The sequence below is a fragment of the Acanthaster planci genome, linkage group LG01, assembly GCF_054643075.1.
Source record: "Acanthaster planci isolate LZ-2023a linkage group LG01, COTS_SCS, whole genome shotgun sequence".
NCBI classification, from domain to species: Eukaryota; Metazoa; Echinodermata; class Asteroidea; order Valvatida; family Acanthasteridae; genus Acanthaster; species Acanthaster planci.
This window is the reverse complement of record NC_141777.1, coordinates 2,277,295-2,340,366: the sequence shown is the minus strand read 5'-3', so window position 1 is coordinate 2,340,366 and position 63,072 is coordinate 2,277,295. Positions and strand designations below refer to the sequence as shown.

The following is a 63,072-nucleotide window of genomic DNA, read 5'->3' as shown; positions in this document are numbered from 1 at the left end:
AGCGGAGACGGTTAAAAAAAATCCATAAAGGAACAGGCAGAGCTGGAACCCAGCGATATAGCCTAATGTGAATAGCCGACGGCGATCTCTGGTGTAGAATTGCGCACAGCTAAGGGACCGGAGAGCGGACAAAGACGACGGCCTAAGGGCTAGTCCTTATTGGAGCTGAAATAGAAAAGGCCCCTACCGTTTGACAGACACTCAGCGGACAGCTAGACAGGGAAACCGGGCCGTAGCCCTTACCTCCAGAACACCACCGAAAAAAAACAACAACACAAGACTTCCAAGAGGAACGGAGTGAAGAAAAAAATCGTCTGCCGTCTGTGGACTTATTATCCGGTCATGGGATCGCACGTCCATCAAGTTGAACATTGTGCCTGCCCGGTGTCGGTTATTCTCTGCCTTGACAGAAAGTAAACTTTGCCCACTGGCCCAAATGAGCCTGCCCCGGCTGCAACCATTCAGCCGATCCACTCCCCTCGCTTAGGAAAAACGAGCTTAGGTTAAGCGATCCTTTCACTCCACCCAAAGAATCCAACATAACAAAACAAACTGTAAATTTTACACGACAGAAGAGAAAAAAACACGCTGTTCCCGCAAGAAGTGGTACCTCATTAACCATTGGTTGACCTGCGTCTGGCCACTGTATGCAGCCAACTTTCACAGCCATAAGCATATCAGATGATTATATATGGAAAGCACTGAATGATATGAATCACAATTTACAGACACTGTGTCCATCACTTAAATTCTGTCCGCGTATGACGGTTTCACCACTGCCGTTCCACTCCATCCCTTCGTTCAACTTCTTTACCAGTTAAATAATTACCAATTTGTGTCACTGAATTGATAATTGAAGAGAATTCCCCCACTTTTTTCAGTGATAAGACCAAGTTGTTTTGTAAAACTCGAGTCAAATCATAAGTTAGTTTTTCTTAAGCCGTTTTTTTTTCAAGCCTATCTGACGTCATGGTACGCGCATATCTTTTTTGTGGCGTACTTTATCGACAATGTGACCTGGCATGTCTGCCTATTTTTTTTCCTATCATCATAATTATGCTGATACTTTGAATGACAAAACATTATATTAATATTAATATGGAAGCTAAGAGGTTTGTCTTAGCACAAGAAAGTCGGAGGTACCTTCTTTTCTCTGGTATTTATCCCAACAAATTTTGGGAATTTCGACAAGTCCTAGATATTCAAGTCCGAGCCGGAGTTGTTTTCCCATAAGTCTCAAACCAAACTGCATCTCGAGTCTGACGGGAATCCGAGTCGATACTTCAAGCCATCGACAGTGATTTCCACCCCTCCCCCTTAACTGTGCCCTCAGTCACTCCCACTCGCCTCCTTCTCTGTAGCAGACCTTACACGTGAAGCACAGGGGATAACATAATTTTGAAATAAAGATATCAAAACATCTAATGGCTTTGTCCACTGTGTCATCGTTGAACCGGGAAGTGAGAGTTATTGTCACGGTGACATCAAACCGAAATTTCGGGATAGTTTCGAAATGTCTGTAAATGGACAAAATAGTCAAGGGGGGGTGTTGCAACAGCAGTCCCAGATAAACTCCTGCTCTTTTACCTGTGCTCAGACGAATCGTGACCTTTTTACATGGGTGAGTTACGTGTCTACGCTTACATATACACGTACCTGCACAAGCATCGCGAACATGCATGTACATAATAGCTTTCAAAGTAACGATGCCAAGGATTATTTGTTTTTTTAGATCCAGTGTGACTGACTGCGTAGAGATGCCAGAATTCCTGAGTTTCTTTTCAAGTTCTTTTTACTTAAGGGAAAGACTCCCATTCTTGCATCACCATCGTTCCCGTCATCAACCTCCTTTCCACGCTAGCCACCATTACGTCCGTCATTGTCATTTCGGTCATCGCCCGGGCGCTTCATCATTGTCACCTTCATAGTGATAACAATAACTCCTGGCTGCTCAGTTTGTGCTACAACGTAGTCCACGTTTTATTTGCATGTGAATGACTATCTTGCTAAATAAATTTGCCTTCTGAAAATGTTGTTGTTCTTACGCAAGAATGAATCAGCCAGACCAGGACACTTTGTTTTTATAAACTGTCCTTTAGTATCAACAAATTATTAAAATATCCAGGTATCTCGATCCATAGGCTGCCTGCAAAGTTGCTCGTCCTCAAGTGTTGTATAACGTAAACAGGTAATATTTGTTTTCGTTGAGGATATGAGATAAAGTGCCTTTGCATGTGCGGGCATACAATTCGGAAAGACAGTGTACATGTAACAAACGTTTCGCCTTTCTTTGGTTTTTTTTTCAATGGTTGGGAATTCGCGATGCTGGCAGCGATAAACTGGTAGTGATATGGTGACAATGGTTGTGAACCATAGTGATGGAGACACTGATGATTAAACTGATGGCGATGACTACGATGATCATGGGAGTTACTGTGGTGGAGATTTGTACGGCGGTGAAATGGATGTACTTGGTAAATGATCACTGTGATTTCAGTCTTGGTGGTTATTATGGTAATGATTGTGATGATGCTGATTGGAATGATGGCCGCCATTATGTTGAACTTGATTCCATTACAAACACCAATTCAACCAAAAGTCAAATCACAGGTCATATCAGGAGGTCCGGTCACAAACAACCGGAGATGTATAATGAGAAAGGAACGTCCTCACCACGATCCAATTTCAGTCCTACATGGGACCGAATGACTTAAGATGGACCCGTCACGGTCTCGACAACGATAGTTCCAGCAAAAATGATGACAGATAATGATGGGTGACATAATGACTACATGAGTGTTCAGTCTCGATGGTGATGATGGTAGTGCCGATCGTGTATGCATGGTGTGTAGTGAGGATGGGGAGTTTCATAATGATAACCTATTAAAATAGCAACAGTGGGACCGAAGACGACGATTTGAAGTTCGTGAAGTCTGATAGATAAGGGAGGTCAAAGTGTAGTTGTTGAAGATACTGGAGATGAGGTGCAAATGATCGTTGATCACAGCGACGAGGATGATATTAGGACTACCAGCACCAAATCAGTCGCCTGTCATTTCAAAAAAAAGTAAGACTCATCCTTACGAAGTTGCGTGCGGTCACATTTTCCTGTCACATTGCAGACAACCTTTGGTAAGAAGGAACAAGACAACGCAGCCCTCAGTTTCTATATTCCAGATACAATCAGATATGAAAAGCACTTATTGACAATTTCTCTCGCAAGTGTTCAAGCACATGTACACTCAACTGTGAGAGGTACCCCTTGGGAATTTTCAACTACCCATTTCATGAATTGATAGCGTTGGCATACACTACAGGTTTTCGACAAGACGACCGCGCATGTAAACATGCCTGACGCGACTTGGCAGCGCGCATGTTGCCGAGTGGTACATGAAACCGAAAGAGGGCGGTATGATACCACAAACGGAGGATCCTGACGCCCCCGCTGCAGAGGTGCAACACTGCACAGAGGGTAAATTTCAAGAGGAAAATCAACAGCGAGACGTACGCACAAGATATGGGGATTCTTCATTGATCCAATAGTGATGAATTTACACAAATTAGTGTATGTGAATATGTGTACAATCAAAGACTAATTGGAATCGTTTAAACAGCAAATATGGATATGAATATAATGTAAGATTACAAGGAACAAAGCAGTCAGTGGTATGTCGAACGACCGATCGATCAAGTAATCAATCATTCATTCAGTCGATCAAATAAACAAGTAAGCGACACTGAAACCTTATCTCCCCCATTGAAAACTATTGACTGATATCTGCTATCGGTTTCGATAACTGTCTTGGCGATTAATTCGCGATCTTTCTACATGACTATAGAATCGAATTAGAAATAGAAATCCGGAGACATAGGTACATCAGCCTCTCGTGTTTGTTTGTTTGTGTTCTTCAGGTTCTAATCCCCTTCGAATGGCGGAAAGAGGGCGAGCAATGGTACTGCTATATCGTTAGATGCTTCATAGTTAGCCCCCAATTGCAACTATGTAGAAACACGTTTTGACAAGCCTTCTAGCTCCCTTGAAACTTTGCTTCTTGATTCGCCTTTATGGATGACAACCAAGCTGTTTTTTTAGCAAAAAGGCAATAAGTGATGTTTACACCTTAGGAGGGTCAAAATGCAGAATTGTTCCATAATCCGTAACCGTTTAGTATGCATGTCATGAACTTGCAAAGTATTAATGTCGTCAATGAAATTAACACCTGAGTGCAGTTGCCAGAAGCGGTGTTTAAGCGATCTTTCTACGTAACTGATTCGGCAAGCTGGTTTGCAAGTGGTCCATGGGTACCCGGCACTATTTCAGTTGATGTCGTTCATGTACGTATCCGTGCAAACTAAAATATAAGAATTAGAACCTTTCATTTTTGCATCGTTTTCAAAATTATGTATTTTTTAAATCTTGACGTGTTAACTTTCACTGACTTATTTGTAGTATCAGTGAGATTGTTTTCCTAAATGTTAGCACTGCCTTTTACTGACCAGATTTTGAATCAGACCGCAATCGATCCCCCCGAACGATCGATTATTTGTATCGTACGTATCCACGTAAAATAAAATGTAGAATAACAGTCTCTCAGTCTCTCATTTTAATATGAAAATCTGGTGAGCATCTTGGGTGCGATGATCTGTTATTGATGATTATCAGGCTATAAGTTGCTGTTGATAAGTTTCCAAATTGTGTTGCTAAATATAAATATGATCATAATGCGCTTCCACGAGTTTTCCCAACTTTGTTCTAAGTGCAGAACAGTGGTGTGATAGCTGAACAGTGTAATATCTTTTATGTTTGTTATCCAAGTTCATCCACAACTTTCATATCAATTTTTATCCTTCAGATTGGATTAGTCATTGATAATTATACAGAGTACGTTTCAATAGACGAAAGTACAGGAATGATGCTCTTTATGGTTAACATTCTGACTTACAGTTACAAGTTTCATGCTCGGGATTTTAAATCATTTTTAAATTCTTTTCAGGAGGCATTCGTCGGTGCTGCCCCCTATAGTGTATACGTCAAACAAGTTCACTACGTGGGTTAACACACATGCTGACCTACTGAACACGTGAATTATGAAAAGTCAATTGTCCTGACAGTAACATGAATACTATGGAACGCTCCCTTTTTCTGGGTCACAAAATGCCAAACTTTAAGATCGATAGGTGGCATCGTAAAAAAAGAGCGATATATATCATAACGCCGTTGTCTAAAGGGGGTTGGACAGAGAGGTAGGATGGGATCCCCTCCTGTCCCGATCGGCGAACGCCTAGCGGAACTTGGTCATGCCTGCGCTGCCCATGAGAACACAGAGGAGGGGTATCCGTTCTAACAGGGGCCGGTGGGTCGATGTCGAGACGCCGGCGCGGCCCCGCGCGGCTATGCTTCACGTTCAGCGGGGCCGCGCGGGATCAGTTCGTCCATTTCACCTTCGTCACTCGTGTCCCTGGGTACGCGGCGGTGCCAGGATTTTGAGGCATTTGGAGGAGAATGATATAGAATCCACCCCCAAAAAGTTACATTTGGAACTGACCCCGAACCGCAAGTTTTCTCCGGCCGTCGGGGGATTTCTGCAAATATGGTTATCCGTCAACCCAAATCTGACGGTCGGTATCGCGTTGGACAGCTCTTCGGCTTGATTTATTTCTCTGTCTAGTTTGCCCGGTTCACTTGAAACCGGCGCTCCTCCGGGGCCTTGCAATCGGGGTTAAAGAGCAGAGTCGCCCGACGGACGGTGCCTGGGCAACGGTTGCCACCAAGGAAAATAGAGTTACATTCGCAATGATCAAGATGAATGCGTGGTCTTAACTTCGCTGTCTTTGATTACAATGCCAACCACATCTGCAGGGAGAAAAAAATCTCTCCTTTCTTGCACACCTATGCACGCCCCTTGAGTTCCAACAGCTCCCCCGGGATGGATTATAAATGACTTATTTGTGTTTCGGAACTTTGGGGCGATTATGTTCTTGTTATCCATCGTGATTATAATAGGCAAGGAAATATTTCTTCGGCGGTGTCACTAAAAATTACGATTGTCCATCTTGACACCGGAGCCAAAGTATAATGAATGTCATCTATCACGCCAGCCATTACATTTTGCATTGACAGAAAAACGACTGATGTCCCGCTGATGAAATTTCACTGGATGGTTTTCCACGCGAGAGCATGTAACGGCACCGGCTGAATGCCTCTAGAAAAGGATAATTCTTGCAGCCGAGAAGCTCGTCCCATCACACTCATCAAGTGCATCGAGTCTCACACCAACGAACCGGCTACTGGCGAATGAACTCCAGCCACAATATTGAGGGCGCTATTATAACCAGCTTGGCTGTCACTCGGGTTCTCCTGCGTTGAGATGGTTCTGATGCGGAAGAGGAAAAACCAAGCACGCTTTCAAACAGCTCTCTCTTTTCACATTCAGTTCTTGCCATTTGTCATCGAAGATGTGAACCTACCTGAGGACAGGATTTCAGTTCAGAGTAACCTCACAATTCTACTGTTCCTTCGATATGAATACAGCCTACACGAACCAGGCTCACACCACGATAAAATATAAACTGCTCATCTTGACAAAATTTAGGGTGCCGTCTTTTTTTCACATTTACTCTATCCCTCAGCACTCAATGCAGCTTATAACCTACTCACTCACATTTTCTTGTTATTACTGGTCAGGAAACACATTTCAAATTCATTTCCAGCCGAGTAGGCCTGCAAGGTCAAAAAGGCAATCGGCGATTACACTCTGTCAAAATTTTCAAATCTTTCTCTGGAATCTAACTCTAAATGCTTCCGAATTAATGTTCGAGTTGCTGAGTGTTTTTACATTCCAGCGACACAGTTCCGGTTATTTTTGCTGCAGACGTTCGCACAACACACCTGGGATACGGGCTTCGTTTCAAATCCAAACACACGAAATGTCTGCAGGAGAGCAATTGGAAATACAGTCAGGGCCGGGAAGTTGTAATCCCCTCCCCTCCCCCACCTGTCTGTCGACCCACCCGTCAAAACATCTCCGCGCGCCGGGGACGATGGCTTTGACACCCAGTTTCGTTCAGCCTGCTTCAGGTGAACAACAGGCGGCGCAAAAACAGCAGGGTAGTACACTAGCCGTGTCGACCCAACCAAGAGGTCGAGAAAATAGAACCCTGGAATTTTGTCTCGAGCGCTCTCTCCCATATAAGGAGCCGACAAAGAAAGTAGGGCAACTTCTGTGTGTGAGACGAAGCACCTGCAAAACCTACTATAATGGCACGTAGGTGCTGGAACGAAGTGGAGTTGTATCGGTTAGAGTTGTAGGTTGACGAAATAAATACAATCTATTAAGAAACTCTGCCGACGGTGCATTAATTTCCAGGCCTGTTTCCATGTAGACTAATTATTCTGTTTTGTCTTATGACAAAATTCGATTCCCAGAAGAGTGCGATTTTAGAGCGATTGCATTTCTAGGGATGAAGCCTCATCAGTGATACATGTGTCAGTAATAATAGGGTTTCCATGCGTGCAAGTGCACCATCTCAATCCAGACCCTTTCGGTCTAAATTTCAACGTGATTGTGCACCTGTCTTCAGTTACGCGTGTTTTGAAATTGCTCCACAGAATTTAGCTAATCCCCATACCCTCTCCAACTGTAAGACAACGGGGTTTCTAAAAATAGACCGTTACCTGTCTCACTACCATCCAGACACAATCCTGCGGCCCCCTTATCAATAACAGGCCCACGCAAGAGTTTCACGCGCCTGTACATCAACAAGTATCGATCGCAGAAACGGCTAAATGAAGTCATCGGCCAAGCAGCAAGGGGCTTTGTCAGGGGGGAAACCGTCTACCCTCTTCATTTCCGTGGGGCTCAGCCAGTTCCCAACTCAGAAAGGGCAGCGGATAACATAGGGTAACATTACCTCAGGCCGCTTTCCTCGGGATTAGGCGGGAAGGGGTAAACAAATCCACGCGGGGGGAGATGTCGGCGGGAAATGGGGCCTCGATGAGAGGCCTCCGCGGCAAACACATGGGAAATGAATCCAGCCTGGCTGGGATCGAAGAGCACTTAATCTGTGCAAGGTTGTAGGGACATGTGTATTAACATCTTGGATCAGTTGGGGTCTAAACACGAGCTATCAGCGGCCCCCAGGAAACGAGGAACGTATGAGGAGGGCGCTTTGAGGACGCATTTATAGACGATTATTGAAACCACTCGTTGATTGTGATAGACAGCCCACAAAACAACTTCCCGCCCCCTCTCCATGCAGGATATCTTCAAATCGAGAACAATTGGTGGTCGGTTTTTCCACGCTCGTTTTTAAAGAGAGAAGGCTTTGATACAAAGTTCAAGTGATGAGATGAGACCCATGCAAACTTCGCCGCCTAGCTGTCTTTGACCAGGGCGGTCGAGAAACTAGTATTTTATATGCAGAGAACTTCACTGAACTTACAACTTTATCACAAGAGTATAAAGTTTTTGATCCTTTTTCAAGCACCCTTACAGTATAATTGGTGAAACAGCTCAGCTCCAGATATGTAGTGTTACGTCTCTGTCAACCTCTAATTTGCTAAAAAGTAGGGTATTTTGGCGCCGGGTCAATTTATTCGATGAAATTCGTTCAACTATCGGGTTCCCACAAGTACCGCACGTAACAAGGTGTAAAGAAACACCGCACTGGTATGAAGAGAGAACAGACGGTCTGACTGGTGGGGGAAGCTTTCAACGGGTCGGGCAAACGGGTTCCCGGCCCCGGCCGGCCCTGTGCGTCTCTAGCCCGAGTCTCGTGCCGTGATGAAGTGTGGCAGGGTAACGGTGCCGCGGAAATAGGCAGGTGCTAACAGCCGGGTTGCCGGAGCCGGCTCTACGCCATTTAGCAAGTGCGGGTGATTTCAGACGTGCATCACTCTTACTCAGCACAAAAGGGGGGTAAGGGTTTCTGTTTGTAAAAGGAAGCTCCTACTTGACAGTGGTTTCCAAGAAGAAGGGAACTTAATTTCTGGATATAAAAAAATAAGAAAGACTACTAACAGGATGGACTTCTAAAGTTATTCCATTCTATCGAGGCAATAAAGGCCTATCGATTTCCAATTTTTCAAAAAGTTTTCAGTAGCATGCGAAATAACACTTGCATGGGAATTCATGTGATCGGTCGGGGCGATTGTAACACCGAAGTTTAGACAGAACAAAATATTTGGAAACAGTCGATCGATGGGGGGGGGGTATTGCGCATGCGCAATCAAGCCCGGGGTATCGATTCCTGACAAATTATGGACAGATTTTATGGATATTTGTTAAATTCTTATCCTGGGAATCCTAGACGGTATCTTTTGCATTTTTATTGGCCGGTCTCCTGGGTCTGACCTTTAACGCTACGTGGTGATGAAGAAAAAAGTTTCAAGGTGACAAGTGACAACATAAACAGCCCAATCAGAACCGCACATAAATATGAAGCAACCAAAATGCAAGTAGTGACGCTGCGTCACGGGACATCAGATGTTGAAAGCGAGAACAGAGATTCTACACAATGCCGACTGTGTGCTGAATCAACAAGTTTAAGACAAAACATTTACCAGCAAAACCATGTGGAAACTATAAAGGAGAGGCCATGTATGCCAAATCGTCAGTCGCAACAGCCAGTCATAAGTATAATTACGAAAAATACAGAATCTAGCTGATTAACTACTAAACAATATCAAGGAAGGTATATAAGCTTACAAGAGAGGTAAAAACCACTGGACAAAATATCTCTTACAGGGTGCTTCAGTGTAAATCCTAACTTACAGGTGTTTTATGATATTAAATAACTTACAAGTCGTCAGTTAAATGAAACCGTCATAAACAATGCATTTAAAAACCTCGTTTCAAAAAAATTCGAATCTATAATAAACACGTGCGTAGGATATACGCTTTTTGAGAATGTGTAAGACCATTCGCTGGTACAAGAGACCAGTTTTCATGGTACTGCTGTGGCTTACTAGGATAGAATACGTTCCCAAATTGTTCCAATAAACCGTCAAAACAAATAAACAAACAAACTGTGTGACCGTATTGCAAAACAAAGCAGCCAGTCTCCTACAGGATGCCCTCTAAATATCCCGTGATTTAAGAATTTCATTGCTTGAAACAATTAAGGAAACCCTCAAAACACGATATTCATTGTTCTCAGATGATTATTTTCTTTCATGAACATCAGAAACAAATTAACGACTGAGGGTCGTACTCCACTCTGCATGAGCTATGAGCACTCCCATTAACACCAGTTAATCTTTGCGGGAGCCATAGAAAGACACCCGTTACAAAGAAACGAAATACAGAGCCAATACAGAAGACGAAAGAGTGTTGAAACATCTGTGTGATTGGAATGATTGTGTCAAGCCGTACATGAAATGAACAGACGACGAGGAAGGTTAGTCGTGACGTGATTCAGCGCAGTTAAGGATCATTACAGATCCTTTAACCGTGCTGGAACAACTGGAGTAAACCAGGTCATGTGAATCTACCCGGGCCCCGGCTCACTCAGGGGAGCAAATCCAGCTTATTATCGGGGCCCTTCCCGCTTCCACACCCTTGGGTGTAATCCCCAGCTTCATCACTCTATCGGAGGTGGTCAGCTATCAAGACTCATTTCCTCCGATCCGCCCCTTCTTCCGCCGCGTAAGCCAAATGTTTGAATTAATACACTCCTTCTCTCTCTCTCACACACACACACAAGATGGACGAGGTAGGTATTTGAGAGTAAGAACTCCGGCTGAACTTTGGGGGGTCCAGCGAGTATGCCAATGAATCCATCAACTGCGGCCGGGGTAAAGCCCTACGCGACTTTTCAATTGGCTGACTGCTCTTGATGACAGACGGGGCATATTTTTTGGTTATCTCTGACGGACTGACAAAGTTCCCATTTAAAAAAAGGCTACAAAATTATTTCTCCAATTGCGAAATTGGGCCTTTCCTGAAACGGCAGTAGTGGGAACTCCCCGGACAGATGTCAGGTACTATTTACCTCCCAGTCCGATGAGCTCGTGGTGATTTATTCTCGTCAACGAAGAAGGAAAAAAATGGCATATATCTTAAAAATATCAAACAGTGACTCGATGCAAACAAATCCATTGACAGTAATGCTGTTGTACAGAAACAGAGCAAACCAAAGCTTGTCGAGCGTTTAGCCATCAACCGCATGCAGTTTCATCTCTGAAACAAAAAAAAATTGTGATTTTCTCCACAAAGTTCTCCTACGATGGGTTACATCATTACAGTACATTAAAATAACAGCTCATTTACAATAAATAAAGGTTAAAGGGACCCCTGAGGTTCTTGATGTAATAATATAAACAGACCAAAATATCTGTGAGTAGCCACTGCTTGAAGTTTAAAGATAGAATGAAGTGCACTTGTACAAGCTAAAACCGTCCTGGTCAACAAAAAGGATCTGGCCAGTGTTTCAAAACAAAACAATTTCCTTTTTTTGTTCAGAAAAATTGTACACGGAAATTGAGTTATCTTTGTCATTCATAAAAGTTGATTTCAGTAGATGTCATGAAACAAAATGGAGAGTAATATTCCTACATTCACTTTTTTCAAAAACCACTTTAGGGGGTTGCAGTAGACTGTACAATAGCTGAGAAAACTGCAGACAAAAATTGCATGAGGAAAAAGGGGTCCCTCAGAACCCTTATAAATAGAAAGCTACTTTTTGAAACGGCATTCTTTTGCAAGGTTTTCTGAGGCTGTTTTTGTTTTGCGCAGAAGCACCGAAGGGAACAATCTAAAGCGTTTTCCTGTTTACGGAGGTCTGACAACCGACCAAGCAATAAATCTAAGTTTTGAAGCGTATAGTTTTACAAAGAGTGATGGCCTTGCTCCCTCGTCAGCGTTCCAAGTCGGGCCGCGGTTGATCCAAGCGATGATAGATTTACAGAGCGACCATACATACTCGAGAGCAAGGAGAGATTGCGCTGGGATGTGACCAGCATCCCAAATGAGGCACTAGTGTGCCCACTCGTCACGCTGTGCCGCCATGGGGCTGGGATGTGCATACACTCCATCCAGCGCTGATCGCGACTCGGCCCGCCAGTGTTGATGGAGCAGGTCCCGGTATATCACGGCACGAGACACGCCCGCCGTGAATCCCCCGGACTTGGGGTCTCCTGTAACATCAACACCGCGCCGCGCTCGGCCCGCGAAGCAAATACACCGGGCCCACGTCAAAGCTGTCAGCCGGGCCCAGAGACCTGGTTGATGAATCGGTTCTGGTTATTAACTGTTACAAATATCTGGCTGCAATCACCGTGTCGAAGACATTGAAGGTTTCCCTCTAAACCGACCACGCGGCGGGCACCGTCCGATCAGACCAAACAAAATGGTTTTCTCCAGTGTACACACGCTTCGGGAAGAACACGGCAGTAGTTCGGGTGCTAGCTCCGCGGTAAACGGCACCGGATATTTCATTTCAAAATGGTCGGGCAGTCCACACGCAGTTTCCGTTGCATAGTTACTCAATACAGTCAGAGTCAATAGCATCTTGTACCGGTTACAGCCCAGCCCACCCCACTCTTTAGCTCCTTTTTCGGTCTGTCTTCATGGCTGGTATGATCGGGGATGATCCGGTGGGTTTTTTTAGGCTGACTTTGCGAGGCAACGCAGCCGAACCCAACGCCGAATTGACATTTTGTGCGCAGTTTGGGAGTGCTCGTGTACAAACCGCAACGACGCGTGTTGTAACTTGTATACATTTTAAGAGTGATGGATCAGTGCGGATATAGTCCATAGGTTTAACATCATGGGGACACGGAACGAGGGCTTAATTTAATGATCGATGGGCTGATTTGCCGTCTAAACTGATTGCATGCAACACAAACAATGAAGCAAGACAGATCCACATTTAAACAGATATGGAGAACTTGTTTTAGCAGTTCAAAAAAAAAAAGTGGAATAAAATTACCTGTTAAAGCTGAAAATTCTGGTACTCCTATCGCCCCCACACACAAATCACCTGAAATTAGCATCTTATCATCGTCATGATATCAATGTCATGATGCAATATACATGTAAATGCGCGTTTTCGGCGTTGCATGACACTTCTTAACCATAACGAAAGTGAATCCGGCAAGGTTGTACATGATTTCATTTGTCCCTGGGGTGATGACTGACAGAGTTTCATGTTGGTCCTGGAGTGATAGTGTTGATGAACAGATTTTGTGAGTCAACTGAGAAATAATTCTTGTTCACATAAGCGGGAATCACAGAAACATTTTGAGCCGAGACACAGTAAGTGTCGTTCGCACCAAAAACGTCCAACAAACAACTTCTCATGATTTTCATAGGCACGAGACGATAACAGCTTGCCAATTATTATATTACTTATTAGAAATAAGTATGATTTGTGTATTTTTGAGAACTTCAATGATCATTATAAAAGCTTCTCAGAAATCCTTAACCAGAGATGTTTCACAATGCAGCTTGTGCGTAATGCATCAGCGCAAGATGAAGTGCGTAAGAAGTTATTCGGACTCGCGAACGGCGTCTGCTCGGTCTCCTACGCGGACTCGTGCGCGTGCTTTGTTCTCGAATGACCTTGCTGTTTTGAAATACCAAACTTGTTCATTATGAACATATGTTCACAGCTCGCCCCTGATTATGTACGTCTGTCATTTTCAAAATATGATCAAGGTACCATTTAAATGTCAAGATGAACCATTTCGTTTCATCTAAACTCTCGTTGTTGCACCCCGAGCTGGACCAAGAGAGGGCGCAATTTTCCTAGCAACGAAGGCTCTTTTGGTCGGAACTGTACTTCGCTGGTTCATAGACTACGAAATGCACGCGTTACGGCTGCGTCGCTACCAGCAAAATGAACACTCTCGACCAACCTAGCTCTGTTCAACCGATGAAGGAATTCTTCTGCTAGAGGCAGATGAGGAAAAGCATTTTTTCTATACACCTTCAGTTGGCGAGGAAAGGATTATAGCGAGGGGCCGAGACCATGGGTAATGCATGACTCAAGAAAGAGCAACAAACCACGATTTTTCGTAGTCTACTGACAATTAACTGGTTAGGAATGCACGTCTGTGCTCGCTGCATAGCTAACTGTATAATCTTGCTGTAAATCATCGCCTAATTGGTCGAGTTCAGGAAACCAGTTGTTTGTAATTAATCTTAGAATTTACCTTGACAGGATTGTGCCTATAATTCATGTCTTACAGGTGTGAATTCAACACTGGAATAAAACACATGCAGGTAAACATAACATTCCTTTCAAATATACTTTGCATATGAAACCTGCACGCCCACGCCTGTAATCCCCAGGCTTTTGCAAAGCTTCGGAATATATCATTTCTTCCTTAAAAATGTTCACTTGAATCACAGTAGTCCAACTGTCTTCTGGAGTAGTTTTCCACATTAAACACTGAAACAGCGTTTCTTTACGTGAGTATATTGGCCAGAGAGTGAATGAGTCGTGAACCTGCGGTATCTCTGCTGATTGTGCTCCCACAATGTCAGGTTTCTCTGAAATCCAGTGTGAGAGTCTTGCGTAAAGAAAGAGATTCATGGAGATAGATCGGCTGCTTCATTTGGGGTATGTCGTTTAAATCAACCGACTGAAAGAGAAAAAAATAACGTCCACCACAGTTTATAGTATTCGGACAAATGTGACGACGGTCCTGCAGATGTGAAGTCTAAAAACAGAAATGCATTTGTAGATATGTCTGTCAAAGAGAGGTCAGTATCTTGGGGCTGCTCAACCTAATTTGTTGAGTGCAGGGAACGTTGTGGAGAGTGGGTGACAGTCCATAATTGTTCTCAGCCACATTTGCTGGGCTGGCAAAGGTATTACCCGAAAGCTATGTTTCACAGCTCCATGATATTCAGTTCGCAGTAACTTATCAATAAGTCATGATCAGTTAGTCATAGAAGCAGCAGAAAAGATTTCTATATATATTAAAACTATTCTATGTACATTATTTTTCTCTTTTGTTTCATTTTTGTCAACAAATTACAGATTATTATTTGACCTCAATAAATATGAAAACAGTCGCGATCTAATCAGGCAGGCTCTCATGACTTGGTATACTTGGTCTAGAAGTGACACCTGTCAGATCTAAAAAACCCCACCCTGGGGGCATATGTGCAACGGATAACCTCACAGGATGTGTCCTGACCTCCGGTCACCTAAGTGACCACCTCCTGTCTTGCCTGCCCCACGCTGTGAGGTCATATTGTTTCTGGGCCCATGGTCTCATTCTTAATTGGGGTGTCCCGTAAATTGGGCCAAGAGTTCGTGACCTTTCGCCCCGGGGTCTAATTATAATTTTGTTTCATGCAGTTGCACAAATAGTATAACATTTCGTGCTTAATTGGGAAACTTTGCTGGACCACAAAATATCATGGAGGTAGAAGTACCGATAAAGGTAAGTTTTGTGGAGGAAAGTGCCTGATGGGTGTTTTACTTATAGTTTGTTCTTATTTGGTAGTAGTTAATGAAAGTCTGTGAACATCGCTGAGTCTATTGAAGACTTTAAGAACTACACAAAGACAAATTAGACCTCGGTTTGAATTTCCTCTCTTTTAGACTCGGTATAAGTGTTTTGTTATAATGGTCAGATAATTTAAAACAGAAACCTACTCCAGGTTGGGCCGTGTGTGAAGATTGTATCATATTCAATGCTTGAACCATGAAAAACAAAGGCTTGTTAAAATAGTTTGGTTCACTGGTTATTTCTTACACAAAACATACAGTTTCCCGTTTCGCTGTTTCATCGGCGGACGCCCACCTCGTCCTTACAAGTGTGACAGTTTCGTGCCTGAAGAAACACAAGACCGAATCCTGATAACCCGATCCCAGTGTTCCGTCCAGCACTGGTTGGTTTTTGACCGGCTCCCCAAGCACCGGGACCGGCCGATACTTCAACCCCCGCCGGGCCTAGGGCTCGCTGACGCCCTTGACCGTTCACCACCGTTGGTCACCAAACAGCCGGCAGGGCAAAACCGCTATCTATTATGGGGGTCTTCGAGAAATGCAATCACAATAGCTGTAGGGAGGTAATAGCGCGATAAAAATGCGATTCAATCTGTCATCGATGTAGGTTTGATTCGAGAGAAATGCTGGGTCATGCAAAGTGGACCTGGCCAAAATGCTCAAACTTACGTTAAGGGAAGTTGTCATTAACCTGGAATGAGAAATTAGAAACAATTCAGCATAATTTCAGACGCTAAAAACAAATAGATGTTACATAATTTAAACACAAGATTTCTTGCACAACTCCCGTTGAATATCCACGGTCCTCCGCTATGGTTAACCCACACAAATTCTACGATCTCTGGCGAATTTTGTCACGGTGAACCAGATTGCCTTAGGTGAACTTGAATTGAGAAATGGGCAGAATCAAGACAAAAATGAGATGGCAAATGTCACGAAAACAATTTTAAATGCGTTTGATTTTATTTCTTCTCACCATCAATGTATCAGTGACGTATTTTTGACGGAAATATAGGGGATGGGGAATTGTGAGGGGGCAAGTTGCCTGGCCATGGAAATTTGAAAAGCGGGGCAGGGTGCTGACACTATATGACACTAGGGGGCGATGTTCATGATATACAGATGTACATCTGTAATATGTATTACATTCAAGCAGAATCTCACATCAAAAAGGCATACTTGTATTTGGGGGGGGTTGGTTTCGTTTTTTGAGTGTTATTGAATATATTTTAGTCGTTGGAAGTCCGCAAAGTTATTTACAATCTGCTTTAATAATCATTCACCACCAAAAAGTGGATTTACGCCCATGCAATGAATAAAGAGAGGCCTTCGTAAGCCGATAGTGAATGCATGAGCGCCCAGCAGTTGAAGGCTAAAATTCAGCATCTGATTAATACTCATGTTGCCATGTAGTGCATTAGATGTGCCTGTACCATAACAGTAATGATATACTTCGATTTTTGGATCAAAACAACGATGCATTGAATGGTGAGAAACAAAGATTCCAGAATTCAGTATTTTGAAAAATGATTATTCTGACGCTACACAAAAAGCGTTTGAGAGGCGAAGGGCTTGAACAGAGACACGCTACTCACTGGTCTTTTACTCTGCCCTTGCTCAAAATTATTCACTGTTCATTTTTGCCGTCTAAGCATTGGTTATTTTTATCAACCATGCAGCACGAGTTGGTTTTTTTTTTCACATGTTTGTGATTAATGTTGCCCAACAGTCGGCAAGATTTGTAGGTCTTGTCTTTCCTGGCTCGATGATGATGGACTGAACAAGGATTCAGTGCCACTGCCTTATGCCGGCCGGCTTTCGCTACTTGTATCTGGGTCAGGTAAGATCTCTTCACGTTTGCCATACCCCCGGGGGCCGTCTCTCCATCTCTCTTTGTACAGAAGCCGTATTTGATTCACATTACCGGCACACAATCCCGTCATTTATTAAAAGTCCCAAGGATAAAGTGATATCACTTAAGAAGTGAGGAGAAACCGTCATCGGTGGATCCTTAGCACCCGAAACCCTCGGGGGGTAGCGGTGAGTACGTCGAAAGTTTCGCGGTTCTTCCGCGTCGATCGCACCGTGGCAGTGCGCAGGCCAATCACGCTGGGCACGATACGGTTGCCTCTACAGGTAATCCAAGAATCTTGGACATGCTCAAAGGTTGCCAGCCATGCCGCCTCTCTTTTCTCACGGACCTTATTACGCAGCCAGCATCAAAAGAACGGAGCCCACTAACGAGTGTTCTTGGCAATATCATGTTATACGACTTCCGGAGTTCGGTGGGCCCGAGATATCTGCGCCGGAAAAGCTTCAATTTTATTGCGAAAACCTCGCTGCAGCACGTTGAACCTTGCACACGAGTAGCTCCTGTGTTGCCCGTCATATCATGTTCTTTTTAATAGTGGGTTGGATTTCACCAATGGAGGATAAAGACCCGTGTATTTTGTCCGAAAGGGGCGGGGACATAGTCCTGTGACATTTTTGTATTTTATGCCTTGAGCTTGATAAAACGCAGTCTAATTTTCAGCTTCTTTACAATGCCACTCTGCGATTTCTTCGTAACCACAACAAGCACCGAGTTTCCATTTATACTTCCAACATGTTAATGATATACATTTGAAGAAACTAAATATCAATAAAGAGAATTTGTAATGAAAGATATAAACATACTCAAGACATGACACAGCACAACAGAAAAAGCACATGAGCTGACATGCAAGTATCCGTGTATTGTTTCTAAGACGGCGTTAAGCCTGACTAAAGTAGAAGCCCAAACTCTTCATTATCATAACCCATAATCAGTTTTCACAAGGAACAGGATAACACACACTGTACATGCCCAAAGGACTTTCATTCGAAAATTTGTTAGTGACGGTACAGACTAAACTGTGATGCACGTATGATGCATTTGCCTTGGTGAAAGAGCGCACGGCTTGCTACCGTTGATGGCGTTGAACAGCAAAAAAATCTTCCCTTTGTCCCATCGTCAATTGATATTGCAATGCCAGTGTTACCAATGTAAAGAAATTACTATGAAATGTCTATACTAATCAAAAAGACAAGATACTAGAAAATCGTTATGGGAATTTGGGTATACATGTATAGTGTTTTTCCCTCGTGTGTTTAAATGGCCCATGAAAGGCATTGCTGAGCTATGAATATAATAGCCACACCTGTTTAATAGATTATGCATAATTGCGATGCAGAAACATAAAAAGATCCATTTTGATAGCTTGCTTCCACGCAGGAGACATCCACTTATGTGCGAGATCGTTAATCAGGATGTATTGTCACTGCAGAAAATGCTGTGTCAGGTAAGACGTGTTAAAATAGGAGCGTATTGGCGGCTGAAAGTGATTTCCATAAGAATGGGTTAATATGTAATGAAATAATTGAAGTGTCAATGATACATCTGTGATAAATCCGTTAGGCTATTCCAAGGTGTAACGGTATTTATAGACGGTATCCCATTAACATGAGTCTGGTGAATTTCACAATAATTGTCATTTTGGTAAGAAGTTGATGCCAACCTGTCCAATCAAGCGTGGTAGTCCATTTTACACTTGTGTCATCCCAATCCTCTCACAATGTTTGGCGTCCAAGTAAGATTAACAAGTCCCAGATGAAGATAGCATCCATCCAACTGGAACGGCTGCATCTGCATCTACGTGGAGATGGGAGGTCGTACAGGTACAGTGAGCATACTCTGCGGAATGGCGCCGTTGCAGACGTCGGGGTTTTTACCTCGCAAGACTAGCGTTCGGTATGTGAGGAAAGCAGTTCGTCACATTAATTCATGACCCTGTCTTAGTGGATCTTTCCCAGAGTCTTGAAATTTTCAGCCTGGGAACTGAAGTGTTGGGGCTAGCGTGAAATCCCCTCTCTTTAAGTCGGCGAGGTTTGTGTTAGTAAGCGTAGATGTCAATCTGAAGATAGCATTCGGTGTTGTGGATCAAAGTACATGTATACTCATTTTAACCATACCCTTAGAATACGAATGTGCCCAGGAATAACGATATGGCTAGGAGATAACCGGCACATCAGTTGCCATCTCCATTGGGGTGTAATTTTCGATGCAAGAGAAAGTGATTAAGTGAATAGTTCAAAATCCCTCTGAAGTCCTTGTTTGCCTTTTTTTTTCTTTTGGAGCACATGACCACTACATGTATCCAGTGAAATAAAACAGTTCCATAACTTTGTTTGTCACTGTTTGCTTTATTTTTGTTTGTTTTTGTTATAAAGTTCAAACTTATCTCGGGGGGGGTTAAATTTATGTTGCATCAATTGTTACTCAACCGATAGCATATTCAAAATGTAGTCTTTTATAAGATCTTGTCGCCCAGTAAAATACATAACATAACGATTTCTTTTTTGCAGGTCTGCCAAGTAGATTCCATTAGTTTAATTAAATTAAATTCGCTAGTGCTGCTTTGTCCTAACGTTTTCGCACTCGTATAGTAACCACCATCGACAGCATTTCGACAGAGAGCTGATGAGAAATAATAGGCCGAAGAAAGTAGGTCGGATTGGTCAGGATTCAGAGTGACTGCTTGCATTGCTCACAAACTTGACGCCGAAATTGTTTCGGGAAGTTTTTGACACATGCAGATTAAGTGTGCGGGCTTTGCGGTGCTGACAAGTTGGTATTGGCCGCGCGGTGGCCGCACTGACGGGGCAGGCTGGTATGAGTCAGAAACGGACGGCACTCTGACAGCTTCCCAGCCGCGCATCCGGTGTCGTGTTTCCCGCGTGTTTTTCGCGCTCAAAATTGAGCCACGGAATTAGAGTCGCTCGTGGATACTCTGTATCGTATCGCACTGTTCCGTTTTGTTGTCAGCCAAGCATCGGGTATCCTCCGCCATTGTAAGAGGGAAACTCGATCAACCCTAATCTCAAATCGACACCTGCCTCGCTGTGAGCGCTTTAAGTCTACAGCTATGCCTTCCCTGGCCGAGGCGCAGACAGAAAAAAAATTGAAAACGAGTCGTCAACTTTGCGGGGGTGGAAAGTTGCGGGAGAAAAGTCCGTTCAAGAATTTGTTTTCAGCTCAGAAAACTTTGCGGACTAGCGCCGAGACTTTCGGAAGCAAACAACGATTTAAGGACAGTGTTGACTTAATGAGCTGCGTTATTTCCAATATTCAATGTTCCGTGAACCCAAAATTGTCATACGATCCCGTTGGAGTAAGCGTATCTTGCGGTCCACGGCAGAATCGGTCGTAATTATTCCGGCAGACTTGCCTCGAATTTCGCTGTTCGACAATCGCCTTGAGGCAGCCCGGGGCAGACAGGGGAGGCATCAGCACGGCAGAGACGCTAAGGATATGCCGCCGAGTGCCGCTCCACGCTCGAGAATCGATACTCCCAAGTTCCCAACATATCCGGCCGTGCTCACAGATGAAATTAAATCGCTGGCTGGCCGGCCAAACTTTGATGCCTCGTATTGACTGGGCCCACTCTACAGCAAGCTGTCCCCTGCGTTAATTGATCAAATAGGCACGTAAACCGACCCCCCAAACATCATCTCGTTCCGTGTCGACAGTTATTGAACACTGACACGATAGTTCACCTTTGGTTTTTCGATGAGTCAAAATTAGCCAACACAGCGAACTTATAATCTTCAACTCTTGGTGCCTGTTTATATCCAATATCCTCTGCCCCATTTTGAGTGTTTCCCTCTGATTTTACGAATGAACTCCTCCTTCGTCCTTTGTATTTTTATCAACTAACCTCTCCTGTGAATCGGTCTCAATGTTCTCTAGTTCAGGCATACCACAAGCCCAATTAGCAACTGCCTTGATTTTTTCTCTAAAACTAATCAAACATCTTGCTACACAATGAGTGGATCCACGCCCCAAATAGGTTGTCGTTTTTCCAGGTTTTATGTTCAGTGGTGGAGGCAATTTCTAACCAGTAAGACCTCCTCCTTAGCGAAATTTTACCTCCTTACTTTCTAACCAAAAAATCTGCTTTTCTTGTGTATGTCTTTTCCATGTTGTACACACTTTGGTGATCTGTTTATGCCACTGCGTGGATTTATCAAATAGACCTGTCTCAGGACGAAGCAGAAACTGTGGTCTTTATGCGTGGACACATAATGCTTACTTTGAACCGACATAGTCACCATGGAAGATTGCGTGTACCACCTTTTTACCTTCTGGTGTGAGTTCTTAACAGTCTGTTTGTCCTGAGAGCGTTGCAAATACAGTTGATTTTACAGGTCTGTATAACGGTGACCATACTCTACAGAACAAACGTGACGTGACTGAATACTGAGTTCGGTTTGTTACTAATTCCACACAAGCTCTTCACACCTTAAGGGGTAAAGTACCATGGACGTGGCGATATTGCAGTGTCATACGAAAACGGAGAACATTACAGCATTTGACAATGTACAGTCTATGTTTGGGCAGCGTAGGCTTACAATGACAGTCAAGTTTTTCCTGATTCTAATCCGACAATGAAACAGAGCGTTAGACATGATAGGTCGGCAACAAATCGTCCGTACGCATAGCTCTTCTTGTAGTGCAATTCGAGCTCTCTAGGGAGGGAGGCTGGTGCCTCAAAATAGTGTCATGCAGGGGAAACGTGGAAAAGAGACTTACTCGTTTAAACTCTGATAAACATGTGAAAAGTTTTACATTCCCCTAAACTCCTTTCATGTCGTTTGTATATGCAAAGTCATACTTTTTATGTATTCATAAAAAAATTCCACAAGTCTTCACACTATTGCCCAAGAATCAATTAAAGAGAAAGATAACACCAAACTTTCATTTCCCTGTTAATTCCAAAAGTCTTAACACTATTTGCCTATGAAAGCTATTAAATTGTTATTAGATTTTAAAAAAGAAGAAGGAACGATTAAGATGTTTTCTACAGTCTCTCAACTATAGACGAGAGTGAGTCATGATGTCAGCTCCATTTTACTTTCGAATTCTGGTAACAGTCATCACGTCAGCCTGTATTTTCCCTGTGCGCGGCAACAATTCAGGCATGTGGCGACGCTACACACGCTCCTGTCTTCGAAAACGTGAGGACATTCTGCACAAAGACACTCGAACCTGTTTACTCCGGTAAGATTTCTGACATTCGATGAGCACGCAGGATTAGATCATCAATCCGACAAGGATTACGCCGGATAGGACTGGACTTTTTGCACCGTGTGCTAGGGAATAGAGATATAAGCCCTTACATAAGACTTGTTTCCCAGAACGTTGCGGCACGTTGAACCAAGTCCCCTTTTTTTCATCTTTGAGTTTTTATACTTCATGGTCCGTTGCTCAGTTGAAATCATTTCTACAGCCTACCTCTCTTAATTTCTCAGTTGTTAAGTAAGTTACTTAGATGATTTTGTATTTCTTGCTCAAACAATTGGGGCTTAGTGCGGTGAACATGTGAATTATGGTGGTAGCTGAAATCAGCGATTGCATATTGTGATTATGAGATGAGCCGTGAAAATCCAAATTTTGAATTCAGTCGGTTGTGGTGTCAGGCAGCTTAAATCACGAGTCGATGAAATGCATGCAGACTCCATTTATTGAGATAAATGAAATCGTGTGGGGCTTGCGGCTACATTATTGCACACTGTAGGGTTTAAACATCGGTTGACGCCTTGTCCGTGTCAAGAAGGCTGTCAACCACACCAGTCATCTCCTGAAAAAAAATAAATAAAAATGTCAGAAAAATGTTCGGCGCTTGAGCCACGTCTACATGTGATACCATGGTAACGCGGTCTGGTAACAAAACCGCATGTACTGATGTGGGGAGCACTTAGCCATATATTCTGTTAACAGCTAAAACGCTACCCATTTGAAAATCACCCTAAATTGTCCAAAATACCTGCTTACTCCTAGTACATGGTTATAATTTATGCACAACAGATGCATCAGTTGGTCACCAATTATTAAATTTCATCTCGAAATTTCACAATGTTTTAGCCACCTCCTGGTTGTTATGAAGCTGAGCAGCCGCTAAGTTCCATTTTTAAATGTGTAAGAGTTAACAGATTGAAAGATAAATAAGCCATACCTAAACTTTCTTGAGCACTAACATGACATTTACAGGCCAACAGAAAGTGATCTTAGCACTCAACGAACGTGATAACCGGGGATCCCCAAGTTACAGTCTCAATTACTTATTTTGAGTGACACATATCAAGATCTGCCTTTGAGGGGTTCCCAGGGTATAAAGATTTGTCACTCTCAGCAAAATTTAAAATGAAACAAAACAGATGCACCGGCCGGGAATCGAGCCCGGGCCTCCCGCGTGGCAGGCGAGAATTCTACCACTGAACCACCGATGCCTGCTTATTTTCGATTACTGTTGTCTACGATTAATTGTCTAGGCTTTTAAGTTAAAATTACAAAACAAAAAGTGTACACTTCTACGGTGTGTGTATATCTCTGCTAAAGGTCTAGCTGTTGACATTATTTGTTACTTTTCAAGCTACTTCAGAGAAGAAAAAAATTGATTCCGCCCGGGTTCGAACCGAGGACCTTGGGCGTGTTAGGCGCACGTGGTAACCACTACACCACGGAATCCCTCCTTCTGTGATTACGGATTTTTTAGAGGAAAAAACGTATTGGCTTGAGTATCTTTACAAAGAAATGGTCGAGCGGTCCTTTCTAGCAAAGGTAAGATGCAGCCCCTAAAATTTCAGTTAGATTCAGTACTACCAATCAGATAAGAAAATAATTACACTCGTGTTATTCTCTGTATATCCTTAACAATGAACCTTTAAATAAAAAGTCTGCTTCTGCCCAGATTCCGACGGGAACCTTTCGCGTGATAACTACTCCATACAGAATCCACGTATTGAAGGATTCACTCTATAATTTAATGAAATCGGTAGCGTGTGCACATTTTAGCTACTGTGCAGGAAAAGTTAATACTTGGAATACGTTACTGATTTTGAGTAAGACATATCAAGTTTTATGTATGCCTTTGAGAGGTTCCCAGGGTATAAAGACTTGTTACCCTCATCAAAAATTTAAAATGAAACAAAAAAATGCATCGGCCGGGAATCGAACCCGGCCTCCCGCGTGGCAGGCGAGAATTCTACCACTGAACCACCGATGCCCACTTGCTTTTTTAGATTTAAATGATTGCACATTACAAACTATAAAATTGTGCACTTTTGTGGTGTGTAATTTTTTGACAGAGGTCTGCAGCCATTATTTGCCTCATTTTTGGTTGCCATTTAAGTTTATATTATTTTCTTTTTAAAATTAGAATGAATGCGCATTACAAAACCATAAAAGTTGTGCCCTTATACTGTTTGTAATTTTTCTGTCGGAGGTCTGGACCCATTATTTGTAACTTTTCAATCTACTTTAGTTAAAAGATGCATGACAAAAAAAAATGATTCCGCCCGGGTTCGAACCGAGGACCTTGCGCGTGTTAGGCGCACGTGATAACCACTACACTACGGAATCCCTCACTCTGTGCTAGTAAACGAAAAAAAATGAAAGTCCGTAAAATTTCCTTTTTATTCAGTACTGCTGATCAGATAAAAAATACCTCCTCGTGTTATTCTCTGTATATCATTTGCAATAAATCTTAAAAATAAGAAGTGTGATTCCGCCTGGGTTCGGACCAGTGACCTTTCGCGTGTTTTAGATGCACGTGATAGGCCTAATCACTATACTATGGAATTTACTTGGAGTAATTTAATGACATCAGTAGCCTGTCTATACGTTTTGGCTATTGTGCAGGGAAAAGTTGATATTCGGAAAATGTAGCTAATTTGACACATTTGAAGTATAATGATTTGTCCCTTCTACAAAAAAAAGGATCAAACAATACAAATGCATCGGCCGGGAATCGAACCCGGGCCTCCCGCGTGGCAGGCGAGAATTCTACCACTGAACCGATGCCTGCTTATTTTAGGTTACCGTTTAAATTGTCCAGCGTTTTAAGTTAAAATTACAAAACAAAAAGTGTACATTTCTACGGTGTGTGTATATCTCTGCTAAAGGTCTAGCTGTTGATAATATTTGTTACTTTTCAAGCTACTTCAGAGAACAAAAAAATTGATTCCGCCCGGGTTCGAACCGAGGACCTTGCGCGTGTTAGGCGCACGTGATAACCACTACACCACGGAATCCCTCCTTCTGTGGAAAAATTAATATTTGGAATAAGTTACTAATTTTATTTAACACATATCAAGCTCTATGTATGCCTTTGAGGGGTTCCCAGGGTATAAAGATTTGTCAATCTCATCAAAAATTTAAAATGAAACAAAAAAATGCATCGGCCGGGAATCGAACCCGGGCCTCCCGCGTGGCAGGCGAGAATTCTACCACTGAACCACCGATGCCCACTTGCTCTTTTTAACTTAAAATAATTGCACATACCAAATATTAAAAGTGTGCACTTTTGTGGTGTGTAATTTTTTGACAAAGGTCTGCAGCCATTATATGCCTTATTTTTGGTTGCCATTTAAGTCTACATTATTTTCTTTTTTAAATTAGAATGAATGCGCATTGCAACACTAAAAAAAGGTGTGCCCTTATACTGTGTGTAATTTCCTGTCGGAGGTCTGGAGCCATAATTTGTAACTTTCCAATCTACTTTCGTTGAAGGTGCGAAACAAAAAAACTGATTCCGCCCGGGTTCGAACCAAGGACCTTGCGCGTGTTAGGCGCACGTGATAACCACTACACCACGGAATCCCTCCTTCTGTGATTACGGATTTTTTAGAGGAAAAAACATATTGCCTTGAGTATCTTTACAAAGAAATGGTCGAGCGGTCCTTTCTAGCAAAGGTAAAATGCAGCCCCTAAAATTTCAGTTAGATTCAGTACTGCCAATCAGATGAGAAAATAATTACACTCGTGTTATTCTCTGTATATCCTTCACAATGAACCTTTCAATAAAAAGTCTGCTTCTGCCCAGATTCCGACGGGAACCTTTCGCGTGATAACTACTTCATACGGAATCCACGTAATGAAGGATTCACTCTATAATTTAATGAAATCGGTAGCGTGTGCACATTTGAGCTATTGTGCAGGAAAAATTAATATTTGGAATAAGTTACTAATTTTATTGAACACATATCAAGCTCTATGTATGCCTTTGAGAGGTTCCCAGGGTATAAAGATTTGTCAATCTCATCAAAAATTTAAAATGAAACAAAAAAATGCATCGGCCGGGAATCGAACCCGGGCCTCCCGCGTGGCAGGCGAGAATTCTACCACTGAACCACCGATGCCCACTTGCTTATCTTCTTTTTTAATTTTAAATGATTCCACATTACAAAATATAAAAGTGTGCACTTTTGTGGCGTGTAATTTTTTGACAAAGGTCTGTAGCACTCGTTTTCCTTATTTTTGGTTGCCATTTCAGTCTAAATTATTTTCTTCTTTTAAATTAGAATGAATGCTCATTACAAAACTAAAAAAAGGTGTGCCCTTCTACTGTTTGTAATTTTCTGTCGAAGGTCTGGAGCCATTATTTGTATCTTTTCGATCTACTTCAGTTAGAGATGCAAAAAAAAAACCTGATTCCGCCCGGGTTCGAACCGAGGACCTTGCGCGTGTTAGGCGCACGTGATAACCACTACACTACGGAATCCCTCACTCTGTCCTAGTAAACGAAAAAATGAAAGTCCGTAAAATTTCCTTTTTATTCAGTACTGCTGATCAGATAAAAAAAATACCTCCTCGTGTTATTCTCTGTATATCATTCGCAATAAATCTTAAAAATAAGAAGTGTGATTCCGCCTGGGTTCGGACCAGTGACCTTTCGCGTGTTTTAGATGCACGTGATAGGCCTAATCACTATACTATGGAATTTACTTGGAGTAATTTAATGACATCAGCAGCCTGTCTATACGTTTTGGCTATTGTGCAGGGAAAAGTTGATATTCGGAAAATGTAGCTAATTTGACATATTTGAAGTATAATGATTTGTCCCTTCTACAAAAAAAAATCAAACAAAACATATGCATCGGCCGGGAATCGAACCCGGGCCTCCCGCGTGGCAGGCGAGAATTCTACCACTGAACCACCGATGCCCACTTGCTCTTTTTAACTTAAAATAATTGCACATACCAAATATTAAAAGTGTGCACTTTTGTGGTGTGTAATTTTTTGACAAAGGTCTGCAGCCATTATATGCCTTATTTTTGGTTGCCATTTAAGTCTACATTATTTTCTTTTTTAAATTAGAATGAATGCGCATTGCAAAACTAAAAAAAGGTGTGCCCTTATACTGTGTGTAATTTCCTGTCGGAGGTCTGGGGCCATAATTTGTAACTTTCCAATCTACTTTAGTTGAAAGTGCAAAACAAAAAAATTGATTCCGCCCGGGTTCGAACCAAGGACCTTGCGCGTGTTAGGCGCACGTGATAACCACTACACCACGGAATCCCTCCTTCTATGATTACGGATTTTTTAGAGGAAAAACATATTGGCTTGAGTATCTTTACAAAGAAATGGTCGAGCGGTCCTTTCTAGCAAAGGTAAAATGCAGCCCCTAAAAATTCAGTTAGATTCAGTACTGCCAATCAGATGAGAAAATAATTACACTCGTGTTATTCTCTGTATATCCTTCACAATGAACCTTTCAATAAAAAGTCTGCTTCCGCCCAGATTCCGACGGGAACCTTTCGCGTGATAACTTCTTCATACGGAATCCACGTATTGAAGGATTCACCTTATAATTGAATGAAATCGGTAGCGTGTGCACATTTGAGCTACTGTGCAGGAAAAGTTAATATTTGGAATAAGTTACTAATTTTATTTAACACATATCAAGCTCTATGTATGCCTTTGAGAGGTTCCCAGGGTATAAAGATTTGTCAATCTCATCAAAAATTTAAAATGAAACAAAAAAATGCATCGGCCGGGAATCGAACCCGGGCCTCCCGCGTGGCAGGCGAGAATTCTACCACTGAACCACCGATGCCCACTTGCTTATCTTCTTTTTTAATTTTAAATGATTCCACATTACAAAATATAAAAGTGTGCACTTTTGTGGCGTGTAATTTTTTGACAAAGGTCTGTAGCACTCGTTTTCCTTATTTTTGGTTGCCATTTCAGTCTAAATTATTTTCTTCTTTTAAATTAGAATGAATGCTCATTACAAAACTAAAAAAAGGTGTGCCCTTCTACTGTTTGTAATTTTCTGTCGAAGGTCTGGAGCCATTATTTATAACCTTTTCAATCTACTTTAGTTAAAGATGCAAAACAAAAAAATGATTCCGCCCGGGTTCGAACCGAGGACCTTGCGCGTGTTAGGCGCACGTGATAACCACTACACTACGGAATCCCTCACTCTGTCCTAGTAAACGAAAAAATGAAAGTCCGTAAAATTTCCTTTTTATTCAGTACTGCTGATCAGATAAAAAAATACCTCCTCGTGTTATTCTCTGTATATCATTCGCAATAAATCTTAAAAATAAGAAGTGTGATTCCGCCTGGGTTCGGACCAGTGACCTTTCGCGTGTTTTAGGTGCACGTGATAGGCCTAATCACTACACTATGGAATTTACTTGGAGTAATTTAATGAAATCAGTAGACTGTCTATATGTTTTGGCTTTGTGCAGGGAAAAGTTGATATTCGGAAAATGTTGCTAATTATTACATTTGAAGTAAAATGATTTGTCCCCTCTACAAAAAAAAATCAAACAATACAAATGCATCGGCCGGGAATCGAACCCGGGCCTCCCGCGTGGCAGGCGAGAATTCTACCACTGAACCACCGATGCCTGCTTATTTCAGGTTACCGTTTAAATTGTCCAGCGTTTTAAGTTAAAATTACAAAACAAAAAGTGTACATTTCTACGGTGTGTATATCTCTGCTAAAGGTCTAGCTGTTGATAATATTTGTTACTTTTCAAGCTACTTCAGAGAAGAAAAAAATTGATTCCGCCCGGGTTCGGACCGAGGACCTTGCGCGTGTTAGGCGCACGTGATAACCACTACACCACGGAATCCCTCCTTCTGTGGAAAAATTAATATTTGGAACAAGTTACTAATTTTATTTAACACATATCAAGCTCTATGTATGCCTTTGAGAGGTTCCCAGGGTATAAAGATTTGTCAATCTCATCAAAAATTTAAAATGAAACAAAAAAATGCATCGGCCGGGAATCGAACCCGGGCCTCCCGCGTGGCAGGCGAGAATTCTACCACTGAACCACCGATGCCCACTTGCTTATCTTCTTTTTTAATTTTAAATTATTCCACATTACAAAATATAAAAGTGTGCACTTTTGTGGTGTTTAATTTTTTGACAAAGGTCTGTAGCACTCGTTTTCCTTATTTTTGGTTGCCATTTCAGTCTAAATTATTTTCTTCTTTTAAATTAGAATGAATGCTCATTACAAAACTAAAAAAAAGGTGTGCCCTTCTACTGTTTGTAATTTTCTGTCGAAGGTCTGGAGCCATTATTTGTATCTTTTCGATCTACTTCAGTTAGAGATGCAAAAAAAAACTGATACCGCCCGGGTTCGAACCGAGGACCTTGCGCGTGTTAGGCGCACGTGATAACCACTACACTACGGAATCCCTCACTCTGTGCTAGTAAACGAAAAAAATGAAAGTCCGTAAAAATTCCTTTTTATTCAGTACTGCTGATCAGATAAAAATACCTCCTCGTGTTATTCTCTGTATATCATTCGCAATAAATCTTAAAAATAAGAAGTGTGATTCCGCCTGGGTTCGGACCAGTGACCTTTCGCGTGTTTTAGATGCACGTGATAGGCCTAATCACTATACTATGGAATTTACTTGGAGTAATTTAATGACATCAGCAGCCTGTCTATACGTTTTGGCTATTGTGCAGGGAAAAGTTGATATTCGGAAAATGTAGCTAATTTGACATATTTGAAGTATAATGATTTGTCCCTTCTACAAAAAAAAATCAAACAAAACATATGCATCGGCCGGGAATCGAACCCGGGCCTCCCGCGTGGCAGGCGAGAATTCTACCACTGAACCACCGATGCCCACTTGCTCTATTTAACTTAAAATAATTGCACATACCAAATATTAAAAGTGTGCACTTTTGTGGTGTGTAATTTTTTGACAAAGGTCTGCAGCCATTATATGCCTTATTTTTGGTTGCCATTTAAGTCTACATTATTTTCTTTTTTAAATTAGAATGAATGCGCATTGCAACACTAAAAAAAGGTGTGCCCTTATACTGTGTGTAATTTCCTGTCGGAGGTCTGGAGCCATAATTTGTAACTTTCCAATCTACTTTAGTTGAAGGTGCGAAACAAAAAAACTGATTCCGCCCGGGTTCGAACCGAGGACCTTGCGCGTGTTAGGCGCACGTGATAACCACTACACCACGGAATCCTTGTCTGTATAGATACACCTAAAAGAGAGAAATGAAAAACTGCGTGTGATGATTGACCTGCTCTTTCTAGTAAAGGAAAAAAGAAAGTCCCTAAGTTTTCCCCTACTACTGATTAGATAATAAAAAACATCGTGTTATTCTCTGTATATCATTCACAATGAATATTAAAAATAAGAAGTGTGATCCCGCCTGGGTTCGGACCAGGGACCCTGCATGTGTAAGGCACATGTGATATCACTTCACCTCAGAATCAGAGCTTTTTAAACAATAGGGAAATTTGAAAAGTAAAAGATTTTATCAGCATAAACATCTATATTCCAGTGAAGGAAAAAAATTAAGCCCGTAAAATTTAACTTCGATTCAATACTGCCAGTCAGATAAGAACATACTCACACTCGTTTATGCTGTGTATATCATGTACAATAAATCTTAAAAGTATAAAGTGTGATTCCGCCCGGATTCGAACCGGGGACCTTTCGCGCGTGAGGCAAACGTGATAACCACTACACTACGGAATCCAGTTGCTATGTTTGCTTCACTAGTTTTGCATTAAAGATACCCGCTTCAATATTATATCACCGTTTTACAGTCTTTTATTTATATACATTTAGAGGTTTGCGGTATGCCATGGAGGTTAAAACCGTTTGTTCACGGAATTTCTCCCTCCAGCTGAAGCTTGATGAGTTCATGCAGGTGAGGACCAGGTCGTGACTTTGGTCTGCAATCTCCTATATCCCTGGTTCTGGCCGACATATTCATGGAAGAATTTGAACAGAACGCCATCACTAGAGCAGACCATAAACCCAAGATTTGACTCTGGTAAGTAGACGACACCTATTTCATCTGACAGCATGGGTAGGACAGCCTCTAACTCTTTCTGAAACACCTCAACAGGCTTCACAGTAGCATCCAGGAAAAGGATGGCAACATCTCATTTCAGGATGACAGTCTCGCCTGCCGAGTCTACCGGAAACCCACTCGTACAGATAGATACCTCCACAGCGCTTTGTTCCATCACCCCAAGATCAAGTCTTCAGACAACCGGGCACTTGTACGCAGGGCATACAGCGTGTGCGACAAGGACCACCTTATCCAAGAACTCCATCACATCTCCACAGCACTACAGCGGAATGGATACAAGCCCAGCCAAGTCAAGACTCAAGACCCAAGATCCAACCCCGGCCAAAGGGTCTCCTATACCCAAAGCCAACTAGTTAGGGCCCCTAGTTCCATCACCCTCCCCTACCTAGGCAGTACTTCCCATAACATCCAGCGCATCCTCCACGATCATGGCATTCGAGTGTTCCATAGAACCAACCCCCCCCTGAAAATGCAGAACCTGCTGACTTACCACAATGACCGGCCCAATCCACATCACAAGCCATGAGTGTACAAGATCCCCTTCCAATGCGGCAAGTGTACATCGGTGAGATTGGCAGGGATCTCCCTACCAGACTCACAGAGCCCTTGGCAGGAAAGAAGTCAACAAGTCTGCCATTATTAAGCACTGCCATACCAAAGACCACCAGATCGACTGGATCCGAGCCAAACTCATCACCAGCACTGAAGACCAGAGAAGTGATCGAAATCCTCAAACACGACACGGTACCCCTAAGACAGCAGTTTCAACATCAGCAACATCTCCTCCTCACACCCAGTCCAATGGGTCTCCTATACCTTAGGACATGTTCCCAGCTTGTGGGTCTCCTATACCCTTGGCAACCCTACCCTACGCTCCCCTCCCTTTACACTGACACACCTCATTGATCTGCTAGCATCCCATATTCTGCCTGAGTGCTTTTGGTTGGTTCCTGAGTTAGCATCCTCTTCACAACTCATCGCCTCCAGAACCTCTGCAGGTTGGGGGATCAGGAGCGGGTTAGCGTATAGCGGTTCTTTCCTCGCTTTGCACCAATGAGGCACTGGCTCGAGTCCCGGCTTGGTCCAGGCTTTAAGTTCTTTTGGTTTCCAGTCCAAATTCGCTCTCGCAGGTTTTCTCCGGGTACTCCGGTTTCCTCCTGCCTCTAAAACTGGACCTTCTTCCTAACTTTGTAATGTCATGCTGATTAATAAAGGTTATGAATAAACGTATCGTTATTGGCGCAAATAGCCTGAGTAGCTGAAAGCGCCATTAAAATAACCTGTGTAGTCCCCTGACGACAGACAGAGCATACTGTCCGTAACGTTGAGTACCCTCCAGTTCTTTTCAGACCCACAAACATCCATAAAAGAGGTATCCTTGCATGGTGCTACTGCAAACCGCTGCAACTGTACTCGCTACCTTCCCCATGAAAAGCTTCAAAGCTCATTTAAATTCCCGTACATGCATATTCTTTATTCCTAGTCGTACTGGGTGTAAAATAATTCACTGCAAAATCTCAGACAGGTGTGCTAATTATCTGTCAATAGGCGTGACAATGTCATAGTAAAATGGTTTTCCTGGTCCCAGTGAAAACATATTGCTTCCTTCTCGGACTGTTATTAGTGGCGCGTTTACCCTTTGTTTTTGTCACTCTGATGCATGATAAAAGCGCCTTTAGTGAATTTTACTGTGAAAACGGGCAGGAATTGTAATAACAACTCGGTAGAAGGAAGATCTTTTCTTTTGTGTCTAAATCTATCCTCCAGTAGAATGGAATTATCTTCTTGAAGATGTCCATAGTCGTGGCTTCCGCTCTTTAACGTTCTGCGCGCCACTGACGTCAACTTACGCGGCGGAAGAATGGAAGATAGGTTGGCTGATTTTCTCCAATCTCGTCTGTTTTTGCTTTTTATGATTTATTACAGATGGGATGGTTTCAAGTTCTAGTTGTTCTAGTTTGTCGTGATGTGTACAAATGGAGCGTGAAACGACGCTTGACCGGTTTAGTACTGGTAAGTATTATACATATATATATTAAGTACATTCTACGGGATGAAGGGTACGTGTCGTATCATGACATCACAGATCCGGAAGATAAATGACAGGCGTTCCAAAGGGGGAACTCTTTACTGGCGAAATCATAAATCCTTCTTGCTGGCCGGGAGAAATTCTCATTTTAAATTTATTTCACCATCACAGAATTACAAAAGGGAAATAACTCAATGCAAGGTGTTCTTATCTGTTCCGTTTTTATAACAGAATAAAATATCTATTAATGTTCTACGGGTTCATGTGGTAACAAGCAATGGCATGGTTTCATACATTACGCTCGGCCAGAAAACGATCAATAAACCGCATTATTGGATATGATACTCTAGCATTCTGAAGTATACCATGTTGAGCTTTAATTTCTATAGGCCAACTTGTCATCGGCTGCAAAGAATGATTGAAGACCAATTAATTTCGCCGGGAGCACGACGACTCTGTTGGGAAATGGCCCTCGCTCGGCCCACGAGTGAAATCAATTTTCCAACACGCGGCCGGCCGGCCCACTGTTGGTGTAACGCTGAAGGGGACTCTGGGCAGAACGCGTATTATGCCTGGTTAATGCCTGCTTGTACGGCGGGGCAGACTATCCTTCGCAGGAATGATGAACGACAAAAAAAACGATCTGTCATGGAAGGAGAAGATTTGTGTGGAGTGTGGACGGGGACTTAAAGGAACGTGTTAGAATGCTATGAGCCTAAAGGAGGCCTTGGGACAGGAATTCGGAGGGGGATACGGAGCCGAGATGGTGGTGTATGATTAGGGCAGCGAATGTACTGCAGTTTTTCATGTGAGGCATCCCGTTACCAATTCTCCATGGTGCGGTATCTTGGGCAGAGGATTTGGGTTGTGACTGATCATTTTGTCAAGTAAGTTGGGGGCCAGCCTCAAAAGCTGACTTGTTTGTTACGGTGTGGAGTGCGTTTTGCGAAAAGCCGCATGTGTATTTCATAACAAAACAGTAGACTGACCTTCCTTGACGCTTGCTCAATAGTTCAACATTACAGCACCCGTACAGCGATGGTACAGTGTGTATATCGGCCGAGTCTAGTGCCCGCTTCGTGTGAAAGGCTGTGACATGGAATATTCATATTTTGATCAACTATTTCTTTGGCCACTCTACTCCTGGCGTCTCAGCTTTCAATGAAATTAGGCAAATGAAACCGCAGTCCGGCTGCCATCCGGGGCTGGAGCGGAGGACGGAGCGAACGGGGTAGGGGAGGAAAGTGCTTTGGCCACCGATAGGTGTGCCAACGCATGGCGTCTCCGCTTTCTCCTCTAACCTCTCGTGATACCTGATGCGACGGGGGGAGTTAACATGCAGGCCCTGTCCTTGTGAGGTCGAACGATTGGGGGATTTGCCTGAGCATGTCTAAGTCGACAGGTGATGGGCTTTTGGTGTCCGTGTGCCGATCGGACAGGCCGGAGGATTACTCGTCCTTCGTCACCTCGGCTCGATCGTTCCGGGGCTTGTTTGATGGAGGGGGGGGGAGTCGGCATCGCCTGCACACTCCCTTGACATCGACAAAGGGAAAGGGGGAGAAACATGGGTAGTGAGTCGGCGTTCCTTAGTCTGTCAGCACCAGCAATTTTCCAGCCAGTTGCCGTGACGAAGGGGGAGGCGGGTTGAGGGCAATAAGGCTTGCCCTGGGCCACAACTGGCACTGCGGTGAGCTGTGGGTTAAAGTCGCAGGATCAGGGTGTCTGTCGTCTCGTCGTAGATTTACCATCCCTGGCCTTTAATCTATCTAGCACTGCCTGGACACCACGTCTGCCCACATATCGCAAGGAGATATTAGCAATTATTTGTTAGTTATTAACACTGTAGAAATAATTCTACCAAGACCTTGAACGATTCGAGTTCACACGCCGAATATCCTGTGATGCATCGATGCATCACAATAAAAATAACATACACAAAGATAGACAGTGAACAATCAACGCGTCAAGAGTATTTGACAGAAGTGCATTCTCTATTTTTTGTTTTTCCAATGTTTATCTAACGATTGCACACTGTCTGTTGATGCACAATGACGAAAGAACCAATGTCCGATCAAAAATATCATGCATCCGTAGACTGCATTCAAGGAGGTGTATGCCTGCCACACCCCTCTCACTCTCCGCTTGAGAAGTCAGTCTGCGTCAGGCAAGGTACGTGAAGCCCGCCCTCATCATCCATCCTACTTCCTCTCTTTTTTGAGACCCGTCAGGACCGAGTCGGTCTCCCACCACTGTATATGTAATTTGAACGCCTGCATGACATTTTTGGATACTTTCCTGTCGTTTCCTAGGCAATAAACCATCACAGAAGCTTCGGCATAAGTTGTCAAACCTTTCTGCCACTTCTAACGCGTGTATTGTGTCTCTGCAAAGCAAGCGGGTTCAAGTGATAAACACATAAGGCGTGCAGCAACCGTAACCACATGGTGCTATTAGTGGCCCGGCCACAAGCCGACCGTGACGCTGCGCGAGAAGATCCTCGGTGATATATCACGTTCTCTCGGTATGTACTTCGCGAGAGACACGCTCAAAGACTTAGAACTGTGTGTGTTTTCGTAAATGTAACCGTGCACTCGTTTCCCGACGCACGCATGAGACAGGCTTCGATTGTGAGAAACACATCTTTTTAATTTTAAACTTAGTTTAGAAAATGCCTTGGTTCCCAAGTGACAGAGTTACGTTTTCATTCAGAGTGTGCCAAAAGTCACGTCCCACACTCTAAAGTTGGTGATTTTCAACGTTTTCGTAAAGATTTCGTTTTTCTATGTCGTCTTACTCGGTGCTTCGGTGAAGTTTGGTGGGTCTGGCTAACTAATCAAAAGTTATGTTTATTCAGTTGCCGTCCCCTTTTGTAAACGGGATTTTTTTTCTCCCAAAAACCTTTTAAGTCGAAGGTTGATTGTGACACACCTATCAAATTCATGGCGCGTAATGGGACTTGGAAACGCTATGATCTACACTCAGCATTCGAGGGCGTTGAAAGAATCTACCCAATCCAGCCAAGCGCCCGGGGCAAAAGCCATTTCTGCCCGGCCTCCCCTTCTCAAGCACGCCCGCTCGATTGGCCCCAAAAAGCCGTGGACATTTTGGAGTTAATCTTAAGGGAGGAAAATCAAAAGCAATAAGATATAGAGAGACGGTAAGGCACACCGTATTTGAGAATTTGAGAGAGAACTTATCCCTGGAAACTTCCACCGTGCGCCTTGAAACTCTACGCCGGGAGTGGAACGGTAAACACGGCCGAGTGTATTGATTGCGCACGGCTTTTTGATACGACAGAAACAGTAATCGAGCCTCTTGTATTGCAAAGACAATACACAATGTAAGGCGAGAAATCGAGCTTTCTGCCCAGCAATGCAAGAAAGGCAAAAAAAATCGAGGCCTGTTTGTTGGTCGGGGATCGAAAAGTGAGGCACCGAGATTGAATATCGCCAAGTTTGGGGACGTGTTCATTCGATACGGGCAGGCAATTATAGAGAAAAATGGGCGAGAATCCGGCTGTTCATTCACTCGGAATCCGTAATTTAATGTATTCTATAAACTGCTTTATTCCAATATGTTTTTACTGCTCTGGAAAGTCTCAGACGAAACATGACCCGGCCCAACTTATTAGGCTCAAGCTGAGCGAGGTTGAGGTATTATCATTGCCATTGTTTACATCGCCTTCCTTGTCATCAATGTCATTGTTATCCCTGTCATTGTCATCATCACTGTCACCACCCCCCCACTACGCCAGTATGATTATCGTCATAATCACCTTCAACACCTCGTGATGGGTCACCATGATCTCTACTTGAACTTACTGCTGTGTACTATTGCATATAAGTTGCTGACATTGTCAAGCTGCATGTCTGATATTTACCACGCGATTTCCATTCCCTGGTAGTATTTGTGATAAGTTTTGGACCGACTGAGGTTGATCCTTCCTTGTCATTTTTGCAAAGACTAAACCATGACTATTATTGAGCAATACTTGAATGAGACTTCCGAAATGCCAATATTTTAATGGAGTGAACTGACATGAACTGTATGCTCCCCTGGCTTAGTTATCCCAAAGTTTCTTTGCATAGTGTTTTTATTCCTAAGGATGGAAGCTATGCACGGGACCCAGGTCCGTTGTTTCTGTGCTGATTTTGATTCATATTCTAATCAATAGTAAAAATTTTCAATGACATCAATAATTAGGATGTTTCGCTGAACTCTTGTCTTCCACAAGATCAAGTGGTTTAAAAGGCACAGAATCTGCGTCGTGGATAGAGTATGTTGAGGAGCGTATGAAAAAAGACCAACGATACTGCGAACGAAGACCAGTCATCAATGTTGATAGGAAACTTTAAAGAAATCTTGCGTGATCTTGAGTCGAATAGCTGATTCAGCGCGGAAAAAGGGGTCTTAATGTAACCGAAGAAAAGCCAACTAAACCGTCTCTTTAGTTTGGGGCATTTTGCTTGTCCTTTACACGAAACTATAACCAAAAAACTGACAAATATCCGATTTAGCATCGAATATATTAATACTCACACCTGACATTTTGCCTGACACTGTTCCCATTGATCCCAACAGAAGGCACCCTCTAACTGATGTACATTATGTGTTCCACGATATCACCATAACACCGATTGCCGCTGTAAACCTTGGACTGACTGCGAGAAAGAATCGAAAGCCTGGTCCGGTGTCTTCGACCCGAAGCACAGACTGCAAAGATTATATTATTATGTGCCTCACGTATTGTTTCTCGTGTAACAAATAATACAGTTTAACTTCCCGTCTGTGGCAATAATCGGTTGCACGTACTTCTACAAAGTACCACATCAACCAGTTCTTAAATAGCTTTTCAATGTATTTGTTACGTATGTGCTTCTAAGCCTAGTAACCATCCAAACTTTATTCATCAAAGTATATCTGATTTGTAATAAGTTTATTTCATGTTTTGTACTAACACGCAAAGTAAAAAATCATATTTGAATTTTGTTTGAATGTTTGCAGCTATATCATTCATGTAAAAGCAAGTTATTGACAAGTTGCGCTATAGCTAAGCGGCGTTTTGGGGGCTCGTAACTCCGCTGGTCTTCAGTCTACACAATAACCGTCGCGGCCCCCGTGAATGATACACCGTAAGCTGGTGGTGCGCTGGTACTTTTGGCCTCTTCAAGTATCAAGGCATGCTCTATCCGTTCCAGTGCGGTGCCAATTGATAAAGTTTTGGCTTAATGGGCAATGCATTATTCTCGACAGAATGTGTTTGGGTAACACGTTTTCGTTGTTTTAATAGAAGACAGAGATTCAAACTGTAGAGAAGACAACATGAAGACAACAGGATTGAGGAGAATTTCTCTAGCATCGGTATTGAAGAAAAATCACCCTTGTTTACATCTATTAATTTGAGCCGTTTTGTTTCTTTATTTTATTGTCTTTTGTTCATTTTTGTTTGTTTTGTTGTTGTTGGCTTCTGTTGGGTTGTTTTGTACTGCTGTAATACCCCATAAAAATAAAAAGATTCAAACACATTTTGTAAGATGCAAGAGGACTTTCAGCCAAAATTTAAAACAAATTCAATGACACATGCAATATCCCCCGTAAAACATGACATCGCGGGTTGTTTTATGGTGAAATTAATTTGGCTATACCGTCTATCTCTTCTGAATATCCACTTTGGATTCAGTGTCACTTTTTTGGTCATATCATATGTCTTCATCGCTGTTGAAAGAATGCATTTCCCCATGGGCCCATTCTCTTACAATCCCACTTTCCTAAGAGAGATGACAATGCAGTGAGCAGGGGAATACCAGGGAACTGAAGAGGAAAGAGTGGAATGGGAGACGGAGTGTTATTGCCAGCAATTCAAAGGAACGGCGCAGGCTCGAGTATGTTGACAACAGTTGACTCGCGGGCTGTGAGGCAGTTGGCACGAAGTTGTTAACGGAGAAAGAAGCGGACGGAGCAAGGGCGTACATTGGCCCGCAAACCCCGGGCCCCTCGGCCGGCCGAGCGGAAACCGTCATGGGGGACGCGCTGGGTCAAAATCAACTTTTCCAAGGAGTGGGGCAGGTGTGGACCGGGGTAGTGTGCCTACCGGGGGCCGGTGCCCGGTGTCGCACTGTTACACCCCGCCAGAGTTGGACATTCTCGGAGTGGTTTCGGGTTGCAGGGGACACAAACAGAAGCTGACAAGTGAAACAAAACCTGCCTTCGGCGGTTCATTATTTGAGATGCATCGTGAAAAAAGGAGGTAAAGGAGACTGTTACGAGGAAAAACAGGAGGAAGTTTGTTTAAATTCGGTCAGAGTTTGTGGCATTTCAACCCTCGGAAAACTCTAGCAAATCAATCATGAAATTTATACCCTATTGCTCTTTTGGTGGTTCGGCAATTTCGTTCTGAGCATGAATACCTCAAAATGACGGATCCCGTCAGAGCGTTCCTTTATACCAATCCCAAGACAACATCAAACTGGGCTAAGATAACAAACTTAATTTCCCCGCCCACGAGCAAGAATCACAAAAAGGCTGGCGGTTGCCACTCGATTATTGAACCCTGTAACCTTAATTTTAACTTAATTGAATCAACACAAGTCCGGGACAGCGGATGAGAGGCGATGCGGAGACCGAACGGAAGCGGCCGGCTATCTACCGGGCCCGGATCCGTTTCGCCCCGCCATCGCTTGATCGAACCTCGAGTGCTCTCTCGTTGCAAATTCACAGCACGGCTGACATAGACACTGTCTCCTGATTACCTGGTTTGGGGATCGCGTTGGTATCCCATGAAATCACATCTGGTCTTTTCATCAGCCCGGGGGGCTAAATTAACAAAAACCTCAGCTTGTTTTTCAGGCTGTGTTTTTCTCGGGGATGATGTGGCCAGGTCGTCTGTTACACTCGATGCCCCCCATCCCCAACCGTTTTGTCTCTGACCGCGTTCCACAACGCGGCAATTTCCCATTAACATGGTCTCCCTCTCTCCCGGCCACTGGTGAAGAAGTTTGGTTTTCGGATCTGGTGTCTGACGCGATGGCGCACTTCTGGCACTCGTCGCACAATGCAGCTAGTCCGGAATTGCAAAGTATGCACGTCGTCTGTTTGAGATGATGTCGCAGTTTGCTCCGAAAACACATTAAACCAGTTGATATCGTATGTTGCTTTCATTGTCTATCTCAATAACTGAGTGAATATCAGGAATCGGTAATGTTCCCTTCTTGCTATGTAAACTAAAATAATATCGGATACTGGCAAAGGGAAGAGCAAGCAAACAGACAGAAAGACGGACCGGCGGACTAGTGTTAGTGGTCATCTGAAGTATATGCGTCAACAACGCGTAGAAACAAAATTTATGTCAATACAGATAAATCCAACGACAAGATGCAGATTGAATTTCGACGCAGTGAAATGCAACACTGGTCGATTCAAGTAAAATACTAAAATGTTAACTACGTATAAATAAATAGGGATCACTGTTTTCCACAAGTGTGCAGAATGTCAGCAGGAGCGATCTGACATTCATAATGCTACGTATAATTTCTGAATCTGTAATATTCATTTTTGCCAACTTTCCACAGGATTAGGACAATTTCGACCGACTGCTACACGTATCCCATTCAAAAGGTTGTGGATATGGTTTACTATCAAGCCAAGGCTGAGTAATATCATCTTTCCGAAACTTCGCTGTGGTAAAAGGAAAACCCCTTGACAATCGAATTGCAGAGAGAAACAAATATTTGAGAGAAAGGAGCAGAACAAGAAAGCAAGCTTTCATAAGTAAACCCGACGAAAACTCTCCAACAACCTGCAGAAACCAGATTAATTTCTTTTGAATTTGTAATTGTTACAGCTTATATTTCAATGCTTTCCCCTGTAGGAATATTTACATATTTGTTTTATTATATGGAATGATTATAAAAGAATGCAGCTGGGGAGAAGGATTTCACATTTTAAATTGTGATGAATAAAAACAATCATGATGAATGATGATAAAGAATAAGATATTTGATTTACGGAACGAAAATTACTTTCGCCGTTATGAGGGAAAAAATGAAATCTGTAGATGATTCTGAAAGCAGCTGAGAAAGAAATCAGAAAAATGCTTCATGCAGCTATTTCAGGAGAACTGATTACGGCCAGTTTTTTCGAGAAATTTTTGGCGCTTAAACTTGAGCCAGCGGAGTTGGGTTCTCAGATTGGGGTGGCGGTCGGCCCTACGGTTACCACGCGGGCCGATCAGCGGGTGAACAATTGCCGCGACCAGCGGGTCGCGGTGTTTGTTGTACCGGCGACATTCCTGTCGTCGATCGGATTTCGTTTTCGGTAAAACGAGGAGCCCTGTGAAATGCCGACCGTTTGGGAGAAGAACCCCTGCCCTCCCCTGCCGGTCTGGCAGCCCCAGCCCCCTAGCTTGCCCTCGCAAACTTGAAGCGTCTAATACCTTGTCTCGTCAGAAAGAAATACCTGCATGGAAACCATTTCCAAAAGCAGACAGAACTGAACACTGTCCCCATAAACAAAACAAAGCAGATGTAGGCTCTCGTGCAGCCGTTCCTGTGTATTTTACTCGCATTTGAACATGTGTGACATCTGAATACAGAGTAAGAAGGATCTTTTGAATTACTTAGAACGCCACAATAACGTCATAGATTTTACCCAGAGCCCCCGTAGCAAGGGCAGGACTTCTCCTAATAAATCAACCCCCGTTTGCTGCAAGCTTGCTCTTCCACGAACGAGCGATGTGTTCTTGTCCATGTAAAAAGAAAATGAACAACTAAATCCTAAAAAGCTAAGTTTTACTTTCCATCACCTCACTACAGCCGGCTTCGAGGGGAATATTCCACTTTCTGATATACTCAGACTGATTTTATTCAAATTTAGCATCAACTCGGACACAATGCACTCCTGCTTTATACGTCTACTAAGTTTCATCCTAATTGGACTAAACACAGTCAATGAAAAGTTCGATTACAATTTTTAGCACCCTCAGTCGAAATAAATGACATTTAGCGAGAGCAGTATACCTCAATTTGGCAATAATGTTCCCTGGAATTACTCCATGAACTCATAAATTTTCGGCCAAAAAAATCATACTCTTTAGGGCAACGTTTCTTTACACCGAATCGTCTGACCGCAGGAACAAAATCGAGTCTGCAATTGACCCTAGTGTGTGGGGCAATTAAGGAATAAATTGCTTTGGTAGATTAGGGAAGAATCCGTTCTAGCTTGCAAGTGCAGCCTCCCTTTCGACAAACTGTGCAAAGGGAGTAAACCTTAGCTCTCTGTGAAACTAATACAAAATTTGAGACCAGGATTAGCAATGACCCATGCGGCACGGGAAGGATGCTTCATATCAAATTCTTATGTCAGTTTGTGGTTGGCTCGCTCTAAAAAAAATTAGAGATTTACCGAGACCCTAAACATCTTCAGAAAATAATTGACTATTCAGGAAAAGTCATCATGAATCATCTGTAACATCCATAAGGTAAATGTTTTCCTTGATCTTTTTCTCGGTATATGCTTTTTGAAAATCCTACATATATCCAGTTTCCTCTTTTGCTCTTTGGTTTTACAAATTGACGGGTGAAATTTTGTGAAGTTTCTCTCCCTTGTTCCCATATTGTATTTCACTGCATCGCTACTTGACGTCATCGCCACAAGCATCGCCCGTCAACTCTGACCCCCATCTAGAGAGCGGCTTTGCGGGAAAAGTAGAGCAGAGGTCGCAGTTAGCACAAAACCGGTGCCACTGCTGACCTAAATAAAGCAGAGATAGCGGGAACGCTTGGCCCTTGTATGCCCCAACCAAAACACCCTGCTGAGCTAGGTGGGTAAGCCATCCTCGTGTACTGTACATGTACATGTACAGTACATGTATGCAGCGGCCCACATGTACAGCGGCGGAAGGTCAAGTTGCGTCCCGACCTACCCCTGACCCCTGTCGTTGCAACAAGGACTTCTTTGAGGTCGCCGCATGAGGGCAGTATTGTAACAAAGAGGAGAGATGTAGGTTATCCCTGCCCATCGGACATTTTCAACATATGAGAAGATGACCCACCATTTCCTGAAGTGGCCAATCTATATTAACCTCAGGCAAATAGCTGAAGGCAATTTTTACCCTCTTCAATCTATGTTGCTTTTTTTTTCTTGTTTTTTTTTAATCTAGAAATCCAATCCGGGTCAAGACTCCTCGTTGTATGGAACAGATCCATTGACTTTAAAATAATTAACCAGTATTTTAATGTGGTTAGAAAGGAAGTCTTGTTGGCTTGTTAAGAATGTCACCTGTTCTGTCCTTGCAGTGTGTGGATTCCATGACAAGCTTAAGCAACGATATAATGAATTGGAAAAGACCTCGTCACAGATTGGTTTGCTTGCAACGATGGGCCACTTCCCAAGCAACGCTTGATTTGTGATAGTCAAATCGAAAAGGTGCGGCTGTAAATATTACGGAATGAGTAAAAGACAACTTGGCTGCCGATTCGACAGGCACTAAAATGTTGGCTAAGAATGGAGGCGCTATATTCAAAATGATTGAACTGGAATGCAGACTGAATCGACTCGCACGAGGGCGCACAGCAACCTTTCCGTTGGACTGGGTCCCGTCCCTTTTACATATACAGGGACCGGTAGCTCGCTGCTGTTTAACATGTGTGATCAGCCCTGTACATTTGGATGCCGGATATTTAAGTTTTTGTCAGGCCAATAGCAATGCTTTAACATGAAATATGTTTCAGCTCAGAGGCGAATAAAACACAAATAGCTATCCTTGCTAAACCGCTGTTGGTCACAGTGTGGTAATTAATCTATTTTTCAATGGTTATCATCGATAAATCATTTTACGACAATTTATTTCAAATCAGTGGTTCTTGTGTTAAATTGTAGATAAATGAACAATTTATGGTGCATTTATTTTCGGTAATGCAAAAGAAAACGAAAAATAGGCTATCAGCGTCTGCTTGATTTGAGAATAAAGCAGGCATCGTTTCCTCATTCAAATACATCCGGCAGGATTCTGCCGGATTCATTACCAGCTACCGCTCCGCGTATTTTTTTCTGGGAAGGTTAGATGTAATTATAATATACGGGTGTGTTTAACTGCAAGCTCGATCAGGTTAGTGGACACTTAAAAACTTTAGTGCTAACGTAAATGTTAGGCTTGACTTTCCTATTATAAAAACGTCTTCCAACTAATTCCCCACCAAGAAAAAAATACTACATGTGGACTCGAACCTTCGGCTTGTTGATTTTTAACAGAGATAACGTACCAAAGCTACCATGCTAGTCGGCCAAAAACACAATTTTGTTGTGTCTTACACTTTAAGGTTCAAACCCATTTATGATAATTGCCCCCAACCGTCCTGGGTGAAAAACGCATGCACAACGGTTCAGATGCGCCCATTTTCATTGTAATTACCCCTGACCTTCCCGGAAAAAAATTACGGAGGACGTCTGTAAGACGTCTAGAGACTATACACGGGACGGGGACCAGTCTATGCTTCCGTGAATACGCAGCTTGAAGAATGGTGGCGCTATTCAAAATGATTGAACAGGAAGGCGAACGGAATTCCCTCACAAGAGGGCGCGCACTTTTCCGAAGTTCAGTGAACAAGTATCTTGAAGTTTATCAACCCAGACGTTGCCGAATGGGAACAAGTGTGTCTTTACTACATACATGACTATTAGCATTATAGAGAAATAACCTTTGCTGTTTAGACTAATCGTTGGAAGTGATCGAACTGAACTTACTCATCCATTTTCTCAAAGTTTGGCATACTGTTAAAAAATCCAGCCGGAGTGCGGGTTCGTTTTGATGGAATCAAATAAAAGTAAGATTTTTAGAAAGCATCATTTCTCAGGTCAAACTTTGTCTAAAACGTCTGTCTGTCTGTAAATAAACATCCAGCTCTCTGCTGAATTGTACTAACCTTTGCATCGTGGGTAGTTACCTAACAAAATGAATACTTTTCATAGAGGGCGCTGTTGAAGTTTACGTGCACTTAATTTTGATAACTTCGGCCGCGTTCGAGTGGCTTGTTCTCGTTTTTTCACGAACAGCTCTATTTGTTGCTCGTAGGTCGGCCGCTCGAACGCCGGGAACAAACAACCGGTTATCGCTGCAACATGGCGGCGTCCATGTAGGCTACGTTATTCGACTGTTAAGTTTGGATGGGTTGAATTCTTTTCTATATAAACAGGAACATTCATTTCTGTGTAAAACAATTAATGTTAATTTTGCAAAACTTCCCATTGTCTATGGCTTTGGAAGCCATTTCTCTACGTTTTGCAGTTGTTCAAAAATCAAAATTTCACGAGTTTTTCCGTGTGTTCCTGTAAAACCCTGGCGGGGAGGTGGTGTGTGATCCTGTTCCGAGAACAGTATTTTTGAGTCGTGTTCAAGAGAACAAGAACCCCGGTCAAGAACAGGCCGCCCGAACTCGACCTTCGAACGTCCGTTCTGGACCCTCAGACCTGAGATTTGCTGGACCACTGATGTAGTGTAGCTCCCTCCTTTGACTGAAAAGTCTGCCTTCTCTCCGAGTGAGTCTCAGGCTGGGCTCGCGGCTGTCGAAGGGCGTGTGGAGCGGTAGTTTTGTGTAGCGACTGTTGTACAGGGTCAGTTATCGAGAGCCCTATACGTCGATTACTTTATAAGAATTGAGTTAACACCTGCTCTCTTATATTAACGAACCTCTAGATTGCAGCATGGAGGAATCCTTCCTCCATGAGTGCAGCAAGAATCATTCCCTGAACAAATATTAGGCGCAATCGGTTGATCTGCCCGTGGTTCGATTTTGCTGTACAGTTGTAATATCTATCAATAATTATGACCACCATCACACGATTGCATTTTCATAAATGTAAAAAATAACATTACATGAAAAGTCATACATCAACACTAGGCTGACCAAGAACCTGTTAACTTGCGTCCAAATTAATCCTCGAAGCATGCAACACCAACCTTGTGATTTCTAGCCACAATCTATAAGAACACTAGACTTGATGACAAGTCGTTAGATAGTCCTGTTTTGCTGTTTTCCTGTTTTTCTGTTGAAGTCCACTGGTGCTGTTTCATTGTTTAGAAAATGACATAATTGGCTGAGTTTCGACAGATTGGTCGATCATCCGACTTATCAGTGGATCAAGTTGGGGACGAGGCAACCAATGGGGACGAGGCAGCCTTACAAACCAAACAGAATCAATTACCAACTTACAAACAAGTCTATGAGGACACCGCATGGTTAAGGAGGTAAATCTCTCTGTCGGCTGAGCATGCTAAGTTGATAACATAAATGAGCCCCGAGCTCGACCAGTAGAGGGCACAATTTTCCCAGCAACGGAGGCTCCGTTAGGGGGAAGTTCACTGCGCTGCAGCGCGCTGGCTCACAAACGACCGTGAAATGCACGCGTTGCGGATGCATCGCTACCAGCAGAATAAACACTCCCGACCGCCATTACTCTTTTCAACCGATGAGGGGGTGCTTCTGCTCAAGGCGCGAAGAGCGCAGGGAGACAACCGAAGTTTCACTTCAAATCGCAAGCGTAGATAAAGAAATGATAAGAATTGGACCCTGTTGGGTATATCAGGAGACTGAGGGCTGGAAGAGCCAGACTAGCTGCATCCATAATGCGAGGATGAGGATCATGAGACGTACATGTACAAGAAGAAGTGCAAGAAATGCAATGAAATGAAAACAAGTGACATGCAAATGGGATGGTGCTGGCACATGACTTATACTGAGAGATGCGTACGGGTGAACGAACGTTTGCCATGACCATTGAGCTGTTATAGCGCCGTTAGTTGCTACCGTCTTACCATTTAGCGAATCTTCGACACAACTTATAACGTGTGTAAGGATAGTTGCAGAAAGAGCTCGTGTCTTAGTTCATAACTACATGTATTTAAAGCCTCGAATATCAAACTTCCCTTCTCATAGGAGTTTTTCGAAACCAAACCTAATACACATCCTTACAAAGTAAAATGGATTCTTACTCATCATTGGTGTAGATATTTGTGTGGGAAAATTCGACCCAATTTTTTTAATAATACGGCCGTTTCACAATAGTGCGCCACCAAGAGTTTGCAACACGTTGGCCAAGCATAACGCGCCGAATTTGTCGACCCTTTCCAAACGGCCGTATTCCACTTCAGTGCCCGGATCAGAACTCAAACCAGTTTTATATTTCATTGTGAACTTCTGTTTATCCTCTTTTCTTCTTATTTTGCGGTTTCTTTAGTCTTCTGAATTTCAGTACCCTGCTTGTGCATATTTTTTGACGAATGTTTTGTTTAAGGTCCAACGACAATAAAGGATATATATAAAAGAGGCAATTCCATATATAAGACTTAATATATCAAAGCCGTTGTTTATTCTGAGACTTACCTTAAAACTTATTTCTCAAGATATGAAAGTACTGTATTTATATTTGTTATCTCAAGTTAATAGCAAACTTGTTAAGATGTTCAGAAAAAAACTTGCAAGTTCGTGAAAGGGCATTTCTAATCATCTTCTAAATATCATGTGCTTCACATTCCAAACCAGTGTGCAATATGCTCCCAGGCGATCAGGATGCGATGATGATTATTGGAAAAGAACGGGCAAAACAACATTGACAAACTGTTCATATGTCGTACGTAAATGACCAGATTATGAGAGACACGTCCGAGAGCAGGAAGGTTTCCGGAAATATTTCCTTCTTGACTCCGGATCCCGAGATTAAAGGGATCATGCAGATTTCTACACGTCAGTTTGCCTCTGCACGTTAATCGCTAAAACCGAATCAAGTCCGAGGGCTGCATTTCATCCACAACCCCCCCCCCAAAAAAAAGAGTATTCCATCCTCTGTGGTGAGACAGTACACTGTACTGCAGCTTCTTTTTCAACAGTTCCCACGAGTCGAGAGCAGCTTTTAATACCAAGTGGTGATGGCCTGCATACCACGAAATAGGTTGACCGTTATTAGTCCTTGATTCGTGTGCTAAGTAGGGCTCAGGTGATCATAGTATCCATTAGTCAACACGAGAAAGCTCTCGCGTATCTGTAGTCAGTAGTTAGCCGGCGTTCTTTAATTTATCTGCGTAAAAAATCAGACTTTTACGTTCTATTTTAAAGAAGATGATGTGTGGGGGATGTTCCGAATTATGGAGCGCACAGTCATATCAGGTTTTTGGGGGAAATGGTTTTGAGAATTCCAGCGTGGATGTGTTGCTATGGTCGTTACTTTTTTTCAAATTCCATACAGATGTTCATAAAACACTGTACACAACAGGAAACTTATTTCGATAACATTAATCGTGTTGCACTGTACAGCAAGGATACAATAACAACAGACTCAAGTGACTTCACTTGTAATTGATGTGGTTGACTTGTTATAAAAGGGGGGTCTTCAGACTGACTCGAGGGGCAGAACTGTATCGGGGCGGTCTTGGCTTAACAGTTAGTTTTTGATATCGCTTATCTGCAGATATGGAGGAACTGTGTCCAGTCAGTAATGCAATGCTATTAGGCCATAAATGTATACCAGCTGGGAGATCCGTGTTATCTTTTCATCGGTCGTCGATATAACCTCGAGACGGAGATCGCGACCTTGCGCGTGATCCACTGATCCCAGTTGGGGAGTACTAGAAAACCTACTGTTCGTTGTCATCCCAATGTTTAAACATCACAAGAGGCCCTTGGAAGATGCCTGTTTCTAGCCTAAGGAAAAGTGAGGAATTTTCTGGGAGGGGATGCCGAGCAAAACACAACACAACAAAAGAAAACAAACAAACAAACGAAAGGAAAGGAAAACAAAATAAAAATCAGAAAAAAGCTGAATCTTAAATAATGTCTCTCATCATGTACCTTAAAGACATTTTGGCAGGGGGAGGGGTTAAGCCTACCCTACCCCTCCCAAGTCTAAATCTAGTCCTTTGGGCAGTGGCGTAACTATATAGCCTTTATAGGGCTGATAAGTGTCTGGGGGGCACTTGGGGAACACACCTTTTTTCAAGGGGGCACCTCAAGAAAATAAGCTGCATCTATAGCTATATAGCTCAATGGAGATTATTCACAGATTTCAAATTGGGAGGGGGGGCACACGGGGTCACGGGCATCTGCTGGGGGGGGCATTTTCCCCCGGACGTGCCTCCCCCAGTCAGGTTACGCAACTGCTTGTGGTACTACCAGTTCACTTTTTTGTCTTAAATTTACTTTGGATTGCGTGATAGGTATAAGCATATCACAATAGTTCGAGAAAATCATTGTTTTGAAATCGTTCATACCGTAAAACGCAAGTGAAACATATGTACAAGTATTTTTTTTCACTTCCTTATAACTCCCTTCAGAATGACAGTTCAAAAATTCGAACTGCACTCGTCCAGTGCACTGACTGTGGAAACTTTGAATTTGTTTAATATTATGGTCTTTCAAATGTTCAAATGAACTGAAATTTTGAAATGTAAAATCCCCAAAATGCCACCAACTGCTTGCTGATCACAGTGACCATAGAGGTCCATGTAGTGACCTGCCAGTGAAGAATAGGACTAAACTATACAAACCGAAAAGTCAGAGGACCTGGCGTCTCGAACCTAGCAGAAAGTTTCTCAAAGGCATCGTTTTTCCTTGGAGAAACACTCTGCCGGGTTCGAAACGTCAGGCCTTCCAACTTTTCGGAACCGAAATGCAACACGATATGCATATAGTATACACGGACTCGAAATGGGAGCAAAGAGACACAGTCGGTCTATTCAGTATTGGAAAGCAGGACAGAAATAAAATTACAATTAGAATGAATTAAATCCGGCATTATATTAAATCTGTCAGCAGGTGAACACACACCATCTAGATGCATGATACAGTTATATCTTTCAATTTATAAGTCTGAACGTTTCGAGGGATTCACTTTATTGTGTACAGAAACCAACTATCAATCATGTTATACAACACAGCCGTCCGCACACTGCATTGTTTTACGGTACATTGCGTACTGGACGTGTGGGTGCATGTACTTGATGAGTAGGGCAAATGTGTGACCCTGTGATCGCGCTACCATCAAGCTAGTTTCCCCACGGGAGGTCTATACCTTCCAACGTACAGATACGAGAAAATGTCAGCACGTTCACTGCGGCGGCCTCACCACTGCGTGAGCTTGCCGCATGGCACAGGTCTGTGAACGCAGTATAGTAGACAATTTGGGGACCAGAGCTGAAAACAAAACAAGCCAGTTTTCAAACGAAACACGTTTGTCCACAGTGCGCGGCGTAAGTCAGAATTGTCATTGGGATTACTTTCGATGGAGGCGTTCGCAGAAGGCTAACTTGGAAAGACTTTGTTGAAGTTATGTGTCTTTGAGGGTGCTGTATTTTCCCCTGACAAACCACCAGACGGTTAGCAGAACCACGGCGAGCCTGTGGCACTACGAGGCGAGAGTAGAGAGTAGTGCCATACATACACATACATGTACATGTACGTGAACTCTTAGATGGTTATCTACGCGTCTGGTGTATTTCTGTTCCCAATCTGGAAACAAGAATGCACTAGTTTAGTTAATAAACAACGGCCAATTACTGACGAGAACGAAACTATTGCAGACCAATCAGAGAGGGCTAGATCTGCGCTGTTTCCAGTAAGGCATCAGGCTCGGTCACTAGCTTTTAAGCCAGTGACGTACATCATCTGGTGTAAAAGTTGACCCTTGACTGCCTTCGTCTTTTCTTGCAACTCGACGCGATCTGCTCATACTTACCCACCATAGGCACCGCTCGCTCCCCGTGTGTACGTACGTGTGTATGCAGGGTTTCCTGGTGTGTGTGTGTGACCGATGAATACCGACTCGCAAGCCGAGACGATAGAGTTGGAATTGGAGCCGGCCATGAACACGCTGGAGTCAGATATCACCATCAGCAACGACACAAGTGGTGCTGAATCCACAGGCATGATTCAGGACTTGTTGAACAAGAGACCCAACATCGATGTCAATCCCTGCACCGACACCACCGCCGCTACCATGACGATCGCGGACGTCGGCGACAAGAGGGCGGTCAATGCCTTGTCCTTCTCCTCGCAGCAGATCATCTGCGTGTGCGAGGCGCTACTCCAAGAGGGCAACATGGAGCGACTAGCCGGATTTCTCTGGACCCTGCCGTCGGACGAGTCCCTCCAGACCAACGAGACGGTCCTGCGAGCCCGGGCTGCTGTCTGCTACTACCGGGGCAATTACAAAGAGATGTACTCCATTCTTCAGTCGTACAACTTCAGCAGCTCTTTCCACACGGAGCTGCAGGACCTGTGGTACAGAGGCCACTACGGAGAGGCCGAGAAGTCCCGGGGACGCGGCCTGGGCGCCGTGGACAAGTACCGCATTCGACGGAAGCACCCGCTCCCTCGAACCATTTGGGACGGTGAGGAGACCATCTACTGCTTCAAGGAGAAGTCTCGCAAGATGCTGAAGGAGTGCTACCAGGTGAACAAGTACCCGACCCCGGAGGAGAAGAGAAATCTGGCTAAGGTGACGGGACTAACCCTGACGCAGGTCAGCAACTGGTTCAAGAACAGACGGCAGAGGGACAGGGCACCTGCTGGTTTGTCGAAGGGGTAGGACTTGCATTATTTTTTCCATCCTCTTCTTGTCGTTTTTCTCGTGCATTTATTTTACAGCAAACAGGCTAAATAGGTACCCCCCAGAACTGTGGGGGTCGTCGTCCGTCGTGCGAGCACGACGGACGGCAGACGACAAACTCACAGTTCTAGGGGTAATAGGACCCCAAGGAAAGAATAAAATATGAACGAAGCGAGCGAAATAAGGGTTCCATGCTGTACTCGAAACATACTTGTGAGACTACAACGTAGGCCTATTCATGATGAGTGCACTTTAATGTTTAAACAATTTTGTTTTGTTTTGTTTTAATTGTTGCTTTTGTCTCCCCCCCCCCATTCGTGTTTGCTGGTGTTCCTCATGATATTTAATCGCGTCTGCCTCTGTATTTTTGGTAAAGTTTACATTTCCTTTAGATATTTTGAACAATTTTTAACAAAAAGTTGATAAAATGTATTCCACGGTCATGTTTGTGATAATGTACCCCCAGAACTGTGGGGTCCGTCGTCCAGAGCTCGGTGGATGACGGACCTAGGCTACGGTTCTGGTGGTATGTTCAGTAATCATATCCAATCAGAAATTGCTTATTTAGTTGAAATTTTCAACTAATTTAAGGGGAAAAGTGACCAAAGATTCGTTCAATGTTTTTATACATTTGCTTCAGAAAAAAAAATGTGTTAAATTGAATTAAAACAAGTAAGGCCTATTTATCTTGTTTTCTCGGCCGACATAACCGTGAAAGGACCGGATAGTATTCGCAGATAACTTGACCACCCACTGAGCCGTTTCTCTTTAATGTCGTACTGTCTCGAGAGTCTGTGTAAGGTTTTTCACGCAGCGATCTTCCTGAGGCTAACATGGAATGGATTCGCCAGATCACAGAAATTGGCACTGTAGTCAAATTCTGATCCAATTAGAACGTATGTGTACCACCAACACCGCAATCGCAGCATTGTTTATTGGTGTGTGCGTTTTTGTCATCAGTTGAGTGGAAACACACGTGTTAGACAACTAACACCTCTTGTCCGATGTTGACTGATGCCTCGATCTCATTGTCCAACCCGTCTGTATTTAGGACCTCTATTCTCTTGAGGGTGTACTTTTCTTCGGATTTGATTTTTCGTTTTGTTCTCTTTTTCTGTAGAAGAGATGCATTTTCGCAGTTCATAGCAGCCTAGATTCTACTGAAGCCTTTTCACAGCACTGTTGGACCAATGCTATAGCCGCGTGAAGCTTTGAAATAAATAACGGATGGGGCCAACTTGGGCGAGAACAAATCATTCAAACCTAGTGAGAAATCTATTTGTAACTTCATTTGAAATGTGTTTGACTGTTGCCTGTTGTTTTAGTTGTTTTAGATGAGATAAACGAAAGGCCTTTTTTTTGCATTGTTTAGTGGCTCTTTGCATGTAGACCACAAAACGGAAAGATCATTGCTATTTACTGAAAACCAACAGGCCTAAATCGGACAGTTTCAGAGAAAACGGGAAAACGGTCACCATACCTGGAATTTGCAATTACGTGGGACTTATTTGTACATTTTAAACTCTTTACCATCACAGCAGTATTTTTCTTTGTTCATCAAGGAAGCTTCATACAGCCATTGTATGTAATTTATTTGTACACTGCATGACTGACTAGCGGTTTACATAAGTATTCTCCTGTTCTTCGGCAACAAATCAATCCTAATCTGTAAATCATTTAACACGATCTGTGTCATGGTCAAGTCAATCTTCCCATCAGAGTGAATGATTCCACCCCTGGATAGAGAAATGGTATTATTGAAAAAACAACATACAATAACTGGGACCTTTGCTAAATGGTCCATTATTTATACTCAAAACTTCCGAAATATCAACGCATAATGAGTTGTCTGTGGTCCTATTCTGCAACTTTCAATATTATTTCTTTTAAGAAATAATAAATTCGCACAAGAATTTATAAATGAATTTTTAAAGGAATTCATTCTGGTTCTTGTGAGAGTTGCCTACTTAGTGCACGCATTTAATCGTTTTATTCATTTTAATTTTCTTTACTGCATTCAATCTGTGGAAAGTTCTAATGATTGGTTTTCTTTGACATCCTTTATGCTGGTGACCGCTGCGTTTTGTACTCACCCGTGTAAATTCAGACATCCATAAATTCATCACACTGTCAGAAAAATTTAAAACCAAAAAGGTTCTACTGAAAAGGTATGCTCGTCACGTTATCTGCAATTATAGGGAAGTACGACAACATGTTTGTCACTCAGATTGGAAGAGATTCTCAGCTATTTTATTATGGCTCAATAAACAAGGCTGGCTCTTGTGGCGTATAAATAATCGTCAAAATAACTATATGTTGTACTTCATGGGAGCTGTAAACGTTTGTGTGGCTCTTCAAGTCTGGATACATTTGTAGCTGTTTGCATTCTAACTAACAAGGATTCTTTCAAACAAAAATGTATGGTTCATTTTTAATTTTACTGAAGCTCTCTCCGTTTTCGTGTCCAAAATATTTCAGTGACATTCCATAAATCATTTATTACTTCATTGCTTTTTAATAGCCTTGAATGTTGTCATGTTCCAACTTCGTAATTCGCAGAACTGTCCGTCCTAATTTCTTACATTCGCTTTTGAACCGTTAAGTCGTGTTGTCGCGGTTTTTAATCATGAGCGATATCCATTGTCTCTGACAGACGGGCCGTAGTTCGTAAACTATTATGTTGAACACCTGCATAATTTGCGTGCAGCAAGGTCGGCCGCAACCCGTGTGCTGCGTGTACGTATATGCGGGGGCGTCGTTTGATTTGACGTTGTTTGGAATCTCATTTGAGAGGTTGGTAACTGGTGACCTCTCTGACCTTTGACCCGATCCCGGAGGTGCAGGGCGTTTGCTAACCTCACCGTGGCCCTTTCGGCAGGAGTTGAGGATGCCAGAGAGAGAGACAGCCGACTCGAGGAAGCGAGGAATTTCTGTCGGTGACCTGTGCTGTGAACACCGGTCTTCGTGCGGCTTCCTTTTATGTTTGCTGTGAAAGAAAATACAGTTATGAAAACATAAATAATAAATGAAAACTATACGATTGTGATAGATTCCCATATTCCGCAATTTTATGGGGAATTGATTATGACAAATCAGTCCTTTTTTCGTGGGGGAAACAACCTGCTTTTGCGTGGAAAAACATGTTATTCAAAATTTTCAACAAGTCTATTTCAGATACAATAGAAATACAATAGTTTTGATTGTTTTGAGGAATGATGTTTAGTAAAATCATTGCTGTGGCCGCTACAGTCCTTCGAGAGACGATTTTTGATTCAACTCATTTTAAATGTTGTTTTCTGTTCTATCACGCATTAAAAAAATGTAAGTTGAGTCACTGTCAAGAAACAGTATTAATGCAATACGGAGGTCCAATTTTTCGAGTTTGACACATGCCGACCATGCTGTATTTTACAGTTCGGTCCAAACGATGTGATAAGTTCATGCCATCTCTGGCTGACCTCGTGATGGCCACAAAACTTTCGAGGCAGTTAATCATTCTGTGTTAAGTTTATTAAATTGCCGAGACAAAAAAAGAGAAATACCATCGCCGAGAAGTTTACTTTCTTGCCAAGCAGGTTCACAAAATGTATGAAGCAAGTGGATGGAACTCGTCGTCTTGATGTCATTGTACGCCACAATGACAAGCTACTTCTCCCGTCCGCCCATGTGTTTTGTAATGACCAGTGGAGAGAAAGGCCTGTTATTATTTTAGACAAAACTTTTCAGTTTGTTGGAAGTTCATGATGTACATTGCTACGCTGCTTTAAACCAAGAAGCGCACACAGGGCGTGTGCCCGAATTAAATCGCATCCGGGGAATTCAAGGCATGGGGCCGAGGATACCACCTGACCACCACACCATAAAACGCGTTGTGGATGGAGGGGATGGGATATTTTTTGCCAGAGCTAGGGGTTAAAGTTCAAGGATTTCTTCGTTTTTAAGACCGGTACTTCTTGCATTATGGCATGGTTACCTTTAGAGTGTTGTCCACAATCCGTCGGTGGTTTCGGTCTGCAACCAATCATAAAACTTATTATTTTAACATTTCCATGTCAGGGACTTTGTAGACTTTTAAGGCAAACTTGTCTTTGCTTGAAATACCGTCGGTATAGCCTCTTCCTGCCTTGTCTTCTTGTGAACGGAATTTTCATCTGTATCTGTTGTCCTTAGATCCGCTTGTCTCATCATTTGGTTTCCTTCCTCCATCGTAGTAGGTAGAGCCTGCAGGTTACAGGTGAATGACAAGGCGCCAAATTGCCTGCGTAGACCAAAGCACGATTTTAAGGCTGCCAAATTTTAATTTCTCTGCCATTGGAGCATTTTGTGGCACGTGGACTGGAAAGTTTGTCAAAAAAGGGAAAGGGATGAAAGTCACCAGAAGGACTGTCAGCTTGTATTTGTGAAAAGATCGGTCAAAACGTGGCCCTCGAAATTGCTTTTTTTTTGGAATGGAATGTAGACATCAATTTTCAAATGGCGTTGGACTTCACAACTGTTTTAGGGTTGATCGTCTATGGAGAGAAATATATCTTTCAAATGCAAACAAAAATTAAAGATGAGTAAATGGGCTTTAATTTGATGTGTATCTTGAAAACCTCACAAACTTAATAGTATTTTCTCACGGCTGATCGTGCGCGACGTCCAAGTGATGTGGAGTGCAATCATTCTGGTGCGTGACGGAGAGCGTTGTCCAAGATGATGAAACAGGTGCAAGTCCACAGCCCCTCCCCCCACACACACTCACAGTGGAAAAGTCATGCCACCCCAACTTTATTATTCATTTCTTTTCACCCATTTTTGGCAAGAAATTTGTAATTGGCGATGTTATAGTTATTTGTAAGTCTTTCTTGTTAACGTTCAAGTTGTGCATTGTACTAACTTGAACGTTTATACATATATAGCCAACAGTAATGTCAATCTGTAGCTAAAGAAACGTCCGGTTGTAGTTGGGTTGGCAAAAATATAACAGCAGGTACTCTCATAGAGGGGCTTGTGGGGTACCGGAACAATGGGAAGAACCCCATAGGGTACTTGTTGGGTACTGAGATGTTACCCCACAAGGATTTCACGAAATAGATGTTTCAAATTTACTCAACAAGGAGGAATTTCAAGTGCCATTTTTCCGTCGCAAAATGAAGTATTTCAAATAAGGGACGTTAAGTCGAATTCCCAAAGTAGAAAAGTGAATCTGGTTCAAATGGGAGTGATTTGAAAATTCTTGCGTGTTGTGTGGGAGTTTTGTACACGAGAACAAAGGAAATACCCCACAAGTATAGCTGTGTAAGGTTCTATGTGTATACTTGTTCTAAATGGTCTTTCTTGTTGTCCAAAGCTGAAATAAAATCGTTTACACGTGCTAAAAATGCTTTCAAAATACTAACGATGTACCTAAACAGGGGACTTGTTTTTTCAACGCGCGTCGCGTCGTTTATCATGAGTGCACCTTTTTGTGAAGTTCGATAAAAACGAAGGCGAGAACGTTCATAGCTTGAATAGCCAGGGCTTTCGATAAAAATCCCCACGATTTTTTACCAGGAAAGTTGGCTGGCACGCTAGTGTGGAATTCCCTTTTAAGTTGGACAAGAAGAGAAAAAAAGAAGTGTTATGACTCCCATGCAGGAAGTTGAGTTACTTGAAGGATAATAAACAGCGGTGGTCTTGGAAATCGAAACATAAATAATAATTCACTGAGTCATGTTGAATGTTTGGCGTTGGGAACCGACATGTCGGCACTTAAATCGAGATAACTGAAGCGGAATATCGAGCTTTGTTTTACCGGAGGGGTGAAAGTTCTATTGTGGCATGTTGAAAGCACAAGTATAGATTTCAGCCCAGTTTCTTGTAGGATTATTTTTACAAGCTGAAGAATTTTAGTGAATATTATGTTTCAAATTAGCTATAAGCATCGGAAACCTGAAGTTAGATATCATTTGTTACTATTTGAATCATGAAAGGCCCCCATATTGCAAACGGAAGGCTTTTTCAGTAGTAAATAACATTAACAGAAGCTAGAATCAAACACATTGTGTTACTTGGCCAATTGTGTGGTCCACAGAAACGGTTGCCTTTAATCATTTTTTGAATAATGCATGCGCTCTTTCTTGATGATCTGATGTTTTGGTGAATATCTAGAGTAATGTAATTCTACATTTAAAAAGGTCAAATCTGATTTAGAACTTTTTCCTGATCGTTTAAACCCTTATTACCAGGTTGATTTTAATAATTTCATTTTAAGAGTAATGCCACCGAGTTTTAGTCGAGTCTGTTGCGAGTCATCACACAAGTACGGTACGGCATAAGCCTTCCTGTCACGTCACGTCACAATCTATTCACTGTGACAGTGACATTCCCTTGTCAGTGTCCATACCAATTTTGGGGACAGGCGTATTGAGTTGACATCATTACCTGATGAATGTTGGGATGAATAACAGAAAACTTTAAACTTTCTTATTATCTCATCGTGGGAGCAATCGTTTTAGTGATTGTCATTTTGTGCTCATGTTTATTCAAGAGTTCATCAGTGAGGTTAAAACATAGTCTGCCAAGCTTATTAATGTCAGAATTGAAGCTTCCGAAATCTGAAACCATCGATTTTTATCTCCTCATTGTTATTTTAGCCAACTAGTTGACTGAAGTCAGACACGTACCAGTCGATAAACTGCAGGTTGATATTATTATGCACATGGAGATTTGGCTCCAATTCATCAGCGCTGGGCACCGTACGTTCACTGCCATAATAGAAGCATAAATCATGACTTGTCAAGTATTATAAGAAAATTATTAATTAAAATTAAAATAGTAAGATAGCCCAAACCGGATATTTAATGTCGGTAATGTAGACTCCAGATGTGTTAAGTTAACACCATAGGAGTTGAAGTTGTAGTGTACCACTGAAACCTTTACAAACGTATCCAGCAAGACTAGAACCCATTTTCACTGGCTGAGTGCTCACCGCAGCAAGCCTGCGACTCGATTCCGCTGGCCATGGTCTTTCAACTGCTTCGTGCCGAACTAAGAAGCGGGAACTGCGGGTTGCTTGGCTGACATTTGCTCTGGTGGGCTTTTATTGGCACCACCCTGCCAAGGGGATAACCCTAAAAATGTCGCATCGAATGGCTGAGACCTGTCCCTTCCGTATCACGTGCTCCCGCGAGTACTTCCGGTTAAGGGACATTTTTCTTGACTTCGAGATTTGGCACCGAGTCAAATTTTGCATCCCAAATTGATCTTATCCACACAAAGTTGACTCGATGTTTTTATTTCCTGACGACTTTCAGTGGACTCTCAACTACTTCCTGTAGAATTTTGCCAAACTGATTTTTTTTCTGCCTTGGGGTGAACTGATTCTCGGAGATGCCAGTTGAACAGTAAACAGACTTAACAACCAAACAAAACTGAACCACTTTTAGCTCATTTTGTGAGTACATGGTTTGATTTCAGAACATCAAGTCAAAAGACATGCTTCAAATGCACGAAGTCAGTTTCTCTTCGAGCTGAAGTGAAGGCTGATCAGTTTCAAGGGCTGTTTTTCAGGAATGTTTAATCTTTGTTTCTTTCTGTGTAATTCGTTTTCTCAAAAGGGAAGAAGAAGTTAACAACAACATGCCAGTGGGAGTGGACGAAGCTAAGAACTCTAAATTCACCTTCCAAACCCGGGTCTACATGAACGAGGGGAACTACAACAATAACAATAGCGCCACCACGAGTCCATCCCGCGTGACAGCCAAAACAGTCACCCCTCCCGTCATGATGCTGACAACCCCAGTGAGTCCCGCGGCCGCTTGCGAAGGAATCAAGGCGGAACCTGCGCCCCCAGCGACCAACGGCCCGACCAATAGCTCTACCTCCTCGCACCACGACCTGACGCCGATGACGGACTTCCCCGCGCTGGGCTTCAAGTTTCTGCACGACCTAGCCGTGATGCAGCAAGTCGTCCCGGTGGCTCTGAGCTCTGGACAATCGGAGGCGGGGACCTCGGCAGGTAATCCCTTGGGCACGATGCTCGTCAACCCGTCAACTCTTCTCGGTGCTGCCGGTGGAAGGGGCCAGTCAGCCTACCAGGTGCCGGCCCTGAGCATGGCACCCACCCTTCCTTTCACCCTCTCGCCCGCTGCTGCTGCCCAACTTCTCGAATCGGTCGCGACCGGCTACAGCAACGCCAGCAGCGCAACCCCATGCACATACAACAGCAGTAGGTCACCAGCAGAGGGGTCCAGCGCTAGTACGGCGACTATTGACAGCGTTAGTGCTGATATCGAAGTCGATGAGAACGCCACTCGGCAGCAGGTGCAACCGCAAAGAGTAGTCGAGTCACCCATGACTATCGTTACAACAGCGTCGGGCTAGTTTGCAGTGCTCAGAGCGACCTCCCCTTTGGTCCTTGGACGAAAAGTGAACTTCCGCAGTTGCGTTAAGAAAAAAGTCATATAGACGTAAATGCGGTTTCAGGCTTTGCATGGCTTTACTGTTCAGGCCACAGGGATCTGTCAGTACACTATGTTAAGCGACTAACTCCTTCGCGAGACCACTGGAGCTTCTCAGAACCATTTTTTTCTTTTAGGAATTCGTCACTTCGTACATGTATTACACTTGCCAAAACCTCTCTCATTAAGTCATAACAATAATACTGTGGACTGAAAATCACAGCAAACATACATAAGACTTTACTATGAATTTAATCAAGCTCCTGGTGAGTCTTGGGAGAGTGTGACTTGCAGACGTTGCAAACATTCCGCCAGTTCGTACGCAAACGATGTCCAAGCCTCCAGTTTAATAAGGAACATAAAAATTGACACTGCGACTGCGCTGAGCGTGTCTTGGAAAACCTACCGTACATTCATGAATAGGGTTTGTGCAAGTTAGCAAGGGATTCTAGGCAAGGGATTCTATGTTGCTCACTAGCTAACTCGGAAATTCGACCAAGTATGGAATTGGCACCGTCAGCATTACCGTAATTTCACATTTTGAAGGCTTGAAGAAAAGAGAGGGCACTGGGGCGTTCACCCTCCTTGGAAAAGAGAAATTTTTCCCGCCCTTCACTTTTGGATCCAGTCATTTCATGTATAATGACGCGCGTATACACCTGTACATGTACATGTAGGCCTACGTGTGCACACGTACCGTGCATAACAACGTCTGTAATTTTGATGTCCACCCCTCTGACCTCGCCTCAGTTGCTTTTCCAGAACTTTTTTCTGATAAGGAAAAATGGGATGATAATAATGCCAAGAAAAAGGTTTTTAAAGACAATTTCCCCCCTAATTGCCTGCCTGAACTTCAGTACATGCCTCCTTTTCACGCATACAGCAACACAAAGAACTCTTTTTAGAAGGTAACAACTGGTATTTCGAAAACATAGGGCCTACCTTCGGGTGTCTAGAATTGATGAATTGTCGTTAATATCCGAAGATGTCGTTTTACAGTGTTCTGTTTCGCTCCCTTACTTTTGGTGACTTTTTATATTGTACATAGTGTACTTTTGCCCTTGTAATTTATGTTAATAGCATATGTAGAAATTAGACAGGAAAGCTACGCAGAAGCATTTTTTCGCATAAACATTTGACTATATTGCATCTTCGTATTTATTTCATTTCATTGCATCATTATGTAGATTTTATTCTGTAGATTTTATTTTGGTCTGTAGCGCTCCGTGATCTTCGTATCTAGTCTACCAAAGCAATAATGCTTGTAATAATTTCTGTTGTCACAGGTAATATTCTTCTTTCCCGTGTACATGTACATGTATGTAAATTCTGCTGAGTTTGGTCTATCTGGTCGGACCATTTGCAATTTTGACATCATCTGTGAATAACGACTGAGCTTAAATAACATTGTCGAGAAGTATAACATTGGTGTATTGATCATAGAGAGTCCTGAAAATTGTTTTGTTTGTTTTTGTTTTGGTTTTGGGGTTGGGGTTTTTTTGTTTTGTTTTGTTTGTTTTTTTTGTCGTCTTGGTTTTTTTCGGTGTTTGTTTGTTGGTTGGTATGTTGGGTTGTTCGCTTGTTTTGGTGTTTGTTTGCTTGTTTTGGTGTTTCTGAAAGTCGACCACCCACCTTCCCAAACGGGAAACTCTGATCGGGAATCCTCTGTTGATCCGGTTGTTTGTAGCTATTCACTATGTCGTGGCTTGTGTTGACGCTGAGTGCCGTGATACCTGGTCCCATCAATACAGATTCAGGAAATAATTAATGGGGTTTATTTCTCACAGTTTTTGAATACGTTTTCTTGCTTCTCAATACCAACGGCCAGTTGCCCATTTTCTTTCAAGGAAGCATTAAACGCATAGTAAATCTGTTTGGTATAGGTGTGTATAAACTAAATTTCCTGGTCGAGATCTGTGAGCAGTGACTTTCGCTGAAGGTTAAAAGGACCCGCAGAACCGACAGACATGCAGACGAGCATGTCTAAATTGGGATCTTTGTGAGCCTTAAAAATATGGCAAGGTAACGGAGTCACCATGATGTACTTCTATTCAGAAATAAATAGTATTACTAAAGACTACAAAGGGCCTTTTCTGGTTACTCGACGAAAGAGAGAAAACGCAGGACAATGTCCTGTTCATTTAATATAATACACGGGCAGTCACTTCAAAAGAAAAATGCCGCACGTCATGTTTCGATGCCCGCAAAAGCGTGGTATAAACGTAAACATGTCATGGGACATTTCTAGTTATTATGCACTGACGTTGGCATTACCAGCGACAAAAGACGAGGGACTTGTTACTGCCGCAATCAGCGGGAGAGAGCAGGCCGTGGATGAGCTGGTTTCCTTCAGGCCGGATCCGCTCTGATACATTGTGATGGCTCTGGG

At 42.9% G+C, this 63,072-nt stretch overlaps 1 protein-coding gene, 1 long non-coding RNA gene and 21 other non-coding genes across 25 annotated transcripts; 2 read left to right on the top strand and 21 right to left on the bottom strand.

Moving 5' to 3' along the window:
• The first annotated feature begins 13,584 nt into the window (after window positions 1–13,584).
• On the top strand, window positions 13,585–41,845 carry LOC147800239 (uncharacterized). 3 transcript variants are annotated; one of them, XR_015427359.1, is made up of 7 exons: window positions 13,585–13,975; window positions 14,192–14,225; window positions 15,726–16,028; window positions 17,195–22,543; window positions 31,449–31,598; window positions 33,567–33,653; window positions 38,251–41,845. It is a non-coding gene; the product is annotated as an uncharacterized LOC147800239 (long non-coding RNA). The 3 variants fall into 3 exon arrangements; XR_015427360.1 differs by having other exon boundaries at window positions 15,726–18,785; window positions 19,075–22,543; XR_015427358.1 differs by having other exon boundaries at window positions 15,726–22,543; window positions 38,251–41,843.
• Trnag-gcc (transfer RNA glycine (anticodon GCC)) lies at window positions 23,702–23,772 on the bottom strand. Its single transcript has one exon. It is a non-coding gene; the product is annotated as a tRNA-Gly (tRNA).
• Window positions 23,938–24,010, bottom strand: Trnav-aac (transfer RNA valine (anticodon AAC)). The gene has a single exon. It is a non-coding gene; the product is annotated as a tRNA-Val (tRNA).
• On the bottom strand, window positions 24,479–24,548 carry Trnag-gcc (transfer RNA glycine (anticodon GCC)). The gene has a single exon. It is a non-coding gene; the product is annotated as a tRNA-Gly (tRNA).
• On the bottom strand, window positions 24,832–24,904 carry Trnav-aac (transfer RNA valine (anticodon AAC)). The gene has a single exon. It is a non-coding gene; the product is annotated as a tRNA-Val (tRNA).
• Trnag-gcc (transfer RNA glycine (anticodon GCC)) lies at window positions 25,278–25,345 on the bottom strand. The gene has a single exon. It is a non-coding gene; the product is annotated as a tRNA-Gly (tRNA).
• On the bottom strand, window positions 25,503–25,575 carry Trnav-aac (transfer RNA valine (anticodon AAC)). Its single transcript has one exon. It is a non-coding gene; the product is annotated as a tRNA-Val (tRNA).
• Window positions 25,718–25,788, bottom strand: Trnag-gcc (transfer RNA glycine (anticodon GCC)). The gene has a single exon. It is a non-coding gene; the product is annotated as a tRNA-Gly (tRNA).
• Trnav-aac (transfer RNA valine (anticodon AAC)) lies at window positions 26,071–26,143 on the bottom strand. Its single transcript has one exon. It is a non-coding gene; the product is annotated as a tRNA-Val (tRNA).
• Trnag-gcc (transfer RNA glycine (anticodon GCC)) lies at window positions 26,612–26,682 on the bottom strand. The gene has a single exon. It is a non-coding gene; the product is annotated as a tRNA-Gly (tRNA).
• On the bottom strand, window positions 26,972–27,044 carry Trnav-aac (transfer RNA valine (anticodon AAC)). The gene has a single exon. It is a non-coding gene; the product is annotated as a tRNA-Val (tRNA).
• On the bottom strand, window positions 27,416–27,486 carry Trnag-gcc (transfer RNA glycine (anticodon GCC)). Its single transcript has one exon. It is a non-coding gene; the product is annotated as a tRNA-Gly (tRNA).
• Trnav-aac (transfer RNA valine (anticodon AAC)) lies at window positions 27,769–27,841 on the bottom strand. The gene has a single exon. It is a non-coding gene; the product is annotated as a tRNA-Val (tRNA).
• On the bottom strand, window positions 28,309–28,379 carry Trnag-gcc (transfer RNA glycine (anticodon GCC)). Its single transcript has one exon. It is a non-coding gene; the product is annotated as a tRNA-Gly (tRNA).
• Window positions 28,670–28,742, bottom strand: Trnav-aac (transfer RNA valine (anticodon AAC)). Its single transcript has one exon. It is a non-coding gene; the product is annotated as a tRNA-Val (tRNA).
• On the bottom strand, window positions 29,111–29,181 carry Trnag-gcc (transfer RNA glycine (anticodon GCC)). Its single transcript has one exon. It is a non-coding gene; the product is annotated as a tRNA-Gly (tRNA).
• On the bottom strand, window positions 29,337–29,409 carry Trnav-aac (transfer RNA valine (anticodon AAC)). Its single transcript has one exon. It is a non-coding gene; the product is annotated as a tRNA-Val (tRNA).
• Window positions 29,552–29,622, bottom strand: Trnag-gcc (transfer RNA glycine (anticodon GCC)). The gene has a single exon. It is a non-coding gene; the product is annotated as a tRNA-Gly (tRNA).
• Window positions 29,911–29,983, bottom strand: Trnav-aac (transfer RNA valine (anticodon AAC)). Its single transcript has one exon. It is a non-coding gene; the product is annotated as a tRNA-Val (tRNA).
• Trnag-gcc (transfer RNA glycine (anticodon GCC)) lies at window positions 30,353–30,423 on the bottom strand. Its single transcript has one exon. It is a non-coding gene; the product is annotated as a tRNA-Gly (tRNA).
• On the bottom strand, window positions 30,706–30,778 carry Trnav-aac (transfer RNA valine (anticodon AAC)). The gene has a single exon. It is a non-coding gene; the product is annotated as a tRNA-Val (tRNA).
• On the bottom strand, window positions 31,225–31,297 carry Trnav-cac (transfer RNA valine (anticodon CAC)). The gene has a single exon. It is a non-coding gene; the product is annotated as a tRNA-Val (tRNA).
• An 8,923-nt stretch (window positions 41,846–50,768) lies between the features above and the next one.
• On the top strand, window positions 50,769–62,563 carry LOC110974283 (uncharacterized). The gene is made up of 2 exons (XM_022225819.2): window positions 50,769–52,235; window positions 59,841–62,563. Exons 1-2 carry the CDS (start codon window positions 51,463–51,465, stop codon window positions 60,604–60,606), a joined length of 1,539 nt encoding a protein of 512 aa, XP_022081511.2. The 5' UTR covers window positions 50,769–51,462; the 3' UTR covers window positions 60,607–62,563.
• Window positions 62,564–63,072: the final 509 nt, after the last annotated feature.

What these genes read in the sequence shown, in the direction of transcription:
- LOC110974283 (XM_022225819.2), top strand. Translation starts at nt 51,463, where the DNA reads ATGAATACCGACTCGCAAGCCGAGACGATAGAGTTGGAATTGGAGCCG. An exon ending in CCTGCTGGTTTGTCGAAGGG is followed by an intron (nt 52,236 to 59,840) that starts GTAGGACTTGCA and finishes TTTTCTCAAAAG; the next exon opens with GGAAGAAGAAGTTAACAACA.